The sequence below is a fragment of the Crotalus tigris genome, unplaced genomic scaffold, assembly GCF_016545835.1.
Source record: "Crotalus tigris isolate CLP2741 ecotype Arizona unplaced genomic scaffold, ASM1654583v1 scf7180000018306.2785112, whole genome shotgun sequence".
Lineage (NCBI taxonomy): Eukaryota > Metazoa > Chordata > Lepidosauria > Squamata > Viperidae > Crotalus > Crotalus tigris.
Window position 1 is genome coordinate 2,489,784 of NW_024096934.1, and position 53,089 is coordinate 2,542,872.

Here is a 53,089-nt window from a genome sequence, read left to right on the forward strand (position 1 = left end):
GGGAGAGTGACCATGCAATATTGGAATTCAACATTTTGCAAGCACAAGCAATAGAACATAGTCAGACTAGACTCTTGGACTTTAAGAGAGCTAATTTCAATAAACTTAGAGAGATCTTGGGAAGGATTCCATGGATGAGAATCCTCAAGGGGAAAACAACTCAAGAAGCTTGGGAAATTTTGAAAAGTAAGATTATAAAAGCCCAGTCTAGCACAATACCAATAAAGAAAAAAAAAATAAGAATTCTCAAAAGAAACCAGCATGGCTGCATAAAGAACTCTCTGATAAATTGAAAGACAAAAAGGACAAGTATAAAAAGTGGAAAGAAGGGCACATAACTAAGGCAGAATATCAGTAAATAGCCTGCGCCTGCAAAATTAAAATGAGGAAAGCTAAGGCTCAAAATAAACTAAGGTTTGTGACAAAAGTCAAAAATAACAAAAAAAGCTTTCAACATGTAGAAAAAAACAAGAAAAAAGTTAAGGAAATGATTGGTCCATTAGTGGGAGAAAGTGGCAAGAAGGTGACAAGCAACAGGGAGAAAGTAGAACTACTTACCTTGTTTTTTTTTGCATCCATCTTTACACAAAGGGAAAAAACAGTACAACCTATCAAAAACAGTACCGTAAAAAATGGATTAGAACACAAGATAGGCAAGAAAATGATAAGTGAGCACCTGTCTACCCTAGATGAGTTCAAATCACCAGGACCAGATGGACTACACCCCAAGGTTCTGAATGAACTGGCAGATATGATCTCAGAACCACTGAACTATATCTTTCAAATATCACAGGGGAACTACCAGAGAACTAGAGCAGGGTGTTGGACTAGAAGACCTCCAATGTCCCTTCCAACTCTATTATTATTATTATTATTATTATCATTCATCGCACAGTCAGCCAGATGTTCAGCCTGGATTTGGCATTTTGTCTACCTATCGAGTCCTTACCCAGGACCTGGGATAGGCAGATGTGGATGTTTGATGGTATTACAGGTATCGTCGCAGGATGAAAGCAGTTCCTAGTAAGGCCGCCTTTTGCAATTGACTAATAGCAAATTTGTCAATGCCAATGGTGTTCAAGTGGTGCTCCAGTTGTTTTGGGATTGCACCCAAGGAGCCTATGACTATTGGTACTACCATTGCTTGCTTTTGCCACAGTCTTTCTATTTCTATTTGTAGGTCTTTGTATTTTGTTATCTTCTCCAGTTCTTTCTCGTCTATTCTGCTGTCTCCAGGCACTGCCACGTTCACTATCCAGACTTTTTTGTCTTTCTTATCGACAATTGTTAAGTCCGGGGTGTTATGTTGCAGGTGCTTGTCTGTTTGAATTCTGAAGTATTATTATTATTATTATTCTCAATCATCGCACAGTCAGCCAGATGTTCAGACTGGATTTGGCATTTTGTCTACCTATCGAGTCCTTACCCAGGACCTGGGATAGGCAGATGTGGATGTTTGATGGTATTACAGATATCGTCGCAGGATGGAAGCAGTTCCTAGCAAGGCCGCCTTTTGCAATTGACTAATAGCAAATTTGTCAATGCCAATGGTGTTCAAGTGGTGCTCCAGTCGTTTTGGGATTGCACCCAAGGCGCCTATGACTATTGGTACTACCCTTGCTTGCTTTTGCCACAGTCTTTCTATTTCTATTTGTAGGTCTTTGTATTTTGTTATCTTCTCCAGTTCTTTATCTTCTATTCTGCTATCTCCAGGCACTGCCACGTCCACTATCCAGACATTTTTGTCTTTCTTATCGACAATTGTTAAGTCTGGGGTGTTATGTTGCAGGTGCTTGTCTGTTTGAATTCTGAAGTCCCAGAGCAGTTTAATTTTATTATTTTCTATGACTTTCTTTATTTTATGATCCCACCAGTTTTTGCTTACAGGCAAATGATATTTTTTGCAGATCCTCCAATGCACCATTGTTGCTACTTTGTCATGTCGCTGCTTGTAATATTATTATTACTACTACTACTACTACTACTACTACTACTACTACTATTACTACTACTACTACTACTAGTAGTACTAGTACAACTACTACTACAACAACATTCTAACCTCTGCACCACTATGGCTCCAATGCTAACACATAAAGCTTCCAGTTAATCTGTAAAAGACAAGCTGAGCTGATTCACACCTCTCCTGAACACAGCTTACTTAAAAAATATACAGGTACATGGAGGCACCACACCTGATTGAATAAGGTTTGTATGTTTGAGTAGAAGGTAATTCCTGTGTCAAGAAACTGGCTGTTCAATGTGGAGAAAATTCCCAGTTCTTTGGTGTCAATAATAAATTTTGAAGTTATGAAACTGATAGTCCACCATCAGTGGGCAGAAGATCATTAGACTTTCTGTGAGAGTAGATTCCATAGAATCTGGCATTTATTGATTCACAGGGATGAGCTGAAAATTGTCAATTTGCAAAAGCACTGCATGAAGAATGCAATATGTAGACCAGGATTTTTTTTTTTTAAAAAAAAAGATTGAAATGAAAAGAAAGCAAGCAAGCAAGCAAATTTTTGGAGTTCCATAATTTAATTTTGATCCTAGTCTACTTGCAAAGTTTCTTTGCAATTCCCTGCATACAACTCATGAAAAGCTCTATTGCTACCGGTACTTCAAAAATCCTGTCCTTAATGGAGAGTATCTAACCAACATTTCAGCCTCTCACCTTGCGAAGTTCTTCAACTGGGCAGATTGAGTTGATGGATGATTAAACTGATGGGCTCTCATTTTCTGGGCCAATATCTGAGTCTCCAGATAGGCGTGGTATGAGATCAAGATGGACAAATTTCTTCAAGGATTTCCTGGTCCACCCTCTTCTTTTTCCCATAACTGAGAGGAAAGGAAGTGAAGCTCAGTTCCAAAGATAATTGGCCACATTTTCCTCTGGTAAAGAAAGGAGTTATCAAAAATCAACCCATTGATTCCACATCCTAGTGGGAAGCAAACACTGTCCCTCATTAATCATGGTCATATTTACTAGATTTCTTCATTTTATTAATTTCAATTGTCATGATTTCTAGCCTATGCTATGTCAAACATTAACACAATTGAGGAAGATACACCATTTCGTCCCTCAGATTTGCCTTGAGAAAAACACCCTTTGCTTCCTTTTTTAAAAATAAATGTTACTGAAAATTTTAGAAGGAATATAAAAGCTAACACAAGCTAAGGAAGAACAAAAGAAAGGCACTATCTAACAAAATGAAATTCAATGGTGAAAAAAGTAAGGTTCTACATTTAGGCAAGAAAAACCAAATGCACAGGTATAGTATAAGTCAGTGATGGTGAACCTTTTAGAGACCGAGTGCCCAATCCCCCCACCCCGCCCTGCCCGCTCCACCCTGTCCCACCTGCTGGGCACCCACCACCTCCATGGTCCGGTGCAGATTGCTCAGGCAGTCCTGCAGTGTCATGGTGGACATGCCCTCCATCCGTGCCCCACAACATCATCTGCGTGTGACAGGACACGAGGGCAAAGTCTTGTCCCTGCTGCGCTGCTCCGTGCCTGGGGGTGACTCTCCTCTGGGGGGACTGCTGAGGGGGTGGCAGGGCTGGGACAATGGTGCACATGCCCACAGAGAGGGCTCTGAGTGCCGCCTCTGGCACACTTGCCATAGGTTCGCCACCACTGGTATAGATGGTATCTTGCTCAATAGTAGCAACCGTGAGAGGGATCTTGGAGTACTAGTGCAGGGCTTTTCAACTTTTTCACCCATTGTACCACTTTTTAGGATATGGCAATATGCGAGTAGAACCAGTTGCCTAGCAAGGTGTCAAAAACTTGATGATCAAAAAAAAAAAGGAAAAAAGTGTAGTGTCTCAAGGTCATGTGATCCCCTTTTGCAACCTTTTAACAAGCAAAGTCAATGGGGAAACCAGATTTGCTTAACAACCCTTTATATCAGGGGTGTCAAACTCAATCTCATTGACGGCTGCATTAGCATTGTGGTTACCGTAGGGGAGGGGTTTCCTTTCTTCTTTTTTCCCTTGCTCCCTCCCTGCCACCCTCCTCCTCATTCCCATTTCTTTCTTTCTTTCTTTCTTTCTTTCTTTCTTTCTTTCTTTCTTTCTTTCTTTCTTTCTTTCTTTCTTTCTTTTTCTTTCCTTCCTTCCTTCCTTCCTTCCTTCCTCTCTTCTCCATCCTTCTCATTCCCATCTCCTTCCTTCCTTCCTTCCTTCCTTCCTTCCTTCCTTCCTTCCTTCCTTCCTTCCTTCCTTCCTTCCTCTCCTCTCCATCCTTCTCATTCCCATCTCCTTCCTTCCTTCCTTCCTTCCTTCCTTCCTTCCTTCCTTCCTTCCTTCCTTCCTTCCTTCCTTCCTTCGAAGATGGAAGCACATGAGGCCGAGATGCTTCATCCATCCCATGTTCTCCACAGCTTTCTTAGAGATTTCTGGTCTCACGTCAGCCTCATGCCAGCTCAGCTTCTTGTGGAAGAGCCCATAGATGTTCCTCTGATACCGTAACCATTCCCTCAGGAAGAATTCAGCTTGAGAAACTGGGGAAGCATAGTAGACATGAATGGTGGAAAGGGGACATGGTTATGCCATTGAGTATGAAATAAGTGAATGCGCAGAGGAACTCAGCTACCAAACCTCCATAAGATTAAATTTTCTCAGTAAAGTCCATTTCCGTCATGCTGCTTATAGACATAGACAGCTTATTATTTGTGCTTTTGACAATTAGAATAAAACTAGGTTATAGAAAAAAACTAAGCTCTTTTTCTGTAATCATAAAGTAAGAGTCAAAATTGCAATATAATGCTTGTTGCAGAAGAAATTGGAAGCTGCTTTTTTCTGTTCCTTTTTGTTCTGTCTTTCTGCACTCTTTGTCTTATCTTTCTTCTCTTGTCTTTTGCTCTTATGAGCTTGGGTTAGCTTTTATATTCCTTATAAAACTTTTAATAATAATTATAAAAAACAAAAATGGAAGCATAGTATGTTTTTCTCAAGGTAAATCTGAGGGAATTTTCCTCAATTATGTTAATGTTTGACATAATATATGCTAGAAACCGTGAGAGTTAAAACCAATAGAATAAAGAAATCCAGTAAATATGACCATGATTAACGAGAGACGGTGTTTGCTTCCCACTAGGGTGTGGAATCAGTGGGTTGATTTTTTGATAATTCCTTTCTTTACCTAAGGAAATACTTGCCAATTATCTTTCAATCTGAGCTTTACTTCCTTTCCTCTGAGTTATGAGAAAAAGAAAAGGGTGGACCAGGAAATCTTTAAAAAAATTTGTCCATCTCGATTTCGTGCCAGGCCCACCTGAAGGCTACTTAATGGTTGCTCAGAAAGTAAGAGTCCCCCAGTCCAACCGTCCACCAACTCAACCTCCCCAGTTGAAGAACTTTGCAAGGTGAGAGGCTGAAGGCATTCTTGACAAGTGTTGGTTAGATACTCTCTGCTATCCATACAGTGATCCGGCACTGAGATAAGGAGAGGGCTTTTTGAAGTAGCAATAGAGCTTTTCATGAGTTGTATGCTAGGAACCACAACAGAAAGTTTACAAGTAGACTAGGATCAAAATTAAATGATGGCACTCAAAAATTTGCTTTCTTTCTCAGCAAGCTAATATGAATGCCACTCTATTAATTCTTCTATCATATCTACTTCTCATTTCTCCTAAAGGAAAACCAGAAGATGGGATTCTCCATGTACATCGGCCTCTGTTGCCTTGGAATATTGATCACCAATCCTTTTTTGGGCGGTGAGTCCCCTAATTTAATCATGATGTGGGAAACATAGCAAATTAAACAACTTAGTAAAGTAAGCTCTGTCCTCAGATATTTTCATATGTAATATGCAGGTCAGAATATTTATGCTGATCCCAAAATTCTGAAACTGTACTACTGAGATGCACTAATAAAATGAATATACAGTATTTCAGCAATGTGATTTCTCAGGTTCCACATTTAAATTTAATTTTCTGTCTGAAGGGCAGGAAGAGTAATAATAATTATCTCCCTCAGACATTGAAACCTTTCTCAATGACTCCACTGTGGCACAGTTTTAGTCATTTAGGATTGTCCATTTGAGGCAAGCATAAGACTAGGGGAACATTTGAACATTTTCCCAGCCCCCTTGAATACCTTGAAATTGTTCTGGAAAATAGATTTGGATCACTTTCAAGGTTGTAAAGAAGTAGAAGTATTTTGGGTCTCTTGATTGTTTTGCTCCATCTTAAAATCCTATTCCTCAAACCAGAAAAACTCCTTGCCTTCATGCTAAACCACAGCCCTCAACCCTTCCAATCATGTCTACTCCCAACGGAAGAGATTCCATTCACAGACATCTGCAATCTATTCCAATTCCCTACCATTTTCTCCCCTCTTTTTGTCTCCCTGCAGCCCAGGCTGCGTCGTGCCCCAGAGACTGGTTGCAGAAAGAGGGGAACTGCTATGGATATTTTGATGCTAAACTAAGTTGGGATGCTGCTGAGGTAAGAATTGTTTTTTTTTTTTACCAGTCCAGGTGTGGAGAAAGGTTTTTTGAGAAACCAAAATTGCACAAATGGAGATGTGCAAAGTTTAAAGTTTGTGACAATCCCACTCATGAGCATGGAGTGCCATCTTCGTGTCCTTTCTCTATTCCTAGCTTGAGTGCCAGACCTATGGGCCAGGATGTCACCTTGCCTCTATCCTCAGCTTCCATGAGTCCTCACTGGTGTCTGCATATGTCAAAGATAAACAGGGATCACCTGGCCCTGTCTGGATGGGGCTCCGTGATATCTCTGGGGTGAGTCTGACATTTTTCATTTCATTTTTTTTTAAAATTATTCCTGGTCTACGTATTGCATTCTTTACTCAGTACTTTTATACACATTCTTTTGTTATATTTGGCGAGCAGCTTGGTGATCATAATACATGACCTGAGATTGTTTGTTGGTGCTCATCACTGCAGTCTGTGTTGGATTTAGGCATCCACTAAGCAAACTACAACTGAGGATTCACAATCCGTAGTGCCTCATAAAAATTTTAGAATTGTTTTCTTTTGGGTTCTTGGAAATGTATGTGGTATTTTATAGCTATTCTAGGTGTTAAAATATTGTGCAGCCATTGTTTAAGTAATATTTTTTATTGATGTTTAAAAATACAAAGATAAAAAGATGCCAACTCATTGAGACTGAATAATGAAGCTTTATTATTTGCTCATAGATGTACAGTGAGAAATGGGATGAAGAGATTTTAAATTCACATGTTAGAGAAAGTGATAAATTATTGAAATTGTCCTGAAGAAGAGGAAGGTCATTTCTTTATTATTGTTTTTCCTTTTTTAAACATGTTTTTTCTTCTTTTTCAAACTTTTAGGCTAGTGAGAAGTCAAGAATGATTTTTTAAAAAGTTGTATCTGATATCAGTTTTGCAGATCAATTCTTTATTACTTATAGAAATAAAACTGATCCTGATTACTTATTTTGTGCATGTGTATATGTCTGTGTATGTGTATACAGTATATGTGTGTATAAATTATATATACACACATATACATATTTGTGTGCGTGTGTATCTTTATATCTATATATCCATATGTCTATATATCCATATATCCTTTAAGTATTGTTTCCAGGTTATTTTATTATAAACTATGAAAGAGATCAAGCTAGCTGAATGAAAAATATATAATCAACATCTGCCTTTGTTTGAAAACAATTTGCATTTTTCACTTTCAGTTGATTATTATTAAATAATATTCAGCTATGCACTTCTGATGCAACTATTTAACAATGGGCGCTTCCAAGCTTTATTGAGCTTAGGGCCTCAGCTAGTCCACATCCTGCACTGACTGCAATGATATCAAGAAGGCTTCTAAATTAGGACCAAATAGCAGTGCTAGGTATTTCACTCCCCTCTCTTTTTGAAGGGGGGACCACTTCATCCTGACAGTATAATAACAAAAGTGCATTGCAAGCGGCCTTCCACTTCTACTTTGAAGGTAAATATGAATGGTGGGAGAAGAGTGGTTGCAATAGCCCAAACTATTCAACAAAATTCACCTCTGGCAATCCAAACTTTCATAGAGCTGAATGTTAGATGCAACATAAATAAATTTGCGATGGTGACGAATATACATTTCCACCATATTTATTGTCATGAATTGTTCACGATACGATGCCTTGCAATTTTTTTATTTTAATGCATATGTGCTACAAAATTTCGTAGAGCTGAATGTTATATACACAACCATTTCCTCCATACTCACTGTCATGAATTTGGTATGATGTGATGCCTTGCCATTTTTTTTAATGCATGCACAATACAAAAATGATCACTTGACCACTCAGGGGGACTGCTTGAACTTGTTGAAGTATCTACAAACTGCACATCACTCAATCTTTCCAGCCAATCTGCTTAGCTTATCATCACAGAGGTTACTTACTTTCTTAACATGTAATTGTGGTCTGTCTTTTGTCAACAGAAAAGGCGATGGAGATGGGCTGATGAATCCACCTATAATTACAAATCCTGGCAGGTAAACCAGCCAGACAACTATAGAAACAATGAGCACTGTGGGGAGCTGACAAATTACTCAGGTGAGCCAACAAATCTTACCTCGTGGTTCTTGATATATCAGGACCATCAAGAGAACTAGAGTTTGCTTGTTTAATTTGGAGTAATCTTATAAACCAGAAGAATGGAGTCTATGGAAATTTCCATAACTGAAAACTGAAATTGTCTTAACTTTGTTCTGTAACAGCCTTTAGGAGAAATGATTAATTTTCTATGAAGGCAAAGATGAATAACTGTTCTCCAGATATAATTCAGTTTTTCCAAAACTGGTACCCACCAGATGCGTACAGCATTAACTTTCTACCACCAGCGGAGTACTGACAAGTGATGTCCAATATATTAGGAAAGCAGCAAAATAGAGAAAACTAGCCTAAACTTTTTCAAATGAGCATGCTTATATCTTACTGAAAGTTCAAAACTGGCCCTCTGGTTAGGAAAGGTGTGGTAGCCACTTCACAGTGCGTGTCACAAGTGTAATGAATCAGAAGCAAAATTATTATTGAAATGATTGGTTATGCTTATAATTTTTACTGTGCAAGATCTTAGCAGGAACTTGTCTGCCTTTGTGTAAATGTTTTGGATCAAGTGAAGTACTTTGGAGAGATTCTCTGTTTGATGTGGAAAAAAAACAACCTGATTCAGCCAAAAGAATTCAGACATTAGAGCACCAAGTTCCACTCTTCACTTAGTTTCACTTTTTTATGCATTCATTTATGTATCCATAGTTAAGGTACTCCATATTTTATTTCTATCTCAAGAAATTTCTTTGTATAGTCCAGTGGTGGCGAACCTATGGCACGCATGCCAGAGGTGGCACTCAGAGCCCTCTCTGTTGGCACACGCGCCATCGCCACCAGCAGCAGGTGCATCAGGCCACCACCACCGCCCAGAGCAGGAGCCCCGCCCAGCACAAAGGAGGCGAAGTGGCCGACTAGCAAGTTTGAGTAGAGGTAGTAGAGCAGAGGTCACCAACCATTGTCGATTGGTGGACTGGAAGAAAAGGGAGGGGAACGCATTTTACATGCATGCGTGCGTGCACGGGGCCATGAGCATGCACGTGCTGCAAATGGGGCAGGGCTAGTGCTTGTGTGATACTCACTAGCCCTGCCCTGTTCTTGCATGGTGCAGTACCTTGTATCTGCACCCCATGGCACAGCTGTTTTTGCGCCTTGCGGCACGGTGGCCCATTTTTGCACTCCTGGTTTCTGCATGTCAGAGGTGGCACTCAGAGGTGACTCCCTGCCCCCCCCCCATGAGAGCACCACAATGCTGATGCAGCCCTGGCACTTTGTGATAAATAAGTGGCTTTTGGGTTGCAGTTTGGGCACTCGGTCTCTAAAAGGTTCGCCATCACTGGTATAGTCCAAAGATTATGAGCAATTAAGGGCAATGCCTGCATCTCTCCCTTCTAGATAAAAAAAGTGCTATTGGAATTGTGACATCAGGGATAAGGTTCATGTGAATTCCTTTCTTCCTTCCCTCCTTCCCTTCCTCCCTTCCCCCCTTCTTCTTTCTTCTTTCTTCTTTCCTCTTTCCTTTTTCTCCTTTCAAAAGCGAAGTCAACATTTGCTTTCCTTTTCATGGGAAATTCCATTGGAGCCATTGGAGATCTTGAAGGCAATATAAAACATGACAATATTTTCCATTTGAAGGAATTGAGAAGTAACTTTTATCTTATCTTTGGCCTTTTAGATTTTAAATTGTGGAACGATAACTTTTGTGGCAATTCAAATGCTTACATCTGTAAGTACCAACTGTAGAGCCACCTGGACTACAGAAGATGGGATGCAACCAGAAGCAACTACGAAATACCTGCAAATTTTATTGACACCCTGTTGATTTTACTGCCTCTGAATCATCCAAATGAAAGATCAGATCTTCTCCAGTGCTATCCAACATTTCGTCTTAGCACAGGCAACTTCACCATTACCCTGTTCTCCTCCCTTTTCTCAATGAAAATACAATTTCAATAAATCCTCTGTAGCAGATATATAATACAAAGTCTCTGGGAATATTTCTGTCATTCAAGAACAGGGGATGGCAATATTTGGTGGGATTGGGTGGGACGGAAGCAGTTGTATTGGCTGGGTCAAATCCAAGAATTTCATCCCAGTGTTTCAGGAGAAAGGAATAAAAGGAATGAATGGAAGAGAGGGGAGAAAACACATGGTGGCCCCAGGGGCATCGTAGCAGCAGGGGGGCAAAACATCAAGATGGCAGTCATGACTGGAACTGAACTTTTTTTCATGCATCCTTTTGAGCAAAAAATTATGGCCGCCATTTTGACTTGTACACCTTCCCTGTAGATATCCCCTTTTGCCTCCATTGCCTGGTATTTTTGCCTACATATATTCTTAAGGTGGCACAGGACTCACTTAAACTTGCCAAGACAGACATGCAGTTGGAAAGGTAAATAAATGAAATCTGTTGAAATCCAATTTTATATGAAAGGCAATGGATGTCAGAATCAGATCTTCTCTTGGACATTTCTTTTTTTTTTTAATATTTTTTTTATTTTTCCAAACTCTCCCCCATACATATACAGTGATATTTATCAGATGTTAACATACATTCTTTTTACATTCATATATAAGATACTTTTAATAAAATGAAATAAATACATACACATGACTTTTGGTGTTACTCGCCCATATCCCCTTTCACTGTATCCATACTCCTTCTTCTCTACCTTCTTTCTCCCTTTCTTCTCTTCCCTACTTCCCTCTTCTTCTTCTCCTCTTCTCTTTCCTTCATCACTCTCCTCCCCTTTCTCCCCACTTCTCCTCCAACCTTCCTACTTCCTTCTCACCTTCTTTACTCTTTTCTCTCAGCTCTCCTTTCTTCCCTCTTATCCCTCTTCAAATAAAATTCAGGGGTAATACTCCTGGACATTTTGGTTGCCAGCAACTTCTTTTAAATTCTGGTTCTGACTTTTTGGAAAGCTCTTGGGGTTGACTGCAAATGTCGATGCAGGGATTACTGCAATATATCTATCAATGACAAATGAAGAGAATGTCATGTTGCCAATAGACTTTTTTTTTTTTTGAAAAACTGTATGATACACTATGAAATGCATACAAAAACTTTAGAAAGGAGTTTGGCCAGGTGGCTAATGTAAATATTCTTATTATTGAATCTTATTGTTTTATTGAATCTTATTTTTTCATTAGCCTAAGTGAGTGTAACTAACAAAGCATATTGCCCCGCCCAAAAGCAGGATTTTATTGAATTGGCAAGAGTATTAGAACAACATGTCATTGGCAAAGAATATTTATTTGTGTTCACTTTTCAGTGAGCAAAGAACAATAAGGCTTAGTAAAGTCTGGATCAGCTGAAGGTTAATTGTAAATGAGAGATCAGATCTAAGGAGAAAGAACTCAAATTCACTTAGATTAGAAAAGATTGCTTGAACTCTTGTTTTCAGTGAAAGATTCTTTAAAATGATCTGAAATCCTGAACTGAAGCATGATGATCTGAACCCAAAATTACTTTATTCACCGGTGGATTCTACACTCATCATGCTGGAGAAGGGGCGTTGTCTTACCTGAACGCCTTTTCTCAGCACGATGATGTAGAATCCACACCCTCCCTTTGAGGCAGTCTAGGCAGGTGTCATGGATTATTGGAGCCATTGCACCAGACTTCGTCATGGATACTTTGCCTTGTCAATAACTGGGAAGACACACCCAGAGGGAGGCGTGGCTAAAGTTCTGACTTAGTCTCATCTAAGCAGGAAGGCTGAGATTACCTTTACATTGAGATTACATTCCTGCTCAGATGAGACTAAGTCAGAACTTTAGCCACGCCTCCCTCTGGGAATGTCCTCCAGTTATTGACGAGGCAAAGCATCCATGACGAAGTCTGACACAATGGCTCCAATTAACATGACACCTGCCTAGACTGCCTTAAGAGAGGGTGTGGATTCTACATCATCATGCCGAGATAGTCAATTGAAAGTTGTAAAGCTTTAGCAATAAGTATTAGTACATGACCAGATTTATAGAAAAGGAGGAACATAAATTACAGGGATGCGTTGTGAAACATACAAATTTGAAGGCATGAAAACTATACTCTCTAATCAAAATATAAAGTGACAAAGTTGCATTGTGCTACTTAAAGATATTTGACTGTGCTCAATTGCTCTGGCATAATTTTATGCACATGGCAGTTAATCACTATTGCAATGTGGACCAAATCTTTTTATGCTAATTCTCTGTTTTGGATTTTTCACAACATAATTCACCCACTCCACCTCTTGGGAATGCGTAAGCTACACATTAAGCCATTTTTTGTCTAATAACACAGCAGATAATGCTTTCACTTGTGTGAGATTCAGAGATTTTCATGTCATCCACCTTCAACCTTTGCAGTGTCCTATTCAAGTTCTCTTCCTGCTTGTGATTCTGGGTATTTGTTCAAACTGCTAATTACTCCAAATGTCATTACACGCTACTGTTCACATATTGCTACAGCTATTCTACCCACAATTCTTTGTTCTTTAGTCCCCTGGCAAAATCAGCCCTAAGACAGGATGTTAATTCTACTGTAGATGTGGAAGAGCTATAAAGCAATCATTGCATGCAATGCCAATACTTTCTGGTTAAGTCAACATCCATGGGAATTTTCCAGTCAAAAAAGAATCCATGATAATAAATGGATCATATTTGTAATTTTCTTAAATTGTCCTGTAAGTGCCGAAACAAATTTAAAAGGAGTATTGTTTGAATTATAAAGATGCTGGTTGCTGCTTGTGAAGTTTAACTGTTGCTGGATACTTTCTAAGTGAAGATCAGGACTTGAATCTTTCATTCTAAATGCCCCCCAGCTTAGCTTCCTCATAGTTACACAACAAGGAAATGAAATACTTCATACTTCTATCCCAGGTTTCCTCTAGAAACAGTGATCTAGATAAAAGCAGTCGTGTCAGGAGAACATGACACTCAAAAGCTGAATATCCAGGGAGACTTCTTGAATCTGGGTGAGTGTATAAATACTTATGCTTGAGGCTCTGCAACGAACATTCTATTGCTTATCATGTGATAATGGGATAGAATAGAATAGAATAGAAATAAAAATAGAATAGAGTACAGTAGAGTACAGTAGAGTAGAGTAGAGTAGAATAGAAATAAGAATAGAACAGAATAGGAATAGGAATAAGAACAGAACAGAACAGAAATAAGAATAGAAATAAGAATACAATGGAATGGAACGGAACGGAACGGAACAGAACAGAACAGAACAGAATAGAATAGAATAGAATAGAATAATAATTTCATTGTCACTTTAAGTGTATATTAATCAGCATACATTAAAATGAGATTTCGTTGCATACAGCTCTCAAAGGATAACCACTTCCAATATACACTGCATAAACATGACCAAAAAAATTCAGGTAGAACACACATGCACACACAAACATAGACACATTTTCATTGCTAGTTAAATCTTCTAATATCATTCTTGGTTTAAGAGTCTAAGTAAATGTGCTTCGAAATATGTGCTTATGGAAAAAGAAAATTCTTTAAAGATACATCATTAATTTCATATTTGGTGCAATTTTAACCCAGAGCTCTGTTATTTACAGCCCTCATCCTTTCCTTTCCTCCCACTTTTTTATTTTCTCATCCTTCCACTTTGCAGTTTTTCTGTTGTCCTTCAAGATTTTCATTCTTTTGAACTATTATTTCTATTACTGCAAAACCTTCTTGTTACAAATGGGGCAATGCTGTTTGGTGAGTTTATTAGTCACAATCCCACTTGGATGCTAGCAGTAGCAAAAAATAGGAAATTTTGAGCTGCTGCTTTTCTTCCCACAATTGAAATGTTTCAATTTATCTTGGTACAGTGGTCTAGTGTTAAGCTGACAAACTGAGAGATTCAAATCCCCAATTGACCATGGAGCTCATTTGTTGACATTCGTTCTTTCATTTCAGACTAACCAGTTCAATTCAGTTCAATTAATATGTCTTTTGGGTTATTGAAGATCATGAACCTCTATTGTGTTGGTTTGACTCATGATTGGTATGTGATAGAAAGATATGGGGAGGCCCCAGTTTCCTCTACATTCTATGTTGTTGGCCTAATCATATTGGTTCAGCTGTCTTTAGGGATGTTTTCTCACTCCAGACCACAACCATGCCTTAGAGCAGTGTTTCTCAACCTTGAAAATTTTAAGGCATGTGGACTTCAACTCCCAGAATTCCACAGCCAGCAATGCTGGCTGTGGAATTCTGGGAGTTGAAGTCCACATGCCTTAAAATTGTCAAGGTTGAGAAACACTGCCTTAGAGACTGATCTACACAACTTGTTATAGAGCAGCTTTTTTTTTTTTGCTTGTTCTGCCAATTGATCCACAGGTCTTCACCATCTTCCATTCCTACCCACAATAGTAGAACTATGATGAATGTCTCAGAGACCATGGCTAAGATGTGGACATGGTTATCTTCCATGCCAAGAATGTTGCAGCTGCGAAGATAAAATTATAAGAGACTCAAATATATGCTGTTGTGTTCAGTTTGTGGAAGGGTGAATGTATACACATTTTTTTCCTCTCCACTCACATAGTTTTATAACTTCAAGACTTATTATTGAGACTAAAGAACTGGGAGTTTTCTCCACATTGAACGGCAAGTTTGTTGACACAGGAATTACCTTCTATTCAAACACAAAAGTTTACTTAATCAGATGTGGTGCCTCCCTGTACCTATTCAAAACATAAATTATATATATATATATATATATATATATATATACATTTAAGTAAGCTATGTTCAGGAGAAGTATGAATCAGCCCAGAATGTCTTTCAAGATTTGTTTACTGAAACATAATGGTTGATTCTTGACTTAAAATTTCCATATATGGAACTTTGTCTAAGTCAGGTTTTTAAAAAAACCTGTGGTTAGGGATTTGCTATTTGATCTCTCCTTTAACACTTTATATATGCTTAGTTGCAAAAGCTGAAAGGGCATTGGGATTAAAAGATAAATGTAAGTTGAAGGATGTGGTTCCTTCAAGCTTTATAAAAACTGCAGTGAGTCAAAACAAAAGGTTATGTTTAACATGGCGTCTTTGGTTAAGCTGCTGCTTTGAGCTTTCTGAAGAAAGCCAAGGATATAAATGGATTATGACTATGTGATTTCTTTGATTTATAATCTGTGTTTTCTTTAGGAGCTGAAAGTATCTTAATTTTATGCCACAAGGTCAATTCTATGAGGTAGGCTGGGAGACAAAAGAGTGACTGGTCCAAATTCGTGCAAAGAGATTTGCTGGTCCATGGTCCTAATCCAACACTTCATCCCTATACAACACTAGCACTCTTTTCTGATGTAATAAATCTTTTTTTTAAAAATGGAAAATATCTCTTGATTTTCTCTTAGCTGAAGAGCAAAAATGAGACCTTTGGTATACAGTAGTCTTTGGCTTCTTGGCTTCTTTATGGCAGGTGAGTTTTCCCTTATGAAAAAAAAAAAAGGTCTGAAGATCAAGATGGGTGAAGATAGAGAAGCTGCCTATAGATCAATCAAGTAGGGCAGAATGGAAGGCCAGAATAGAACGCTGTCAATAGAAGACAATATTTGTAGCTCAGGATTGAACTATGTTGTCCTTGGTGCTCTCTGAGTGTGATTGTTTGCCTGCAGACATGTCAGTTCCAGACGAGGTAGCATCATCTCTGTGTATCAGTTACCTAGACTAGTCAGTTAAACCTAGACTAGTAAAGAAATTGTTCCTTTTGGATTATGATTTGGTGGAACATTCAAAATATTTTTAAAAGGAAGATAAAGTTTACTCTTCAACTATTTTTATTAGGGATTTTTGAGGATTTTGATGTTAAAGAAACTATTCTAATGTTGAATTTAATTACAGCGGAAAAGTTATTGATAGGTCAATATTGGAAGAAAGATTCGTTGCCTACATTAGAAGAATGGACATTTAAGGTTTCCAATTTAGCAGAAATGGCTAAAATTTCTGCTTATTTAAAGGATCATACACAAGAAAGATATATTATGGTATGGAGAAGATGGATAGATTATATTCAGATTAAATATGGAACTGAAAAGTTTATATTCAGATTAAATATGGAACTAAATAATAAGTATTATTAATAATAAGGTTTTAAGGGAGTTAAGGGTTAAGTATGATAATAATTGTTGTACAAATTGTTAAACTTGTTTAGCTTATGATTAATATATTTGTTAACTTAATTAGATTATGTTTAATATGTTTGATATACCCTGTATTTGGTTCTGGGAAGTGTGGGGGGGTGGGGGGGTAGGGGGGCGGGTTATTGGGTTTATTATGTAATTATTAATAAAAATTTTAATAATAATAATAATAATGATGATGATGATGACAATAATAATAATAATAATAAGAAGAAGGAGGAGGAGGAGGAGGAGGAGGGGGGGGAGAAGAAGAAGAAGAAGAAGAAGAAGAAGAAGAAGAAGAAGAAGAAGAAGAAGAAGAAGAAGAAGAAGAAGAAGAAGAAGAAGAAGAAGAAGAAGAAGAAGAAGAAGAAGAAGAAGAAGAAGAAGAAATTGTTCCAAGCAAACAACCAAGCTCAGAGAGCACCAAGGACTATCTAAACAACTGTCAGTCTTCTGGTATACCTTTTTCAGGCTGCAGTTTGGCTCAGTGGTAAAGTGCCTGTTCTGCAAGCAGGGAATCTCAACTTCAATTCCTGGCTTGTCCCTATCACAAGATCTCTGAAAGACTTATCTCAAACTATGGGCAGCTTTACGGTGGTTAGAATGAAGGAAACAAACCTAAATAAGGATATTATTAATAATAGTAGAAATAAATAATGGTGACGGGGGCTCACCTAATCCCCTGTTAGGCCCAAGCTGCTTAAAGAAACAAAAGATAGGATAATCTTAAATTAATAGACACCCCTTCCTGCTCACTTTATGTTTAAGATAGCTGATATCTTTTTCTCCTGAGATGGTGTCCATGTCAGGCCATTATAATCAACATAACAGCAATGGAGCTTAATGGGAAAATATAACCTTATGGAGGTTGAGATGCTATGTCCTCTTTCCAGCATTCATGTCTACTGTGCTTCCCCAGTTTCTCAAGCTGCATTCTGCCCGAGGGAATGGTTAAGGTATCAGAGGAACTGTTATGGGCTCTTCCATGAGAAGCTGAGCTGGCATGAGGCTGAGGTAAGACTTGAAATCTCTAAGAAAGCTGTGGAGAACATGGGATGGATGAAACATCTCATCCTCACATGCTTTCCCCTTGGCTTCAGATCAGGTGCCAAAGGTATGGCCAGGGGACCCATCTTGCCTCTATCCTTGCCTGGCCAGAAACATTGATTGTGTCCAAACATATCTCTGCTTATATGAAAGAAAAAGGGGTGGATGTCTGGATGGGGCTCCATGATGTTCGCCATGTGAGTATGACTCTCCCTATTTGTTTATCAATAATCAATCCCCCATCCCAACATCTATCTAACCTCTGATGGCTCTTTTCTTTGGATTTAGTGTGTGTTTCTTCTGTCTTGGTAACTTCAGAATGGGATCTGGAGGTGGACTGACGAGTCTGCTTTCAATTACAAGAACTGGATGCGAGGAGAACCCAACAATCTTTGGAATTCTGAGTACTGTGTTGCTTTCCGAGCCTCCACAGGTAGGTTTTCCATTCAGAGAAGGTTGCATAGACTTTGTGCAGTCTGCATTCAGGGTTGACCATCTGGAGAATAAAGCTTGTGATTATTCATTTGTCAACTCTTTGAAGTTATGATAGTACTGAAAAAAGCTACTTATGACTGGTCTTTACACTAATAACTATTGTAGCATCCCAAAAATCAAAATTTGGGTGCTTGGCAATTGGCATACATTCATGGCCGTTGTAGTATCCCAGAGTCATATGCCTGCCTTTTGCTTCCAACAAGCAAAGTCAATGAAGAAAGCTGGATTTGCTTAACAACCATGTGATTTGCTGAACAGCCAAAACAAAAAAAAATTCTTAAAATTGGATTCAGCTCAGTTAATGACCACATTGCTTAGCAATGGAAGTTCTGGTTTCAATAAGCTGAGGACTATGTGTAGGGTAAGTTAAGTAGATCCATAGCCTAATTCCATAATTAGGCAGCTCTTTATATTAATTGGTAATCAGGATGCAGTATCAGTATGGTCATCTCAACTGAGGTGACCCAAGACCTCAAGAGATTCATTAACTCTTTTTGTAGATTGGGTGTTCTTCTTGTTTATCCTATTTGACCACTTTGGGTATGGAGGGATGTGGCCTACAAAATTTACCCAGTTGCTTTTAGTTTATTTACTATTGCATCATGATGTAATGTTTATATGTACGTATTTAGTCTATATTGCTGTCCATCTCATGACAGGTGAACGACAAGTCTGCCTAGAAATATGATATGTTGAAGAGGGGAAAGGGGCTGAAATGAATGGGCTTCATTTTCTCTTTGCAGGTTATAAGGGCTGGATTGATGCTGTTTGCATGAAGAAAAAAGCCTTCATCTGCAAACATCAACTTTAGAAAATGAAGAAGTTTCACCTAAAGAATGATCATCATCCTGAATCAGGAAGCTATCCATGCTGTTACATCCATATGGCTTTCTTTCAAACATCACATGTATTTATTGCATGAGCAGTTTCTGTGGTCATCTGCTTCCTTTGCATCTGGCATCACATGGCACTAAATCTTGGGCATGGTTATTGCTTGAAAGCCATTGTCAATAAATATCATTAAGATCTGCATTGCCTGCATTTTATTACCCTCTGAACTTTCTGCACACAGTTCCCTCTCAATCACCAAAATAAAGGCATGTGTGGGTATGTGTGTGTGTATACACATACATACATGGCTGTCAGATAATTACTTTTGCTATAATAAATATGTTGAGCATCAGATGGTTCCTGGTTCTAAATTCAATTGTCAATTCAATTTAATTGTCCAGCAAAACAGTCTATTTGTTGTCTATCTGGGGGAACTTGAAAGATGACAGACACACACATTGCATGTTGAAATCCCAGGTTCAATGACTTACATCTCCAAGACAGAAGATCAGGAAACAGAGCTGAGTAGGATCCTATTCACCTAGCTGAGATGTGCTGTCTGGAGAAAGCTAGAGCCTGAAAATACGACAGATTCATATTTATCCAGGGATTACATGGTAGAAGAGAAAGAGAGAGAGAGTATGATAATTTAGAGTTGAAACTGAGTTAAATACAATAAGGAACTTATAATAAAATTAGTACTCTATACAAAGTCCTGTCTATGTCTAATGAATTCATTCCGTCAATCAAGATTTTCTGCTAGAGATTTAGAGAATGGGATTAAAGCAAGTTTATGCACCAAAGTGGTATGCCTGACAATATAAATGCGACAGCACTATGTGATGATGCACTGTTGTCTACAATTCAGAACTGCATTAAATTCAAAGTCACTTTTCACGAGATGGGTGGCTATATAAATTTGATGAATGCATGATTATTTCACATGCCACCTTTCTTTGCTGTGCCGAAAAGAAATGGCTGCTATCGTATTTCTTATTTGCTTTCCACTAGGTTATACAATCACTGTTGGTTTTTCAATATTTATTTCCTTGCCCAAATAAAGATTTGCTCAGTGCTCTTTCTTCAAAACCATCATCAGTTGCTTTTCCCTTGGCTAAAGAAAAGGTTGGTTCACAATTTTCTTGAAGCACTTAACATTATGGTTAAGATACGTTCCCTTGGCTGTTTATACCTGATAATTAGAAAGCTGTCCTCAGAGAAAAAGACATTCACATGGGTAGGTCTCAAGAGAGGGCAGTTAAATCTCTTGATAAATCTTTGCAGGAAAGTTTGTTTTGATATCTTTTAAAGTAGAGGGAGAGTGGAAAGAAACCTAAATAAGATGATTCTAATAAGAACAATATTTCTAACCTGGTTATTAATAGCAATAGCACTTAGACTTTATATACCACTCCATATTGCTTTACAGCACTTTCTGAGCAGTTTACAAATATCAGCATATTGCCCCAACAATCTAGGTCCTCATTTTATCATCTTGGAAGAATGGAAGGCTGAGTCAAACTTGAGCACGTCAGGATCAAACTCCTTGCTGTGGGCAGAGTTAGCTTGCAATACTTCATTCTAACCACTGCACCATCAGGACTCAGTATTAAACAAGGAATTGATTGAGGAATTAAACATGGAGGCTACCATGAAACTAAATGTTTTATGTATTGTTAGAAACAGGGCGGCAGAGCTGTTTAGCAGAGGGCACATCTCATATTTGAAGAGAAAAACTATAATGTGAACCTAGCAAATTTCACATATGAATTACTATGTTGCTTACACATCATTGTCAATGTTTGCAAAGCTCTAATAAACTTAAAGTACAAATGCAAAAGTAATGTGATTTCAAATTTGTGGATGATGAGATTACATGCATGATGTTTCAATGTAAATAAAATAGGGAAATAAAATGTATTCTTTCTTTGTGGAAGTTCAGCAGAGAGCTGGGGGATTCCTCATAAGCTTCAGCATTGCCTTCTTGGTCTCCATGTCTCTGCTCCTTGAAGGAGAGAGAAATACATTATTTTTTTGCTACAATGTGGATGCTTTTTCTTTTATAAAAACAACACAAGATCCTTAAGAGATAGAATCATTTGAACCACATTCTTCATTTTGGAACAATTGCAGGATTTTATTTTGCATTTTTGAATTTAAACATAGATGCTTTGTTTAAGAAAGCAGATGCTACTATTGCTGAAATATGAGGTCTGTAACCATGCTGGATATCTCTAAGATATCGTTTCAAATGAGAAGATCTGCTGTCATTTCCATCTGGGTTTCTTTTTGACTACTCTGTTGTTTAAAGTAATATTTTTTGATTGATGCAAATAGTATAAGGATATCATTCTGCTCTCTGCTCTATTTTTCTCCAGCATAATTTGTTTTGAAGATATGTTTGCACTTTTAACCAGTGTGAAGGACACGGAATTTCAGGATGAACAACTATTTTCATCCTTACACCACAAACTGCACAAATTTCTTTTCATTTATGATAGCCAAAAAAGCATCACGTAATTTCACTTGTAGGTAAATACAATTCTTGATACTCTGTCGGGATGAAGATAGCAAAGGCTCTCAATAAAAATGTCATTTGGTGAGCAAAATATCCCCCACGTATCTGGATTCTCCGTCTTCCAGATTTTCTTATTTTATTCAAATGCTTCTTCTTGAAAAGTCAAGAAGGGCTCACATTTAAAACAATGCATACTGAGCAACCACACAGTCAGAAACTATAAAATGTAACAAGTTGCAGTGTGTTGCCAACATTGTTTAATTGGGTAATAGCTAGGTAGAGTTGGATCAGTTTGTTACTTTGTTGGCTCATTAAAATAAAACCTTGGCCTGCAGGCTACACCAGAACTGATGTTAAACAGGTTTGAAGACTGTCTGCCCACCCATGTAAATTAGATAGGACACACATTCAGATAAGCTAATTTTACTTTATTCTAAGGTTATAAAAATAGCATCTTGCCAGTCTGAAAGTACAAATTTCCCGCCATCACTTTTAATAGTCTGATACTTTAAAGTGGGTCTTTCCCAAGTTTCTTTTTCTGACTGTTAAGCAACAGTTGGTACCCTCTCTCTTGTCTAATAATTTCCTAGTAAGCATGTCTTCCCTTTTTCCCTCAAAGTCATTCTCACATCCCATCCCATCAACACAACCAACAGTTGTGAGGGTAAAAACCTAGTGTCCTCTTTCAATATACCCAAATGGGCCTCTTTCTTGAGTGATGGATAATGAAAACCTGGCATTGCATGTCTTTTTGTTTTCATCTTACCATTACAATGGTGGTGGTGGGGAGATGATGTTTTGAATGGGTTAGTTAGAGAAAAAAAATATCTCTCCAGCTCTTCAGAAGTTAGCTGAGTGAAGCTCTCTGGAACCTTTCCAAGGACATTCTAGTCGCTGTCAAGAAGATAACAGACGGTTCTTGTAACAATGAAAATTTGTTTACCTGAGCTATGTGGACATCTGGGGGGTTTGGCTGGCAATGTCATTGTTATATGCTGTGGTTAGATGCCTTGGGATTTTAGAATTAGTTTTCATTCACCTGTACCACATCATGTATTCAATAAACCAGTAGGATTTTTAAGAAATGAAAGATATCCTGGACTTTATTTGGATATTCGAGCTGGAGGTTGACAAAGGCTACATGAGAGAACAAGCCTTTTACTTGACTATATTATTGTCTAAAGCTCAGTCACTTCACAAACAAGCTAACAGAGGAAGACCACTCAGATGGTTGCCAAATAGATGTTTGTTGGATGGTGAAAAAGTCAGAGTAAGGGATGTTTTTCAAGTCCAACTGACTATTATGCAATGAATGGTGCAATTCCAGTACAGGAATTTGGGACTTTCTTCCAGGGGGAGTAACTGTGTTGAGAATAATTGGTAAATTAAAAAACTGGTAGCCCAAGTGGGAGAGCTAAATCCAATTATACTACTTCTAGTAATAGTAATAGTAGTAAAGTTGGAAGGGACCTTGGAGGTCATCTAGTCCAACCCCCTGCTCGGGCAGGAAACCCTACGCTATTTCGGACAAATGGCTGTCCAGTCTCTTCTTAAAAACTTCCAGTGTTGGAGCATTTACTGCTTCTGGAGGCAAGCTGTTCCACTGATTAATTGTTCTCACTGTCAGGAAGTTTCTCCTTAGTTCTAGGTTGCTTCTCTCCTTGATTAGTTTCCACCCGTTGCTTCTTGTCCTGCCTTCAGGTGCTTTGGAAAATAGCTTAATTCCCTCTTCTTTATGGCAGCCCCTGAGATATTGGAATACTGCTATCATGTCCCCCCTTGTCCTTCTCTTCGTTAAACTAGACATACCCAATTCTAGCAACCGTTCCTTATATGTTTTAGCCTCCAGTCCCCTAATCATCTTTGTTGCTCTTCTCTGTACTCTTTCTAGAGTCTCAACATCTTTTTTACATCGTGGTGACCAAAACTGGATGCAGTATTCCAAGTGTGGCCTTACCAAGGCATTGAAGAGTGGTATTAATACTTCACGTGATCTTGATTCTATCCCTCTGTTAATGCAGCCTAGCACTGTGTTGGCCTTTTTGGCAGCTGCAGCACACTGCTGGCTCATATTTAAGTGATTGTCTACTAGGACTCCGAGGTCCCTCTCACAGTTACTACTATTGAGCATGGTGCCACCTATGCTGTACTTGTGCATTTGGTTTTTCTTGCCTAAATGTAGAACCTTGCTTTTTTCACCATTGAATTTCATTTTGTTAGTTAGTGCCCAGTGTTCAAGTCTGTCCAGATCCTTCTGTATCTGAAGCCTGTCTTCTGGAGTGTTGGCTATTCCTGCCAGCTTGGTGTCGTCTGCAAATTTGATGAGTTCCCCATCTATCCCTTCATCCAAATCGTTGATGAAGATGTTGAAGAGTACTGGGCCCAGAACAGAGCCCTGGGGCACCCCACTACACACTTCCCTCCATATAGATGCAGTTCCATTGAGGACCACTCGCTGAGTACGGCCGGTCAGCCAGCTACGGATCCATCTGGTGGTGGTTCTGTCTACCCCACATTTTTCTATCTTGTCAAGTAGTAGGTTGTGATCTACTTTATCAAATGCCTTACTGAAGTCCAAGTAAATTATGTCCACAGCATTCCTCTGATCCACTAATTTTGTCACTTGGTCAAAGAATGCAATAAGATTTGTCTGGCATGATCTATTTTTGACAAACCCATGTTGGCTTTTAGTAATGACTTTGTTTGCCTCTAGGTGTTCGTTGATTCGTTGTTTGATTATCTTTTCCAGGATCTTCCCAGGTATTGAGGTCAGGCTGATAGGTCTGTAATTTCCTGGATCCATTTTTTTTCCTTTTTTGAGGATGGGAACTACATCAGCTCTTTTCCAGTCCTCTGGTAGTTCCCCTGTGTTCCAGGATCTTTGAAAAATATAGTTCAGTGGCTCCGATATCACATCTGCCAGGTCCTTGAGAACTCTGGGGTGTAATCCGTCTGGTCCTGGTGATTTGAACTTAGGCTTATAAAAATAGCAAGGCAAACTATGAATGGGATGACAAATAAAACTTATGAAATAATTTAAGGGATTTCACAAAATGGAAGTGAGAGAATGCTGGAAGGAGCACCTGTATGGGAATAAACTTGAAAACAGAATTCAAACAAAAGTTTCTAATGTCCAGGAAAACAAATTAGATGAGAAAGATGTTCTGACTGTTGTGAGAAGGTTGGGAAATAGTATGATGCCAGGTAGAAATGGCGTAAGTGAGAAATGTTAAAATACGCTTGTGGTTTGTTGATGAATTGGCTGTCAAAGTTGCAGTATTTAATGTTTCATGATCTATATGTAATAAATTAAATATTGTTTGCTGTTATTATTCTCTTACCCAAGGGGAAAACCTGCAAAGCAAACTATGAAAGCTACAGAGAGATTAGTTTGGTAAAGGTGTTAAGAAGGTCATTGACAGTATTCTGATTGAAAGGGGATGTGAAGTGATAAAGGGAAAAAAAATCAAGAAATACTAGATAGGGAGAAGGGATATTTAGATCTGACTTTTGGTAAATCAGTGCTGAGTAGTATCTGCCTTTTAGAATCAACCATCAACAGTAAAAGAACACACAGTCAAGAAATATACTGTAAATTAAAATTTGATAGAGCAGCCATGAAGGCCTTAGAAAAGACATTTAGAAGGCCAAAAGCAAACCACCATTGACCAGTACCTAGTTCTCCATCGTCACATTGAAAAATACTTCTTCTGCAACATAGTCTTTATGCTACCTTTGTAGACAGCATAAGATTCCATACCACAGACTAAATTGTAGACCAATCTGGAGGTCTCCTCGATTAACCAACATTTACTTCATTTAATATGGAGATGGTTATCAGCATCAAATTTCTGGGTGTGCAGCTAGTGAATAGGCTGGCTTGGTCGCTCAACAGTGAGACACTGGTGAAGCGGCCACAGCAGCACCTGCATTTTCTGCATCGCATGAGAAAAATACATTTTCCTTCCCCTGTCCTTACCACTTTCTACAGAGGGATGATTGAGAGCATCTTGTCACATTGCATTACAGTCTGGTTTGGAAGCATTACATCAGACGGGAAGATGGTGCAGAGAGTGGTGAGGATGGCAGAAAAGATTATTGGCAGTTCCCTCCCTTCCATCCAGGACATAGCATATAAGCATTGCTTGAGCAGGGTCCACAGGATTGTCTGGGATGCTACACATCCTCTTCACGACCTGTTTTCCTTGTTACCTTCTGGGAGGGGGCATTGTGGTATTCAAAGCAGAACATCCAGATTCAGTCACAGTTTTGTTCCATACAGTATCAACCTTGTGAACTCTCAAGCTTCCTTTTTCTGCTAGGTATTCAAGATGGACAATGATTAATATTTAAATGTATTTATATGTAAGGGTGTAGGTATATACATATGTACTCATATAGTATGTTTATATGAATGTTATGTATGTGTACAGTCTTGAGAATAGGCAACACAATTTCATTTTTAATGTATGCCAGTGTGCCCACAGTGAAAAAAAATGACAATAAAGGTTATCTATGTTCCTCTGTCTGTCTGTCTGTCTGTCTGTCTGTCTGTCTGTCTGTCTATCTATCTATCTATCTATCTATCTATCTATCTATCTATCTATCTATCTATCTATCATCAATCTATCTAATATATATGCATGGACATCATTCCAAGTAAGATGTAGCCCCCAGGGCCATCTCACCAGTATCATTGAAACTCAGAAAGGTGTCAAGTTAAGCTGCATATTGGCTCCACTCCTATTTAGTTTCTGTATTAACTCCATGGTCATCTCCACAATGTGAAGTTTCAGTCATCAAAACTTTCTGGAAAACATATCTCTATTCTGGATTATGCAGACAACACAACAAAACTTTCAAGAACATTAGTCTTAGAAGAGCACTGAGAGCAGTACTACAAGAAAGACCAGCAATTATCAGAAAAAATAAAATCTTGTCAAAATTTGTGGGACACACAACACAGCCGATCAAAGGAAGACCCATGCTTTTAATAGGGTAGATATGCAAAAGAGGGAATTCAGACAGGAAGACTTGGTGATAAATGAGCAACACACATTAGTTGTATACCTTCACAACTGAGCAAATGACACAAATGGGCTCTTATCCTCCTTTGCATGTTCTTAATGGGAAGGAAGGTAAATGAACCAAGAATGAAAACTTCAGAAAAGATTTGCATTAGAATATTTTTATTGATATTGCACTTTATGCAAGCCACAAGAAAGCTTCAGAAGAAGAATGTAACTAAAGGTAATTTTTGTGAGTTGATGTTTTGAAGAAGATGGAAGAGAACTTTATCTCTGTGGAATATGAGGAGGTAATAAGTGGGAAGGCAGCCCATCACATCAGCATCCTGGGAAGCACTGGGAGAAGCTTGTCATCTTTACAACACATGTTTGCAGATGTAGGCATTGCGTGCGTTGCATTGAATGTCATTCCATTGTTTAAAGCCTAAAATGCAAATGAAACGTATTATTATTTGGGGGTGCTTTACTTTTTTCCAAAATGGATAGTCCAGATAAATGAATACAGACATGCAAATACCCACAAACGTATATGCAAGAATGTTTGTTTAGAATGAGACAAGAAAAAAAACTCACTTGGGTTTAATTCTGCTTTGTAAATCATTGATCTTTATGACTGTTATTGAGACTTTCATATATTTTCTCCTATTATTAAACCTAAAAAATTCCCAGAGGGAGACTATTGGAAAAAGGATAAGATACAAACTTGACAATAGATTGCAAATCCATGTTGTTTAGAATGTCAAAATTTCTTGCATGAGACGTTTGCTTACCTATGGATCGTCGCAGCTCCACGCAGTGCTCATTGTTGCCATAATTATTTGGTTGGTAGTTCATCCAAGATTTGTAGTTGTAAGTGGATTCATCAGCCCATCTCCACTTCCTGGTCTGTGAAAAGGAAATATGCTTAAAAGAACGTAATTTTTGTGTATGATTATGAGGAATTGAATCTTTTAGTGGCAAAGTACAGAGCAGAAATCTACAGGATTAAGGTAGGTCAATAAACATTGTGCTACTGCTGGTAGTGATCCATAGGAGCAGAGTTAAGTCAGGTGATCTCACCTGATGGACATCATGAAGTCCAATCCAGACATTAGCAAGTCCCCGTTGGTAAGTGGAGATGTGCTCAGCCACCAGGAGCGTCTCTGCTGTGGTAAGGATGGAGGCAAGATGTGCCCCACGGCCATAGCTCTGGCACTCGATCTTGAAAAAGCAAAAAAGAATATGACGTTCTGTGATCATTTCCCGACTCCAGAATCTGTGAAACTTCCCACATGTTAAATTTTGTAAAATTCTAAATATGATCAATCATTTGTACAATATGATTTGAAGAGATCTTTTAAGTCTTACTAGGAGATGCTAATATTGCACATCAACTTAGTGAAATCCTATATTTCCACTTAAACATGTTTCCTTCCAGCTCAAAATTCAAGAATATCTTCATTTAGAGCAGTGGTTCTCAACCTGTGGGTCGGGACCCCATTTGGGGTCGAATGACCATTTCACGGGGGTCGCCAAACAACGCAGTCCGCCATTTTTTCCCCTTTTCCTTAGCTGTGCTACTCCCTTTTATTCTATTGGCTTTTGAAAGCCAATAGAATAGACTCTCTTGAATAGAGTCTAATTCTATTGGCTTTCAAAAGCCAATAGGAATTGTCCAGGCTGTCTCTGCCCTGCTGAGCCCGCCAAAAGTCCTATTCTGCAAAAGGTGCTGCACCAGTTGAGTAGTCCTCGACTTACAACCAGTTGAGTAGTCCTCGACTTATGACCGGTTGGGGTCGCGGCATTAAAAAGGTTGAGAACCACTGATTTAGAGAGTGTTGGTAACAAACATATAAGTTTAAAATATAGGAATACAGTATTATATACTGTATATACAAATTCAGTATTATATGCTGTATCACAGAAAAACCCAATCTATCCATTACCCTATAATCCTTTTCCTAAACCTGTAAATCATTCATTACAGAACATGTTGACTGTAAGAAAGGCTTCCTACCTCTGCTTCAAGCCATGTCAACTTCTGATCAAAATAAGCATAGCAGTTGCCTTGGTTTTGCAGCCATTCCGTGGCACAGGTGTCAGCCTCCACTGCATTGAAAAAGGGTAGTGAAAAAGAAGATTAAAATACAGAGCAATATCTTGCCTATATAAAATCCTGGGAAGAAAAGAAACATCTTGCTAGATTGCCTTGTCTAATTCAACATTTTGTTCACCCAGTGGCCAATTAGGAAAATTCCAGAAGACCCCAAGTAAGAAAGGAAGATCTTTCATTATGTGTTTATTATCACTTTGACATCAGTGAGGCCTTTATACTATAAGATAACAAAACAACTCTTGTTTCCTATATTTTTGAAAAATGGTGCAGGATATTGAAAGCTAATGATGTACTCCCATCGAAATTTGTCAGAGAAACTCACCTTGAAGGAAAGGACTGGTGAAGAAGATGCCAAGAAGACAAAGGATGAAGTAGGCAAGGAGACCCATTGTTTGGCTGACCTTCAAAGAGAGAAAGAAATATGAAATAGAAGAAATCTATTTGTTGTCTACCACGCATCAACCCAAATATAGAAAGGAAGGAAAATGGCCTTGTTTTAAAAGTTGCACCAGGACAAAACTGAGTCATTGTATGAGATAGATAGGTGGCCATATGTCCTATAAATAAATATATCAATCAATCTGGATTTCATTTTGTTTATATTAACACTAAATGAAAATTACTTAGATGGAGAATGGCAACAATTGGGCAACTTTGGTTGATTATAAAATCTAAGCAAGATCAGGGTTGGCTAATTTTTGGATGGGACCTATCAGGAAATTGCAAGATAGTATATGAGGCTGGAAAGTCAAAGAAACATCTGGAAGAGGATAGTGGTGAATCATTTCTCTAAATGACATGGATGAGTCTATGAAGACAGGCCGAGCTACATGGCAGGTTCTATTTGACCTTGACTGATCTGAAAAAGTTATATGGGTTAATAGTTTGAAAGAATAGGAGACCATTAAGTTTCATAAATGGAAAGGTTAAAAGAAGAAGACAGCAGGAAATCAAATTTTATATTGATCCCAAGAAAAAAAAATACAGCTGTTGTTCAAGGAGAGCTCAATTTTACCTTTTTAGAATTTACACCATTCTTCTCCAATATTATCAATTAATGAGGACTGGCAGCAATGGCCTAAACTGTGTTTTCCCTTTCTTATATTTAAGGCTTCCCAGAAATCCTTGTTCATACTCCTCTATAATTACTTTGCCTGAAAGCCTTTGACAACAAGTCCTTCTATACTTTCTATAGGCTGAGAAAAAGCCCTCTTAGTAAGAATCTTATTTCTTCAGCTACATACCTTGGTATGGTCTTCTCTTTCTGAATGGACAGAAGTGGCGGAGAGTCAAGTTGGATCCCTCTCAGATACTCTCTTGCTTTCTGAGCAGTGGCTTTATAGAGCCTAAGACAGATGTGGAGCAACATCAATGACCTGAGTCCTTCAAGGAAATCCTGGCCTGTCCTTTTCACTATTGCGTAAATGAAGGCCAAAGTAGTAGGAAGTAGCTTGTGAGCGCTATCATCAGAATCACTGAAGAAAGGGCACGGTGATTTATTTCAGACTGCACATACAGCTGAAACCATTGTTCTGATTTTGTATCCTTGAGAAAGGATGTCAAATGAGACTGTCAATTGTGCTCTGAATACATTAGTTCATTTTCCTCATTCCATTGACCTTAAATGCCAGAGAGTAGCTTGGCTCAACCCAAGAGTTCTCCAGTCTGTGGCAAAATTCTGATTTTTGCAATGTCAGAGTAACAGAATAACAAAGTTGGAAGGGACCTTGGAGATCTTCTAGTCCAACCTGCTGCTCAAGGAGGAGACCCTATACCATTTCAGATAAATGCTTGTCCAGTCTCTTCTTAAAAACTTCCAGTGACAGAACATCCACAACTTCTGAAGGCAAACATTTCCATTGATTAATTGTTCTTACTCTTAAGAAATTTCTCCTTAGTTCTAGATTGCTTCTCTCCTTGATTAGTTTCCATCCATTGTTGCTTGTCCTTTCTTCTGATGCTTTGGAAAATAGGTTGACCCCCTTTTCTTTGTGGCAGCCCCTCAAATATTGGAACACTGATATCATGTCACATCTAGTCCTTCTTTTCATTAAATGAGACATACCCAATTCCTGCAATTGTTCTTTATATGTTTTAGCCTCCAACCCCCTCATCATATTTGTTGCTCTTCTCTGCACCCTTTCCAGACTCTAAACATGTTTTTTATATTGTGTTGACCAAAACTGGATGCAGTATTCCAAATATGGTCTTACCAAGTGGTACTAATACTGCACATGATCTTGATTCTTTCCCTCTTTAATGCAATCTAGGACTGGATTGGCTTTTTTGGTGGCTGCAGCACACTGCTGACTCATGTTTAAGTGGTTGTCTACTAGGAATCCTAGATTCCTAGATTTAGATCCTAGATTTATACAATTTTAAAAGAGGAATCAGGAAGAACAGGGGGGAATAGAGAACAGAATTCAGGATTAAAATAGATTAAGAAGGGAAAACATCTGCATAGCCTTCTATTATTATGAGCTGATTCTTCCACTTAGCTGAAAACTTGTGTTAAGATACACAAGTATAGTAGCTTTAGATGAGTTCCCCTGCTGCCTTGAACACTTAAAAGGAAAAGAGAGGATTCAAATGCACACTGCTGGGAGACCCTTATAAACTCCTTGGATGAAACAAGGGAAGCCACTGAGTAGCAGGCAGCCATTTTAATAAAAATGAAGATATGCCAATATTGTATCCCATTTGAAAAACATGATTGCCTTCCAGCTTCTCTTGGCACAGTACACTATCCTTCTTTGTATGGCATTGCTTCTATCTTGCCTATTTAATTTGAAACTCTGAAACTATTCCAGAAACTCAACAAGATATCAGAATGGTGGATAGTAGCAACATAATGCTCAGTTTAGAAAAATGCCCAGCTACTGGAGAAGAAAAAAGGAATATAATGTATGGTAATATGAGTACAGTGTAAGCAACTCTGTATTCCAGTATTTGAGGGGCTGCCACAAAGAAGAGGGGGTCAAATTATTCTCCAAAGCACCAGAGGGCAGGACAAGAAACAACGGTTGGAAACTGATCAAAGAAAGAAGCAAATTGGAATTAAGGAGAAACTTTCTAATAGTGAGGACAATTAACCAGTGGAACAGCTTGCTTTCAGAAATTGTGGGTACTTCATCACTGGAGGTTTTCAAGAAGAGACTAGACAGTCACTTGTCTGAAATAGTATAGGTCAGTGGTGGCGAACCTATGGCACGGGTGCCAGAGGCGGCACTCAGAGCCCTCTCAGTGGGGACGCGCGCTGTCACCCCAGTCCTAGGCCTTCAGCTGGGTTTGATAAAACCTTTTGATACAAAGGAGGTTATATTGATGTTAAATTTGATTACAGCTGCGAGGCTGTTAGTAGGACAATATTGGAAGAAGGAATCTTTGCCTACATTGCAGGAATGGTTTCTTAAAGTGTCTCATTTGGCGGAAATGGCAAAGATTTCGGCTTTCTTAAAGGGTCAAACGCAAGAGAAATTTCTTGCTGTTTGGGATAAATGGATAAAATTCATACAATTTAAATTTGATATAAAAAAATACTATATAGTTTTTTCATAATTTTTAACTTTATATATATATATTTTTTCTATTTTATATTCTTTTTTTTATAAATATAATTTTTTTTTAACTTTTTTTAATTAAGCCTATATTCTGCTCTGGGAGGCCCTGGGGGGGGGAAGGGGGGGTTTGGGTAGGGGTGGGGGAAGGGGGGTTTTGTTGGGTAATGTTTGTTTTTATTTGTATATGTTGTTTTTTGTTTTTGTATTGTCTTTTATTTTCTGTAAAATTTATAAAACTCTTTAATAATAAAAAAAAACCCTTTGCTTTAGGCCTCTGCTGCAAAAAAAAAAGGTTCAATCAATCAGTCAATTTCAACTTCTCGCGGGAAAAAAAGATCTTGCAAAATTGGAACTGATTGATTGAACTTTTTAGTCCTACCCAGTCTGCCATTACCATCGCAGCCACGCCCACCCAATGGGCCACACTCACCCAATGGGCCACACCCACCCCGCACCTGACAATGCATAAGTGGATTTTGGGTTGTAGTTTGGGTACTCTGTCTCTAAAAGGTTCGCCATCACTGGTATAGGTTCTCCTGCTTAAGCAAGGGGCTGACTAGAAGACCTCCAAGGTATCTTCCACATTCTATTCTGTTCTGTTCCATTCCGTTCTGTTTTGTTCTAACTCTGTTGCTAATCTTAATCATAATCTCTTCCATTTCATTCATCTGGGCTCTGTCTTTAACAGAACATACATGTTTGAGTAGAACCAAGTTCATTAATAGTATTTAGGGATACATCATTAAGGTCAAATGGAAAAGTAAAATTCATGAAGGTAGTTAACTGCTCTAATAGAAAGTCTGCCTCTTGAAAATCTCTGTCTTTCATGTGGGGAAAGGAGAAGAAGGAAGGAAGAACTCTGACCTTTCTGAAAGAAGCTGAGGGGGAAAGGTCAAGGTCATTTCCTCACTTGACACAAAAGAGTATCTTGTAAATCTACAGGACCATCATTGAGACAACATAAAGCCTGTTCTTACTACTCATCTATCAGCTCAGTGATGGCTGAAATGCCTCACGGCATTTTCCTCACAAGGGTTTCATAGATCCAGAACTATCATGTATTGATGACTCAGAGAAGCTGTAAATCTGGTGAAGTAACCTTAAAGTTCCCCTCAATCATTACTGGGGACTCTTCCAATGAAAGGAAAGCAGAACAGGGACCAAAAAAAGAATAGAGAAGAAATGGCCACCTAATGACTCTTGTGGTATCCAAATGAAGTGTCCAAGGTTCAAATAGCCGGTACTTCAGATATTTGGACCATTGGAGAGTGGTGGAATGGAGAAGTTAGTAAGATGGAAAGGTTACCAATTCACATCAAGTAACTGGAAGCCAGGTCTAGGCATGCAAACTACAGCTCTCCTTTTGCAAAGCAGTTCAGATATCCTCAACATTTTCAAAACATCCATTGAGATCTCAGCTGACTACTGCATTAAATGGTCTAAGCAGACAAATCCATCTTACCTGGTCCACCAACCGTACTTTCTCAAATGAACTTCCAAGAAAATTTCCAAGTTCCTGAATTTTTAGGGATAATGAGATACATAACGAAATAATCTATCCCCCATCTGCCTGATCTATATTATAATCCTTCAGCAAAGCAATATATGTTAATTCTGAATGGATTAAGTTTCATATGAGGGTCCTTATCCCACATTGCCTCCAGACATTTATTCAGGATTTCTAACTTCTCCTTGGAAACCTAGCCATGGTCTAGATATTTTTTAGTTGTTCCATGTAGAGATTAAAAAAAACATGAGGAAAAGATATACAATAGCTGGAGTATCCTGTCTATGGAGATTCTCAGTCATCCAGGTCATGGTTGTCCCAAAGGTGCTTTTTCAGGAGGCAACTGGACTTTCTTGTTTTTCTTTGAAAATGTTTCGCTTCTCATCCAAGAAGCTTCTTCAGCTCTGACTGGATGGTGGGGAATGGAAGGATTTATTCTCCTTGCAAACAGCTTGTCATTTGCATTCTTTTAGAGAGCCGTTGAAGCTATTTGGAGGCTTGTCTATGTCCTCAGCATCACCTGAGTAGTGTAAATGTGTGTGGTGCCTTCTTGGCTGGAATATCCTGTTTGAAGAAATCAACTTGCTATGATTTCAAGTCAGGCTCTTATAATCTCAGATCTTTTCAATTCAATGATTTTGTTTTTATATGGCCTTGGATACTCCAGAGGATCTTTGATATATTTTGGATGTGAGAGGTTGTGCAGCAACTTTGTCCCATACTGTGGGCTGGTTCTGTTTTAATTTAATGTTTATAGATTTCACTGTAATGAGAAGAGAAACCATGTTTAGAGAAATTGAAGTGATGTGGGAGTTGAGACCGATAATTTGGAATTTATCTAACCCTGGAAAAATTGGATTTATTGTGCATTGACTGTAATGGTGGTGTTATTTAATGAGAAGATTCTGGTATCCCTGATTTTATGACTGTAATGGTGGTTTCATTTAATGAGAAGATTCTGATGTCCCTGATTTTAGAGTTTGGATGAATGAGATGTGCTCATTTTCCATTTTTGAACTTGTTTTACTCTAATGTCAAAGCAAATCTGAACAAGGTTATTTCATGCAGTCAAAGATTCATTTATGGTTTCAAAAGCAGAGGGTATTATTTTTCTTCCTGAGATTCAGTCTCTTTATAGGCTTTATTCTTTTCTTGTTTTTTTTAAATTGCCTACTGTAATGACGCTAAGAAAAAGACTCAGGCATGTCTTGAGCAGAAGTTTGAAGCTGCAAGACACAGCTTCACACAGCTTCACAAACTCTGAGTTTATTGTTTCTTATATACTTTTTACATACATAGGCTTTACCATTAACTGCTGACATTTTACATTTAGAAGTTTAATCTTTAGCTGTTGACATAAATTAATTGAAAAATTCATTCATATAAGCAATTATTTTCTAGTAACACATTACCTGTTGAGAGCAGGTAAAAACAAATACAGGTAAATTAGAAAAGGAGAAAGAACTGATAAAGACAAGAAGGGATAAAGACAGGAAGAGATAAGGGGGAACTTAAAGCATATTATTTATTTAGGTGGGTAAGATATTAAGTCAAAAGGGGGTGATCTTTTGGCTGCTTCCTTGGGACAAAGGGTATCAAAAGGTTATGAGGTTTGTGGGGGGCAATGCATGACAGTTTGCTGCATGTGCAAATTCCTCCACAACTCACTTTCCTTTATTTTATTAATGAAGACATTCCAAGCAGGAGTAGTTAGTGGGTCTTAGCTTAGTATGGAAGATTGCAAGACATCTTATTAAGTAAAGAAAAAAGACATTGAAATAAACAACAGCTGATAAGGATAGCAACTATTATAATGAGATATTGAACAATCTTTCCAAGAAGGCCAATGGGAAGCCATGACCATAGAGAACTCCACCAATTTCCTAAGATATCAATTTTTAAATCTGAAGCCAAATTATGTAAAACATTAATTTGCTTTTGAATAACGCCAGATTGATCAGAAACATTGAAATAACACAAAAAACTGAAGCTGGGACACATACAGGTATAAGACAGGTAGAGAGTAGATTTTCCATGTCATATGATTCAGAAATACAAAAGTCTGTCACTTGTGTTACCTTTAGCTAATTGCACCCAGATATTATATTTCATCCGTGATTCTAAAGGATGAGGTGGGAGAGCTTCAGCCCCCACGCAGCAATTAAGAAGGAAAGAGAGGCAAAGAATGACTAAGGAATTTGCAGTCAAAACTGCAAATATGGCAGCACATAAATTCTCTGGTGTAGGTTCTTTTCCCTGTTGTCTCAGAACCTCCTGCGCTTTGGATGTTAGGTTCTTTACATCGCCCCAGATTGTTGGCCGACTGCGATGGTGAGAGCGAAAGGGATGTTGTGCTGTCTGAAGAGTCACCTGCTTCATTTCCGGTATTGGGTTCTGGACTTGATGCCACAACATCTTTGGCTGGTCGCACACACCAGGCTGGAATCCAGAGAGGGCCTGTAGGAGCAAGCACAGCCGCATAGCCTCGTCCCCATGTTAATAAAGGAACTGGACCTAGCCAGGTTTTATCAGGCAATTGCCGATAATATACCAATGGATTAGGAAGCACAGCTTTCTGCTGAAAGTGACGCTGGTAGGCAGTAGTGTTTTGAAAAGAAATATTTAGCTGGTTTAAAGTTATTAAGACTTTATTGACTTGATGCAAATTAGGTACCCTTGATCCCTCCTTTTTTAATTGTTTATGAAGGCAGTCCTTAAAGGACCGATATATATGTGAGAAACAAAGGATAGCTGCTGTAAAGTTAAAAACAAAGCCATAAGATTGGGGTTGATCCTGGGCATGATGTAAGTACCTGTAAGATTAAAAATAAGTTGGCACACATAATGAGAATCAGAGATTAAGTTAAAAGTCTGTTGAGAAAAGGTGTGGAGAGCTAGAATAACAGCAGATAATTCTGAGTGTTGTGATGAGGATTGCACTGCAGTGTAGGCAGATGATATAAAATATAGCCTATATAGTCAGCATTGAAGAGATAAGTTATTCTGAAAATAAAATTGAAAATCAAATTTTGGGATAAGAGGAACAATATTAATTAAATCAGTCCCATTTCAAGGACAAGCTTGATTGTGTCCTGAGGTTATTTCAGCAACAGCCTGAATAAAAGATAAAACATTTTGGGATGGGATAAGTAAAGCCATTCAATACAATATACTTTTTTGCGCTTCTGACACAGTAAATACTCCTGTAAGTATTTTACTAGTAAGAAATATCAAAAGTGTTAGGTGACAATTCCTATGTTGTTTTCCTTTGGTCAATAAGTTAAATTCCAAGTTAATCAAAGATGGAAACAAATTTCTATTAAGTAGGTTAAATATTTACAAAACTTAAGTTTTGCTACCTGAAACTGCAAGAGCAGGGATTAAATTTCATCTCTATTCGCAAACTGGAATTCTAAGCAGAGAAGAATTTTTTTTTTTTAAAACTAAGAGTTCCCTCCCTTCTTTCTTTTGGTCTCTCTTGCTCTTAAAGCAACATAGCCAGTTGAAAAACAAAAGAGACAGGAAAAAAATTTTGTTACAAACTTCTCACTATTTCTTTTTGATAACAAAAACTGGAGTATTCCATGGACTAGTGGAAGGGGCAATGTGTTTGGCTCGTAATTGTTCTTGAACAAGAATTTTTAAGGCCTGTAATTTGTACAGAGGAAGAGGCCATTGTTCCACCCAAACAGGGGTAGTAGTTAACCAAGTTAAGGGTAAGGCAGACAGTTTATTCATCGAAGGTGACAGTAGCCCCCCATTTACTAAGCAAGTCTCTTCCCCAAAGATTGACATGAATGTCAAGAATGAAAGGACGAAGTTGAACAGTTACAGTAGAATTAGGAAGACTTGCAAAAAGAAATTGTGTACTTTGTCGTGCACCTTGTCACCCTTCTACACCCCAGACACTAGGGCATGGGTCAGTGGGCCAAGATGCAGGCCAATCTTTAGCTGAAATTACTGAAACATCAGCCCCTGTATCAATTATGCCCTCAAAAGGCTTACCCTGAAAAAAGACTGTCTGACGGAGTCGCTGGGTGGTGATTGGGGTGGTTAATGCAATTATAACAGGATCTGTGGAACCAAACCTGCTGTCCCCTCGATCCCTATCACAACCCCCTGCAGGGACAAAATAGGGCAAATGGAGTAATTGTGCAGGACTAGTATTATTGGCAAAGTCTGTGGCATGTTAGTCCATAATTGAATAAAGATGACACTTGTATAGTCAGAATCAATTACTCCAGGTATTACAAAAATTCCCCTTTTTTCCCATGCTAGATCGAGGCAAAATTAATTCAACATATCCAGAAGGGAGAGGTCCAGAAAGTTGTGAAGGAACTATTTGTATTTCTCCTGGAAATTTGAAACACACTTCTTGTTGGATAGTTAAATCTATCCCAGCACTCCCTCTAGTGGCAGCAGGGCTATTGTTAGTTGTTGATGGAATAACTGAAGGGTCTCTGTTTGGATCGGGGCCAGAGACCAGCCCGCTTTGAAGTTTCCCGACCGACATTCATCAGTCCAATGAAATCCCTTATTACACTTAGGGCATTTTGTTTTTGGATGTCTCCCAGCATTATTTTTAAATGGTCGGGAGGCATACTTTCGTCCCCCAGGATTTCTGCAATCCTGTTTAAAGTGTCCAATTTTACCACAATTATAACATTTCCCCTGAGGTTTTGTAAGAGCTGCAGCTAAGAGATTAGTTTGAAAAGAAACAGTCCCTATGTCCTGACATGCTTTGATCATTTCTGCTAAATCTGGTTGAGCTCCCAATCCAATAATGGCCCGTTTACATTCAGAGGTGGCATTTTCTTTAGCCAATTTCATAAGCAATTCAGCTTGGGCATCAGGATTATCAATTTGTTGTCTCAAGGCATCTTGCAGACGGTTAATAAAATCTGCATATGGTTCATTTGCCTTTTGACGAATATTTGAAAATGCTTGAGATGGTTTCCCAGTTATAGGAACTTTTCAAAAAGCTCTGTAAGCACATTCAGAGGATATTTGAAGAGTAGCTATAGGCAAAACAATTTGTGCATCCACTGGAGTGTAATCACCAGAGCCATGTAACTGCTCTGGGAGGTAAGTACCTCCAGAAGTTGCTGCTCTTAATGCACATTGATGTCTAAACTCACTATCCCATACCACATACTGAGCTGGTGTTAATAACATACAAATTGTTGTTTTCCAATCTTCTGGTACCAAAACATGATTCCTCATTGTTGCTTCTGACATACCTTGCACATATGAACTACCTAACCCAGTATCTCTTATACCCTTACGCAATTCTGTTAAGATTGCATAAGAAAGTGGTCGATATTCAACCACTGGGGCTCCATTTGCATCTACCTGCCCAGTCAAATGTACAGGATAAACTGAGAGCATATCTGCTATTTCCTGCATATCTCCCTCTCCTTTCGCCATTTGATTTTCTAATACATGGTGAATAGAAACATAAGATCTAGAATTCTTTTGGTCTGAAGGTGTTACATCTATCGTGGAAGATATAGGAGCTGATGGAACTGAAACCTTTTCATGATTAAAACCTGGAGAGGGAGTAGAACTTAATTGTACTGCATCAGCTCCATATTTTTCCACTGCATGGTGACATTGATGCCAACAATGCAAAACATCCACTGAGGCTTGGGGTTCCTGATGAAGGGTGTTACCTGTTCTTTCCCAATCCTTAAGTTGGAGTGTCCTCCTTTCAGGATACCAAGGACAGTTTTTTCCTATCTCACTCACCAGCTTCCTAAGCTCCCTTTCAGGCATGGTCATGCCCGATTTGTGTAAGAGAAACTTTAACTCTCTTACATGCTTTTGCTGATGGTGAGATATATCGCAGCCCATACTTACAGTTTGAGAAATCTCGCAGGACGAGAAGACGAGAAGGTGCACCAAGGGGTCTGTTCCAGACGACTGTAAATATGTTGGTTGCTGCTTTCCCTCGGAAGGGGATGTCCCAGTTCAAGGCGCCATTTGTAACGATGCTAAGAAAAAGACTCAGGCATGTCTTGAGCAGAAGTTTGAAACTGCAAGACACAGCTTCACACAGCTTCACAAACTCTGAGTTTATTGTTTCTTATATACTTTTTACATACATAGGCTTTACCATTAACTGCTGACATTTTACATTTAGAAATTTAATCTTTAGCTGTTGACATAAAGTAATTGAAAAATTCCTTCATATAAGCAATTATTTTCTAGTAACACATTACCTGTTGAGAGCAGGTAAAAACAAATACAGGTAAATTAGAAAAGGAGAAAGAACTGATAAAGACAAGAAGAGATAAAGACAGGAAGAGATAAGGGGGAACTTAAAGCATATTATTTATTTAGGTGGGTAAGATATTAAGTCAAAAGGGGGTGATCTTTTGGCTGCTTCCTTGGGACAAAGGGTATCAAAAGGTTATGAGGTTTGTGGGGGGCAATGCATGGCAGTTTGCTGCACGTGCAAATTCCTCCACAGCCTACGTGTTCTTTTTTTGTGTATAGGTATGTGTTATGTCTGAATGTTCCTTTTTTGTTTATTACACCAATACAAATATAGCTTTCTAAATATTTTTATGATTTGGAGAGATTATCCCCATCTTAAATGTTCCCCAATGCAATTCAGGTGACTTAGGTTATTATGGCAGTTTTGTTCTCTGAATCTGGGATGCTACAAGGTTGGAGAAAGGTTGTATGTATGCACATGCAGAAGTGATTTGAACAGGTTCCAATCAAAATGATTGAGTTGTCTTTAATTCTTTAATTCTAAGTACAGAATATCAAAAGAAAATCAGAACGAGGATGGTAGTGATAATGATGATAATGATGATGATGGTGGTGGTGGTGGTGGTGGTGGTGGTGATGATATATTAACTTGCCTAAAATTTGTAAAGATGCTGAGCTTTTCAGCTGGAGATCTAACAACCTGTGTTTGAGATCCCAGCTCCACACAATGGGGTGAGCTTCCATTACTTGCCTCAGCTCCTGCCCACCTAACAGTTAGAAAGCATGAAAATGCAAGTAGATTAACAGGTGGGAAGGTAACAGCATTCTGCGCTCCTCTGGCATGTAGCAAGGCTGGCCACATGACCATGGAAAATGTCATTGGACAACGTTGGCTCCCTCAGCTAAGAAACAGAGATGAGTACCACTCCTAGAGTTGGACATAACTGACAGGGAAAACTTTTATGTGTATAGCACAACTAAGCCTTCTGAACCAATTGATTAAGATACCACAATCAATAGGGTTAAGAAAAACAAGTAGAGATAGAAGAAGTTTAATTAGGACACATTCTCCCTTTCTTGATGCCTTGGTAGATCTAACAGTATAACAAAGAGGTTTTCCCAAAGATGCTTTTTCATGGGGCAACTGGACATTCTTGTTGTTCTTTGAAGTCATTTCGCTTCTCATCCAAGAAGCTTCTTCAGTTCTGACTGGATGGTGGGGAATAGAAAGATTTATTGTTGAGGTTAAATTTTTATCTCCTTTAGTTGGTTTTTAAAGTCTCTATTACTGTTAGGCTGACATGCATATCTTGTAATTCATTTATTACAGTGGTGGGATGCAAATATGTGAGCAACCGGTTCTCTGTGTGGATGCCACTTCCAGAAGTCCATTCTGGGTCTGGGCAACAAAAAATTAGCTACCGGTTCTGCCGAACTGATGCGAACTGGCTGAATCCCACCACTGATTTATAGAGGGCAACTCACCAAGGCATAAGTGCCCAACAAGATGGCTATGGAAGAGTTCCTTTAATTTCCAATTTCTGAATCTCAGCTTGACTTTGTTAGATTTATTTAATTTAAGTCAAACTAAATGGGAAACTGTCATGTTGCATTCCAAAGACAATCTTTAGCATCTTTAGAGGCTCGCTAAATATTTATCTGGCACTAGAAATATTTTTAGGGTAAAAAATGGTAGGTGGTGGCAACTCTTTTATTTAACACTATCATAGGAAAGGATGAAAGATAATCTTCTCAGTTAACAAATATCTTACAATAGAAGAAACTTTTGTCAAAGCTTTTGGGTTATCCATTGACTTCAAAATGCAAAATAAAGCAAATGTCCAGATAGAAGGAAAACCCATGATTTTAATAGAATAGATAGGTAGAAGATGGAACTTGGGCAGGAAGACGCATAAATCTACAGGTATAATATAGGGGGTACCTTGCTCAATAGTAGTAACTGTGAGAGGGACCTTGGAGTCCTAGTGGACAATCACTTAAATATGAGCCAGCCATGTGCTGCAGCTGCCAAAAAGGCCAACACAGTGCTGGGCTGCATTAACAGAGGGATAGAATCAAGATCACATGAAGTATTAATACCACTTTACAAGTATTAATACCACTTTGGTAAGGCCACACTTGGAATACTGCATCCAGTTTTGGTTACCACGATGTAAAAAAGATGTTGAGACTCTAGAAAGATGATTAGGGGACTGGAGACTAAAGCATACAAGGAATGGCTACTGGAATTGGATATGTCTAGTTTAATGAAGAGAAGGATGAGGGGGGACATGAGAGCAGTATTCCAATATCTCAGGGGTTGCCACAAAGAAGAGGGAGTCAAGTTATTTTCCAAGGCGCCTGAAGGCAGGAGAAGAAGCAACGGATGGAAACTAATCAAGGAGAGAAGCAACCTAGAGCTAAGGAGAAACTTCCTGACAGTTAGAACAATTAACCAGTGGAACAACCTGCCTCCAGAAGTGGTGAATGCTCCAACACTGGAAGTTTTTAAGAAGTGACTGGACGGCAATTTGTCTGAAATGGTATAGTGTTTGCTGCCTGAGGAGGGGGTTGGACCAGATCACCTCCAAGGTCCCTTCCAACTTTTATTATTATGGATCATCGCACAGTCAGCCAGATGTTCAGACTGGATTTGGCATTTTGTCTACCTATCGAGTCCTTACCCAGGACCTGGGATAGGCAGATGTGGATGTTTGATGGTATTACAGATATCGTCGCAGGATGGAAGCAGTTCCTAATAAGGCCGCCTTTTGCAATTGACTAATAGCGAATTTGTCAATGCCAATTGTGTTCAAGTGGTGCTCCAGTTGTTTTGGGATTGCACCCAAGGAGCCTATGACTATTGGTACTACCCTTGCTTGCTTTTGCCACAGTCTTTCTATTTCTATTTGTAGGTCTTTGTATTTTGTTATCTTCTCCAGTTCTTTCTCTTCTATTCTGCTATCTCCAGGCACTGCCACGTCCACTATCCAGACTTTTTTGTCTTTCTTATCGACAATTGTTAAGTCTGGGGTGTTATGTTGCAGGTGCTTGTCTGTTTGAATTCTGAAGTCCCAGAGCAGTTTAATTTTATCATTTTCTATGACTTTCTCTATTTTATGATCCCACCAGTTTTTGCTTACAGGCAAATGATATTTTTTGCAGATCTTCCAATGCACCATTGTTGCTACTTTGTCATGCCGCTGCTTGTAATCAGTTTGTGCAATCTTCTTGCAACAGCTTACCAAGTGGTCTACTGTTTCTTCAGCTTCTTTGCATAGGCGGCACTTACTGTCTGTTGCTGTCTTCTCAATTTTGACTTTGTATGCATTTGTCCTTAAGGCTTGGTCTTGTGCAGCCAGAATTAGTCCCTCGGTCTCTTTCTTCAATTTTCCTGCTCTTAGCCATTGCCAGGTTTTATTATTATCTGCTTTCCCAGCTATTTTTTTCATGTATTGGCCATGTAGTGCTTTGTCTTCCCATGCCTCTATTCTGTTCTTCATTTGGTCTTTCTTGTAGGCCAGTTTGGTCTCTCCAGTAGTCAGTAAGCCTTCCTGATATACTAATTTCAGTGCATCTTCATCATTGTTCTTCAGATATTCTTCCAAAGCCATTTTTTCTTCTTCAACCATCTGATGTACTTGTAGCATTCCACGCCCACCTATTTGCCTTGGTAGATAAAGTCTATCAATGTCACTGCGTGGATGAAGGGCATGATTCATTGTCATTATTTTTCTGGTCTGCCTATCCATTGCTTTTAGTTCTGCTTGAGTCCAGTCCACTATTCCAGCTGTGTACCTAATGACTGGGATTGCCCAGGTGTTGATTGCCTTTATGGTATTTCCTCCATTGAGTTTGGACTTTAAGATCTTCTTCACTCTCTTGATGTATTCACCTCTAATCTTTTTCTTGACTTCAGTGTGCTTGATGTTGTCAGCTTGAAGGATACCCAAGTATTTGTAGTACTCTTCCTCATCCAGACTCTTAATGTTATTTTCGTGGGGCATCTTGATTCCTTCAGTTTTCACTATTTTTCCTTGTTTGATAGTAAGTGTGGCACATTTGTCCAAGCCAAACTCCATTACAATATCTTGGCTATATATACGGACAGTGTTGAGCAGCGATTCTATTTCAGATGATGTTTTTCCATACAGCTTCAGATCATCCATGTAAAGGAGGTGGGATAGTCTGGCAGATGTTTTTGATGTTTGATAGCCATGTCCTGAGTTATTCAGTATTGTTGACAGAGGAAACAGTGCAATAACAAATAGTAATGGTGATAATGAATCTCCTTGAAATATTCCTCTCTTGATATTAACCTCTCCCAGCCTCTCACCATTGATCTGCAACTGTGTCTTCCATTGTGCCATCGATCTTTGCACAAATTTTCTGATGTTTCTACTGACTCCTGTTATTTCTAGGCACTTTATTATCCAATCATGTGGCAGAGAGTCAAATGCCTTTTTGTAGTCAATCCATGCCACATTCAGGTTGGTCTTCCTTCTCTTGCAGTTTTCCAAGATCATTTTGTCTAGGGAGTTGATCTTTTGTTCCTCTGCTATTGGGGCGGTTTCCTTTCTGCTCAGGTGGAAAGAGATTGTTTTCAACTAGATGCTGTTGCACTGCATCAGCTACTACACCAGTTAGTAATTTGAAAGTTGTTGGTAAGCAAGTAATTGGCCTGTAGTTACCTGGTGTTGCCCCTGTTGCTGGATTTTTCATTATTAGGTAGGTTTTCCCAGTTGTTAGCCACTTTTCAATTTCTCCTCCTTGTAGTATATTGTTGAACTGCTTGGCAATGAGTGGGTGTATAACAGTTAGATGTTTCAACCAAAACCCATGCAGTTCATCTTCACCTGGTGCTGACCAATTTTTGATTTTCTTTGCTCTTTTTTCTACCATTTTTGTTGTTATTACTAGTTCTTTCATTTCAACTTCTGTTTTATTTGCATCCACCTCTTTTAACCAAGCTGCATCCTTGTTGTATTTCTTTGGGTTATCCCATATCTGCTTCCAGAACTGCACTGTTTCTTCCTTGTCAGGTACTGACTGATTCCTTGCAGTTTCTCCATTGATGGATTGGTAGAAACGTTTCTGATTGGATTGAAATTGGAGGTTCTGCCTATAGTTTGCAATTCGAGCTTCATATCTACTGATTTTCCTGGCTATAGCTGTTATTTGTTGCTTTATTATTTCCAGTGCTTCCTTGATCTTCCTTGTTTCTAAGTGGTATTTCTTGATTAGGTATTCTTTGGTCTTCTTGTTCTTCAGCTTCTTTTCTTTCATCTGTTCTAGCTTGCTTGCATGTGATCTTAACTTGCTGATCTTATTTTCTAGTCTAACCTTCCATTTTTCTGGTGCACTGTTTGTTTGTTTTTCTTCTTTGTTGATTTTGCATCCCAGGTATTCTGTTATAACTGCAGCTGTGCTGTACATTAGTTGGTTTGTTTCTTGCAGTGAATTGGTGCTTATACTTGATATTGCAGTATTTGCATCTTTTAATGCTTGTGCTAGCTGTTTCTTTGGAACAAGCTTCAATGCAGGTAGCCTTATTCTGTTGTTTTTGTGCTGTTCTAGATGCTCAGTTATTCTTTGTTTCAATTCTTTTATTTCTTTAGTTAGAGGGTTTTGTTCTTCCTGAGGAAGAGGTGCCTGGTTTCCAAATGAGAACAGTTGTATATCTCTGCTGGATTCCTTCACTGCCAACTCCCCCTGGTTTGCCTCTACATTCTGAATTACTTCTGGTAAGGCTTTGATTTCTTTGCTCTGGGTAAACCTTTGCAGTTCGTCCAATTCTGTTTCTGTGAATACTTTATTTCGTGTTATAAATCGGCGTTGATCTGCTAGTCTCTGTTCTGTTATTTCTGATTCTGGATGTTGTTCTTTCCAGAATTGGTGCATTCGTTTTAGATATCCTCTTCTTGTTGGACTTGATCTGTAGTAACAGATCATTATTTCTTTGTTTTCCATCACTGTGTATCTGCGACGGGTAAAAAAAAAATTGCAATTATCTTTGTTAGGGAGAATTGCTGCAGTTAAAATGAATGTTTGCCAAAATTTCTTTTCTTGTTTCAAATGATACCTATCTTAAAGAAAGAGGTAAATTTAGAAGAATGGCAGAGGGGTATTAATAGATTCATTTGGGCAGGGAAAAAACCAAGAGTTAAGCTTAAAATTACTCAAGATGTTCGAGAGAGAGGTGGACTCAAGGTGCCGAATTTAAAATTGTATTATGATGCGGTGGTTTTAACTTTGATTAGTGATTAGGTTAACTTAACAAATTCAGATATGCTTCTTTTGGAAGGATGGGATTTATTATTTGGATGGCATGCGTATTTAATTTATAATAAAAAGGTGGACAGGGTTTTTAAATCCCATGTCTTAAGAACTGCTTTATTGCTTGTCTGGAAGAAATATTATAGATTAAATTCTAGAATACCATTGTGGGGAATTCCTGGGCATGCTATAGAAGGGATAAGGAAAGGAGTGAAAATGGATAGGATTTCTTACAAGCAATTACTTAAGTGGGAAGGGAATAAGTGGCAATTAAAATCAATGGAGGAATTAATGCAAGAAAATATTATTTATTCTTGGTTTCAGTATAGGCAGTTATTAGAAAGATGGAGTATAGATCAAAAAGTGGGTTTTATTACGGAAGATGTGAATTTGGTGAAACAAATTAAAGACCAAAATCGAGCCCATATAAAAAGAGTTTATAATGTTTTAGTGGAATTGGATTCAGAAACAGAATTAGTTAAGGATTGTATGGTTAAGTGGGCTCAAAATTTTGAAGAGCCGATTCCATAATTATCTGGTTGATAGTTCACCCAGGATTTGTAGTTATAAGTGGATTCATCAGCCCATCTCCACTTCCCGGTCTGTACAAAGGAAATGTGCTTAAGAGAATGAGAACTTTGTCTAAAGATTGACTGGTAATTTTTGTTTATAATTAGAAGCATTGAATTTTATATTGGCCAATTATGGAGCAAGAGTCTACAGGATTTAGACAAGTCAATAAACATTGTGCCCCTCTCTGGCAGTGCTAAACAGGAGCAGAGTTAAATCAGATGATCTCACCTGACGGACATCATGAAGTCCAATCCAGACTTTAGCAAGTTCTCGTTGGTAAGTGGAGATATGCTCAGCCACCAGGAGAGTCTCTGCTTTGGTAAGGATGGAGGCAAGGTGTGCCCCACGGCCATAGCTCTGGCAGTAGAAATGTGTTGAGATTTCAAGTCTCCAGAAATTCCAAACCATGTGGATTACATAATCCTTTCCAATGTTCCCATAAATATTTTTTTATAATATCCTGGGCTATCTGTGCTCCCAGGCGGAGCTTCCGCTCTGGGAAACATATAAATGATCAAACTTTCAGTAGGGCTTTAAATGTGGGAACAAAACTCACCGTTCAGAGAAGATATTTACTCTCCAGAAATATTCCTGAGTTCTTCCCTCTCTTGGTTCATTTTGGTTGCCAAGCCAAAATATCTGGTGTCCTCTAGTCCTCTGCCTCAGGAAGGATTGTGTAAGGAGTTTAAATTGCTCAAATGTTGTGCTGCTTTTGCCTAAGGCTGCTCAGAGGAAATAAGAAAGCTTGTACACATGAAAGCTATACTTGCCATTTCATCATCCAAAGAACCAGTTTGGTCTAGTGGTTAAAGCAGCAGACTAGAAAGGTGGAGGCTGTGAGTTCAAGTCCCACCTTAGTTATGAAAACCAGCTTGGGTAACTTGGGCTAGTCACTCTCTCTCAGCCCAGCCCACCTCACAAGACTGTTGTTGTGGAGAAAATAGGAGGAAGATGTGATGGATATGTTCACTGCTTTGGTGAAATAACAATAAAGGCAGGATGCAAATAAAAAATAAACTGAGCTAGTCAATGGTAACACAGTGTAAGGCCTGCAAGATGGCCGTTCCTTTCTTTATTCTCCTTGATTCTTATTGTAATGCCAGAGATAAGGCATTGGTTGCCAAATAGTCTGGAATCCAAATCATAAAAAAAAATGGCTTTTCTAGGTTCTCATTTTCTTTTACTGTTCTGCTCTTTTCCCTTCAGTGGTCTTTTCATAGGGATTTCCCTATTTGTCTATGGAGATTCTCAGTCATCCAGGTCATGGGTGTCCCAAAGGTGTTTTTTTCAAAAGGCAACTGGCCTTTCTTTGTTTTTCCTTGAAGAGGCTTCGCTTCTCATCCAAGAAGCTTCTTCAGTTCTGAAGAACTGAAAGCCCACTGAAAACTCTAACCCATAGAGATAATGATCTAGATTTAGAAGTAAGAAAATTATAACTATATATATGTGTAATGTTTAATTAATTAAGAGATATTTGTGTATAATAATACAATTTGATAAGATATGATAATATTGTCTTTTTTAAATTAAATTAGCTATTATTGGAAGAAGAAATAAATAAGATTGGTGATAAAAAAGGGATGAGAGAGATTAAAAACTTGAATATATTTGCAAGAGATATTTGAAGGGGTAATATGTTGATGTAAAACATTATTTGATTATGGTAATTGAAATTGATAAACTTTTAATAAACAGGTTTAGTAGTAATAGAAATTTAGGATAGAAATGAAATATATTAAATTTATTATGTTATTTGAGGGAAATAGAGAGATGATAGCAAATGTATTAAGTTGAGCTGTTATTCTGTGATTTTATGTTGGAATCTTTGTTTACCCAAACACCACGGTGTGTCTCAAACACTTTTTGTTAAAATTATAAAACCAATAAAATATATTTTAAAAAAAAAACTCTAACCCAGAAAAAGAATTGAAGAAGCTTCATGGATGAGAAGCGAAATCTCTTCAAGGGAAAACAAAGAAAGGCCAGTTGCCTTTAGGATCTCCTTATTTCTTTCCCTCTCTCCCATGTTTTTCTTGGTTTTCCCAACTTTTATTTCAAAGCCCTTGGAATCAGATATGGAACCAAAGCTTTATTCATGTTTGAGCCTGTTGCATTATTTTTTTGCTCTTTTCACCATACAGAACGGAAAATGGAGATGGTCCGATGAATCCACCTACAACTACAAGGCATGGATGCTGGGAAAACCCAACCTGGGAACAAAGGAATATTGTGTTGAGTTGGTCCGTCCTGTACACAAAGCCAATGTTCCTAAAGAGTCCTATCATCAATATGAAGAAGCACCCATCAGAGACCGTAGAGGTGAATATTTTAAACATATTGCCAGCAGGCTTCACTCTCCTGTTCAGTAAAATTCCTTGCCCTCACCTGAACCACCTATGTGGTGGTGAATGAAATAGCACCTGTTCTTGAATAAGTGTGCATCAATCACAGTAGGAAGACCTTAAGAGCAAACCATACAGAAGCAGGTCTAAATCTCATTTTCCTACATTCAACCTCATCTGGAGCCTATCAGTCAATGGCTGGCTTTAGTGATCATGCTAAGTTATGGTTTGTTTTAGTGTGGTTTGTTGAATAGGTTACAATGGTCTGGTTTACAAGGTTTAAGTTAAAAAAACTAAGTTTAAACCAAGCAAACCATATTAAGATTTTATGCATTTGAGAATTCAAGTAATAGCTACTGGAATTAATTAAACATGTGGTCCAGGAGCTATTGGTTAGATCCCCCACCCTTCCCAAGTCCACTTTATTAGCACCAATAGCTGAGGGATTTGAAACTAAAAGAAAAGCAGTAGAATTTATTTCCATCAGAACTGAGACCTTTTTTATTCTTTAGCAGTGGTCTCCAAACTTGGCAACTTTAAAACTTGTGGACTTCAACTCCCAGAATTTCCCAGGAAGGATTTTTGGGAGTTAAAATCTACAAGTCTTAAAGTTGCCAAGTTTGGAGACCACTACTTCTTTAGGAAGAGAGAAACACAAGGAACAACATACATTAGCTGACCTTCAGCTTCTTTGGAACAAGCTATTTGCTTGGCTCTGTCCAAGGTCCTGAGATTGCAGAATGGGACAACTCGCTGCAGCCAACTTGCCAGGACCAACTTACCACAGTCAACTTCCCACACCCAATTCGCTGCAGCCAACTCACCGCGGGAGAATTCAACAATTCAATTTAATTACTTAAAATAATTTTAAAAATATTTTAATTTTTTCATTCACTTTTCATTTTGTCCTTCCTTTGGCATCCTTTCTTTATTGATTATATCCCACTGTTTCTTCAATATTAGTGAAACTCTTGTCTGCTGGTGAGTTGTCCTATGCCAAGTTGGCCATGTTAAGTTGTCCTGCAGTGAGTTGGCTGTGGAGAATTGGCCACAGCAAGTTGGCTGCAGTGAGTTGGCTGAGCTGAGTTGTCACAGACCCCTAAGATAGTAGCTCAGTCATCCATACCTCTTGCTACCTGGATGTAAATTACTAAACTGAACTGGTTAATCCCTTTATGATTTGTTATTTTATTTATTTTGCCATAAGTCCATAATGGCCTGATCTGGAACAGGGACACTAGATATGGAGAAGAGAAACTATCTCTTTACTCATAGTGGTAGGAGTATGTTTTAATTAAGAGATATCAATGAACCCTTTTGTGGTAGGATGTTTTATATAAAAAAAAGTATTGAGAGGAAGATTAGGTTTTCCTGACCATGCATAATGGCATTGATTCAAGTCATATCCATCTTAAAATTAAACAACTAAAACAACAAACTAGAACAGGGTATTAGCTTGAATGTCCAGCAGAACCCATGAGTCTTGATTGAGAACAAGACAGGATATACAGTGCTTGGGATGCTGCATCCAGTTCTGGTCACCACAACAAAAAGATGTTAAGACTCTAGAAAGAGTACAGAGAAGAGCAATAAGGATGATTAGGGCTCTGGGAGCTAAAATATATGATGAATGTTTTCAGGAACTGGGAATGTCTAGAAGAGGATTAGGGTAACATGATAGCAATCTTCCAATAATGGATGGAAAGAGAGATTCAATCTAGGCCTAAGAGGGAGACCTGAGCTGCGATATAAGGATATCTGCAAGAGGGACCTAAAGGCCTTGGGAATGGACATTAACAGCTGGGAATCCTTGACCTCTGATCGTTCAGCCTGGAGGCTAAAGACGCAGCATGGCCTTCTCCAATTTGAAGAGACACTTGTGCGGCAAGCTGAGACAAAGAGGCAGTCCCGGAACCAGCAAAATGTGGGGGCTGGACAGGGGACAGATTGTATCTGCCCTCAGTGTGGAAGGGACTGCCATTTTCAAATTGGCCTTTTTAGCCACACCAGATGCGGCCTTAGGACCTCTTTCCAGAGCACGATACCATAGTCTCTCGAGACTGAAGGATGCCAATGATTAATGGATGGAAAGAGAGATTCAATCTAGGCCTAAGAATAAATTTCCTGACAGTGAGAACAATTAATCAGTGGAATGTCTTGCCTACAGAAGTTGCAGGTGCTCTAATACTGGAGTTTCTTAAGAAGAGATTGGACAGATATTCGTCCATAATAGTATATGGTCTCGTGCTTAGTAGGAGGTTGGACTAGATGACCTGAAAGGTTTCTTCCAACTGTTGTTGTTGTTGTTATCATCATCATCATCATCATCATCATTATCATTATCATTATCTTGTATTGTAGCTAGAAAGATTATGAACTATGGTGTTAGAGCCCCTTTTCGCTTTTGGTCCATTTTAGGATAATCATGCCTTGCCTGGCTGGCTGTTATTCCATTCTTTAATCACTGCTTGTTCGTCTTCCTCATAGATTTCACAAAATGGAATAACACCGCATGTCACAAACTGAATGCCTACATCTGCAAGCATGGATTGTAGGGAAGAGATTCTGATTCCAAAAGATGTGAGGTTCATGTGAAGTGGGCCTACAGAAGAATAGCTCTGTCATCTTCAGTCTACCTCAAGACCTCATTTTTAAAGAGACATTCTTTTAGACACAATTCATACAGATCATGCTCAATACAACTAATAGTACTTGGTATTAAGAGTTTCTGGTCTTATGTTTGCATACGAAATTTTAACAGGAAACTCTGGAAAAGCAGTTTTATATTCTGCACTGACAGTTATTTACATTTCAGATTCCTTGGGGAAGTTGCCTAATAGTTAAAATAATAAAATACCCATTTAACTGAATTATGTTGACATTTTCTTTGAGTCTTGATCATCCATAAACTTTTCCCAAATTCCTTTCAGTGGAGTGGTATCAGTTAATGGAACAATTAAGGAATAAAATACATTATATGGCATGGACATGAACATTTTTTTGAATCATTTCATTTATTTCCTTCCCAATATGATCAATTCCTGTGATGTTCAAGTTGAAGAATAGAAACATAATTTTTTACATTCAGAAGCTCTTGCTAGTTTTCTGTTTGAAGTCAGTTCTTAAAATGTGATTTTACACACATACACAAATAACACACATAATGAGAGAGAGAGAGAAAGAGAGAGAGAGCACAAAAGGATACATTTCTCTTGTACTAATCGAAACAGTCGCCCCAACTCTACCTCAAATTAAGGGATTACAGGGTCATAAAAAGGGAGTATAGAATTAGACAACAACTTAAGTCATTTTTCTTAACAGTAAGAAAAAAGAAAGTAGCTATACATAGTTCAAACATTCAGATAATCTTCCAATCATGATTCCCAGTATAAAATGTTTGTTCAACTCTAGATGCATTAGGTGCATCCTAATCTGTGATGCATATTCATCAGAGGACAAAATCCATGTTCCATATGTATAGTGTTGCTGGTGAGACTTGAACTTTATCTGCATTTGCTAATTGTTATGCTCACCAGCAACTCAACACTCTTTATTTTGCATTCAGGTTCTTACTGTATGTATTTCTATTTTTCCCAATTTCAACTCATCCTGTTCCTTCAATAAAGCATCAAGATATATGCATACAGTTTGGTTTGTTAGAGGATAGATGGTTTAGCTGCATGTCAATCTACACACAGGGTAATGTGTGGTGAGGATAGAATACCCAGAGTTCCCCATCCAGTATGGAAAAGAGGCTGCATGTCAGGTTGCAGGATTTTTCAACCTTGGCTTCACTAAATCAAAGAAAAGGGAGTAGATGCATGGAGTGCCAAGCTAATTGCACTCAATGGGACTGCCTATGTGAACCTAGCTGCAGATAAACCTACAAAGCTAAATGGGAAACAAAGGACTAGCTTTAAACGCTGTCTTG

The 53,089-nt window shown here is 38.4% G+C and overlaps 4 protein-coding genes across 5 annotated transcripts; 2 read left to right on the forward strand and 2 right to left on the reverse strand.

The window, feature by feature from the left end:
• Positions 1–5,254: 5,254 nt before the first annotated feature.
• Positions 5,255–10,520, forward strand: LOC120311023 (C-type lectin BpLec-like). 2 transcript variants are annotated; one of them, XM_039350133.1, is made up of 7 exons: positions 5,255–5,372; positions 5,645–5,723; positions 6,364–6,455; positions 6,611–6,751; positions 7,877–7,948; positions 8,432–8,546; positions 10,216–10,520. In XM_039350133.1, the coding sequence occupies exons 2-7, from the start codon at positions 5,657–5,659 to the stop codon at positions 10,281–10,283; spliced, it is 555 nt and encodes a 184-aa protein (XP_039206067.1). In that variant the 5' UTR covers positions 5,255–5,372; positions 5,645–5,656; the 3' UTR covers positions 10,284–10,520. The 2 variants fall into 2 exon arrangements, with proteins under 2 accessions (XP_039206067.1, XP_039206068.1); XM_039350134.1 differs by lacking the exon at positions 7,877–7,948 and having other exon boundaries at positions 5,292–5,372.
• A 2,904-nt stretch (positions 10,521–13,424) lies between these two features.
• On the forward strand, positions 13,425–19,242 carry LOC120311024 (C-type lectin BPL-like). Its single transcript, XM_039350135.1, has 6 exons — positions 13,425–13,501; positions 15,901–15,965; positions 17,588–17,682; positions 17,769–17,912; positions 18,034–18,148; positions 18,954–19,242. Exons 2-6 carry the CDS (start codon positions 15,914–15,916, stop codon positions 19,019–19,021), a joined length of 474 nt encoding a protein of 157 aa, XP_039206069.1. The 5' UTR covers positions 13,425–13,501; positions 15,901–15,913; the 3' UTR covers positions 19,022–19,242.
• A 7,630-nt stretch (positions 19,243–26,872) lies between these two features.
• On the reverse strand, positions 26,873–29,995 carry LOC120311025 (C-type lectin Cal-like). Its single transcript, XM_039350136.1, has 6 exons — positions 29,926–29,995; positions 29,004–29,082; positions 28,583–28,674; positions 27,646–27,786; positions 27,357–27,471; positions 26,873–27,010 (listed from the first exon to the last, which is right to left on the reverse strand). The coding sequence occupies exons 2-6, from the start codon at positions 29,068–29,070 to the stop codon at positions 26,943–26,945; spliced, it is 483 nt and encodes a 160-aa protein (XP_039206070.1). The 5' UTR covers positions 29,071–29,082; positions 29,926–29,995; the 3' UTR covers positions 26,873–26,942.
• Positions 29,996–46,746: 16,751 nt separating this feature from the next.
• LOC120311036 (regenerating islet-derived protein 4-like) lies at positions 46,747–47,224 on the reverse strand. The gene is made up of 2 exons (XM_039350153.1): positions 47,045–47,224; positions 46,747–46,845 (listed from the first exon to the last, which is right to left on the reverse strand). Exons 1-2 carry the CDS (start codon positions 47,222–47,224, stop codon positions 46,747–46,749), a joined length of 279 nt encoding a protein of 92 aa, XP_039206087.1.
• Between the last annotated feature and the right edge of the window lie 5,865 nt (positions 47,225–53,089).

What these genes read in the sequence shown, in the direction of transcription:
- LOC120311036 (XM_039350153.1), bottom strand. Translation starts at nt 47,224, where the DNA reads ATGGTTTGGAATTTCTGGAGACTTGAAATCTCAACACATTTCTACTGC. An exon ending in GACTTCATGATGTCCGTCAG is followed by an intron (nt 46,846 to 47,044) that starts GTGAGATCATCT and finishes TCCTTTGTACAG; the next exon opens with ACCGGGAAGTGGAGATGGGC.
- LOC120311024 (XM_039350135.1), top strand. Translation starts at nt 15,914, where the DNA reads ATGAGACCTTTGGTATACAGTAGTCTTTGGCTTCTTGGCTTCTTTATG. An exon ending in TCTTGGCTTCTTTATGGCAG is followed by an intron (nt 15,966 to 17,587) that starts GTGAGTTTTCCC and finishes GTGCTTCCCCAG; the next exon opens with TTTCTCAAGCTGCATTCTGC. An exon ending in TGAGCTGGCATGAGGCTGAG is followed by an intron (nt 17,683 to 17,768) that starts GTAAGACTTGAA and finishes CCTTGGCTTCAG; the next exon opens with ATCAGGTGCCAAAGGTATGG.
- LOC120311023 (XM_039350133.1), top strand. Translation starts at nt 5,657, where the DNA reads ATGGGATTCTCCATGTACATCGGCCTCTGTTGCCTTGGAATATTGATC. An exon ending in CACCAATCCTTTTTTGGGCG is followed by an intron (nt 5,724 to 6,363) that starts GTGAGTCCCCTA and finishes GTCTCCCTGCAG; the next exon opens with CCCAGGCTGCGTCGTGCCCC. An exon ending in GGCTCCGTGATATCTCTGGG is followed by an intron (nt 6,752 to 7,876) that starts GTGAGTCTGACA and finishes CTCTTTTTGAAG; the next exon opens with GGGGGACCACTTCATCCTGA.
- LOC120311025 (XM_039350136.1), bottom strand. Translation starts at nt 29,070, where the DNA reads ATGGGTCTCCTTGCCTACTTCATCCTTTGTCTTCTTGGCATCTTCTTC. An exon ending in CACCAGTCCTTTCCTTCAAG is followed by an intron (nt 28,675 to 29,003) that starts GTGAGTTTCTCT and finishes TTTTCAATGCAG; the next exon opens with TGGAGGCTGACACCTGTGCC. An exon ending in GGAGCTGCGACGATCCATAG is followed by an intron (nt 27,011 to 27,356) that starts GTAAGCAAACGT and finishes TTTGCATTTTAG; the next exon opens with GCTTTAAACAATGGAATGAC.